General features: G+C 49.0%; 1 protein-coding gene and 1 pseudogene across 1 annotated transcript; both read right to left on the bottom strand.

Annotated features, from left to right (window-relative positions):
- Window positions 1-37,149: 37,149 nt before the first annotated feature.
- Window positions 37,150-37,999, bottom strand: LOC120363211 (small ribosomal subunit protein eS24-like). Its single transcript, XM_074397078.1, has 2 exons — window positions 37,697-37,999; window positions 37,150-37,401 (listed from the first exon to the last, which is right to left on the bottom strand). Exons 1-2 carry the CDS (start codon window positions 37,967-37,969, stop codon window positions 37,258-37,260), a joined length of 417 nt encoding a protein of 138 aa, XP_074253179.1. The 5' UTR covers window positions 37,970-37,999; the 3' UTR covers window positions 37,150-37,257.
- Window positions 38,000-47,831: 9,832 nt separating this feature from the next.
- On the bottom strand, window positions 47,832-49,773 carry LOC101046475 (RNA-binding protein EWS pseudogene; annotated as a pseudogene).
- Between the last annotated feature and the right edge of the window lie 21,093 nt (window positions 49,774-70,866).

Raw genomic sequence — 70,866 nt, 5'->3', positions numbered from 1 at the left:
TGTCACCCAGGCTGGAGGGAAGTGGCATGATCTTGGCCCACTGCAACCTCCACCTTCCAGGCTCAAGCAATCCACCTAAGCCTCCCGAGTAGCTGGGACAACAGGCGCACACCACCTTGCCCAGCGAATTTTTTGGTATTTTTGTTTTCACTATGTTGCCCAGGCTGGTCTTGAACTCCTGAGCTCAAGTGATCTGCCCAAATTGGCCTCCCAAAGTGCTGGTTTGAAAGGGTTACCTGTGTGAACCACCGCGCTTGGCATCATGTGAGATTCTGATTTGGAGGAAAGCAACTGAGGAAGAAAGCATCCTGGGGAAGGGGGCAAAAGGGAGTCTCTGGCCTTGAGAGCGCCAGGAGAAATGTTCTGAAGTCCAGTCTCCACAATTGTTAAAGGGTGGTGGGTTGAGGCAAGTTGCAGAATTTGTGCTGAGGTAGCTGCAGTAGTGGCTTTGCTGGAAAATGCCTCTAGGTGGTTGGAGGATTATTTCTGAATACTCAGCTTCTCTGTGCCTGTCTTTCCTTCTGGATTCTGTGAGCCTCTTAGTATTTTTAAAATTTTATTGATTTAATTTTTCATTTGTTTGTTTTGAGAGAGGGTCTTTATTGCCCAGGCCTGAGTGCAGCAGCATGATCATAGCTTGCTGCAGCTTCAAACTCTTGGGCTCAAGTGATTCTCCTGCCTCAAGTCTCCTGAGTAGCTAGAACTATACACATGAACAACCACATCCAGCTAATTTTTTTTGTTTGTTTTGTAGAGATGGTGTATCTCTGTGTTTCCCAGGCTAATCTAGAATCCCTGGGCTTAAGTGGTCCTCCCACCTTCGCCTCCCAAGTGCAGAGATTACAGGAAGGTGCCATAAATGTTGGTGCCCAACCAATATTTAAAAAGTACATTTCTGGTGAGTGTGGTGGCTCACACCTGTAATCCCAGCACTTTGGGAGGCCAAGGTGGGCGGATCACTTGAGGTCAGGAGTTTGAGACCAGCCTGACCAACATGGTGAAACTCTGTCTCTACTGAAAGTACAAAATAAATATAGCTGGGCATGGTGGCGTGTGCCTCTAGTCCCAACTATTTGGAAGGCTGAAGCAGGAGAATTGCTTGAACCCAGGAGGTGGAGGTTGCCGTGAGCCGAGATCATACCACTGCATTCCAGCCTTGGCGACAGAGCAAGACTGTCTCAAAAAAAAAAAAAAAAAAAAAAAGAAAAGAAAAGAAGGCCGGGTGCGGTGGCTCAAGCCTGTAATCCCAGCACTTTGGGAGGCCAAGGCGGGTGGATCACCTGAGTTCAGGCGTTCAAGACCAACCTGACCAACATGGAGAAACCCGGTCTCTACTAAAAGTACAAAAATTAGCTGGGCATGGTGACGTGTGCCTGTAGTCCCAGCTACTCGGGAGGCTGAGGCAGGAGAATTGCTTGAACCTGGGAGGCAGAGGTTGCAGCGAGCTGAGATTGTGCCACTGCACTCCAGCTTGGGTGACGGAGTGAGACTCTACCTCAGAAAAAAAAAAAGAAAAGAAAAGAAAATGCGTCTTAGTGGAGGCCAGGCGGGGAGGGGGTGAAAACAGAAAATTTGTATCGAGCAAACAAACACATTTCTTTTCTTTTCTTTTTTTTTTAAAGACGGGTTTCACCATGTTGGTCAGGCTGGTCTATGAACTCCTGACCTCAGGTGATCTGCCTGTCTTGGCCTCCAAAGTGCTTGGATTACAGGCGTGAGCCACCACGCCTGGCCCACATTTCTTTTCTTTTCTGTGGATTTCGTTGTCTGCAACTAAGAACTCTGATACAGGCCGGGCGTGGTGGCTCAAGCCTGTAATCCCAGCACTTTGGGAGGCCAAGGTGGGTGGATCACGAGGTCAAGAGATCGAGACCATCCTGGTCAACATGGTGAAACCCCGTCTCTACTAAAAATACAAAAAATTAGCTGGGCATGGTGGCACGTGCCTGTAATCCCAGCTACTCAGGAGGCTGAGGCAGGAGAATTGCCTGAACCTGGGAGGCGGAGGTTGCGGTGAGCCGAGATCGCGCCATTGCACTCCAGCCTGGGTAACAAGAGCGAAACTCCATCTCAAAAAAAAAAAAAAAGAACTCTGATACAGAAGGGAAGGATAAGTGGATGGATGGGTGGTTGGATTCGTTGGTGAAAGGGTGGGCGAGTGAATAAAGGGTGGCTGAGTAGAAGAGTGGATGAATGGTGGGTCAGTGGAAGGGTGGATGAAGGGTGGGTAGACAGGCAGGCATCAAATATTGAGTTGTTTTTGGGAGATAGGAACATAGATTATTTTTCTTCTTCTTCTTCTTTTTTTTATAGAAACGACAGGGTTTCACCATGTTGGTCAGGCTGGTGTCGAACTCCTGATCTCAGAGTGCTGGATTACAGACATGAGCCACATCGCTCAGCCTTTCTTTCTTTCTTTCTTTTTTTCTTTTCTTTCTTTCTTTCTTTTTTTTGAGACGGAGTTTCGCTCTTGTTACCCAGGCGGGAGTGCAATGGCGCAATCTCGGCTCACCGCAACCTCTGCCTCCTGGTTTCGGGCAATTCTCCTGCCTCAGCCTCCCAAGTAGCTGGGACTACAGGCCGTGCCACCATGCCCAGCTAATTTTTTGTATTTTTAGTAGAGACGGGGTTTCACCATGTTAACCAGGATGGTCTCGATCTATTGACCTTGTGATCCACCTGCCTTGGCCTCCCAAAGTGCTGGGATTACTGGCGTGAGCCACCGCGCCCGGCCTTTCTTGCTTGCTTTTTTTTTTTTTATGACAGAGCCTTGCTCTGTTGCTCAGGCTGGAGTGTAGTGGCACCAACTCAGCTGACTGCAGCCTCCGCCTCCCAGGTTCAAGCAATTCTCCTGCTTCAGCCTCCGCCTCCCAGGTTCAAGCAATTCTCCTGCTTCAGCCTCCGCCTCCCAGGTTCAAGCAATTCTCCTGCTTCAGCCTCCTGAGTGGCTGGGATGACAGGCATGCACCACTAGGCCCAGCTAATTTTTGTATTTTTTGTAAAGATGGGGGTTTCACCATGTTGGTCAAGCTGGTCTTGAACCCCTGACCTCAGGTGATCTGCCCACCTCAGCCTCCCAAAGTGCTGGAATTATAGACGGGAGCCACCACGCTCAGTCAGTTTTTCTTTGGTTCACCTTATATCCTTTTTTCCTTTCCTTTTCTTTATTTTCTTTTTCTTTCTCTTTTTAACTTTTATTTTAGGTTCTACGGTACATGTGCAGGTTTGTCATATAGGTAAACTTGTGTTGCAGGGGTTTGTTGTACAGATTTTTCATCACTCATGTACTATACCTAGTACCAGATACCTTTTCTTTCTTCCTTTCTTTCATTCTTTCTTCCTTCCTCCCTTCCCTTTCTTTTACTCACTCCCTCCTTCCCTCCCTCCTTCCTTCCTTCGTTTCTAAAAATTTTTTTACTTTTTTTTTTTTTTACTTAAAGATGGGGTTGGCCGGGCGCGGTGGCTCAAGCCTGTAATCCCAGCACTTTGGGAGGCCGAGGCGGGTGGATCACGAGGTCAAGAGATCGAGACCATCCTGGTCAACATGGTGAAACCCCGTCTCTACTAAAAATACGAAAAATTAGCTGGGCATGGTGGCTCGTGCCTGTAATCCCAGCTACTCAGGAGGCTGAGGCAGGAGAATTGCCTGAACCCAGGAGGCGGAGGTTGCGGTGAGCGGAGATCGCGCCATTGCACTCCAGCCTGGGTAACAAGAGCAAAACTCTGTCTCGGGGAAAAAAAAAAAAAAAAAACTAAACCAAAAGAAACAAACAAAACAAAAAATTAGCTAGGTGTGGTGGTACACACTGTAGTCCCAGCTACTTGGGAGGCTGAGGCAGAAGAATCGCTTGTGCCTGGGAGGTAGAGGTTGCAGTGAGTTGAAACTGCACCACTGCACTCCAGCCTGGGCAACAAATTGAGACTCTGTCTCAAAAAAGCCCAGATCTGATCAGAAACCCAGACCTGGAAGAGCTCACAGGCCAATGGGAGATCAGCATAGCGAAGGTGGAAGCTGAATGGGAACATGAGATTCTAAGCCAGGATGTGCCCTAGAGGGGCCTGGACTCTGGACTCACATCCCAGTCTCACCAAGCCTGCCCTGACCACCAGCACAAAGCCTTTCTTCCCTTTCTTTCTGTCCTCTGAACCCCACGCCCGTGGCTGTGCCCACCACTCAAAGGCATGCACTTGGCTCGTGTTGCCTTGTGACATTGTTCCTATTGTTACCCCACAGTCCTATTTTACCTTGAGCAAGGATGACACACACATCTGTGACTCATTTCATACTGTTCTGCCCTCTCCCATCTCCAGACTCCCAGAGGCACTGACTGTCCCCTGGCTGGCATGTGCTCTGCAGCTATTTTTCACATGGCACAACCCATTACCCAGCATACTGTCAACTCCACAGTGTCTTAAGATTGCAAGTTATGTGATTTTTGCCAACCCCCTTTCTCACAGCTTTACAAGAAGTAGGATTTTATAATATGCCTGTTGAAAATGAGAATCATATTGTTTCTTTTCATATTGATGACTTTCTCCATAATAAAATGATGAGCATTTGCAGCCATAGCCCATTCACTCATTCAATCATTTATTCAGCGTTTAACACGTGCCTATGATGTGCCAGGCATTGTGTTGAGTGCTGGGACAACTGAGTACAGCGCAGCTCCTCCTTATAAGATGTTAGTTTATTAGCAAGAAACAGATAAAGGCTGGGTGCCATGGCTCAGGCCTGTCATTCCAACATTTTGGGAGGCTGAGGCCCGAGGATTGCTTGAGCCCAGGAGTTAGAGAGCAGCCTGGACAATACAGGGAGACCTAATCCCTGCAAAAAATAAGAAAATTAGCCAGGTCTGGTGGCGTGTACCTGTAGTCTCAGCTACTCAGGAGGCTAAGGTGAGAGGATCACTTTAGCCCATGGGGTTGAGACTGCAGTGAGTGTGATCATGCCACTGGACTCTATCCTGGACGTTGAAGCAAACGAACACGTGAAGGAAAGGTGGTACAAGAGCTCTGAAGGCCAGCGTGCAGGGTAGAGAAGGGAGCGGTTGGTTGGGCGCAGAAAACGCTTTTTCATAGGAACAACATCAAGTGCTAATTCTAGGACAGCTTGTTTTCTCAGGACTTAATGTATATTCATTCACTTAATTCTCACCATAGCAACTAGGCAGGTTTTTTTTGTTTTGTTTTGTTTTTGTTTTTGTTTTTGTTTTTAAGACAGGGTTTCACCATGTTGGTTAGGCTGGTCTTGAACTCCCAACCTCAGGTGATCTGCCTGCCTTGGCCTCCAAAGTGCTTCGATTACAGGCATGAGCCACCATGCCCAGCCGTGTTTTTTGTTGTTGTTGTTTTTTTTTTTTTTTGAGACAGAGTCTCACTCTGTTGTCCAGGCTGGAGTGCAGTGACGTGATCTCGGCTCACTACAGCCTCCTCCTCCCGGGTTCAAGCGATTCTCTTCCTTCAGCCTCCCAGGTAGCTGGGATTATAGGTGCCTGACACCACACCTGGCTAATTTTTGTATTTTTAGTAGAGACAGGGTTTCACCATGTTGGCCAGGCTGGTCTTGAACTCCTGAACTTATGAGCCTCGATCTGCCTACCTCAGCCTCCCAAAGTGCTGGGATTACAGGTATGAGGGATGAGCCACCTTGCCTGGCTTTTTTTTTTTTTTTTTTTTTTTTGAGACAGAGTCTCACTCTGTTGCCCAGGCTGGAGTGCAGTGGTGTGGTCTTGGCTCACTGCAACCTCCGCCTCCTGGGTTAAAGCTATTCTCCTCCTCAGCCTTTTGATTAGCTGGGATTATAGGCATCTGCCACTACACCTGGCTAATTTTTGTATTTTTAGTAGAGACGAGGTCTCACCATGTTGACCAGGCTGGTCTCGAACTCTTGACCTCATGATCTACCTATCTCAGCTTCCCAAAATGCTGAGGTTACAGGCGTGAGCTACTGCACCCGGCCAATACTCTATTTTACAGGTAAGGGAACCAAAGCCCTGAGTGGTGTAATGTCTTGCAGGTTTGCACAGCTGGTGAGTTGCAGAGCTGGGATGTGCCCTCTGTATAACATCCACGTGCTTAACTGCTATACCACACTGCCTTGAGTAGATTCTGGAAAGTGAAAAATTAGTGATCACCAGGCAGCTTTCTAGGCTCAGTGGCTGCCTGTTTTGTTCAGCTGGGACATGGTCCACTGGGAAACGGTATGGTGTAGAGGGTGGCCATCCAAAATACTTAAAAGTGATAGGTGAGAACTCACTACCACAAGCTTGGAGTTCAGTTGTTCTCTGTGTTCCTTGATGGATAATTTCACTTCTTTTTTTTTTTTTTTTTGAGACGGAGTTTCGCTCTTGTTACCCAGGCTGGAGTGCAATGGCGTGATCTCGGCTCACCGCAACCTCTGCTTCCTGGGTTCAAGCAATTCTCCTGCCTTAGCCTCCCGAATAGCTGGGATTACAGGCATGTGCCACCATGCCCAGCTAATTTTTTGTATTTTTAGTAGAGACGGAGTTTCACCATGTTGACCAGGACGGTCTCGATCTCTCGACCTCGTGATCCACCCACCTCGGCCTCCCAAAGTGCTGGGATTACAGGCTTGAGTCACCGCACCCGGCAATTTCACTTCTTTTTTTTTTTGAGATGGAGTTTCGCCCTTGTTACCCAGGCTGGAGTGCAATGGCGCGATCTCGGCTCGCTGCAACCTCCGCCTCCTGGGCTCAGGCAATTCTCCTGCCTCAGCCTCCTGAGTAGCTGGGATTACAGGCACGTGTCACCATGCCCAGCTAATTTTTTGCACTTTTAGTAGAGACGGGGTTTCACCATGTTGACCAGGATGGTCTCGATCTCTCGACCTCGTGATCCACCCGCCTCGGCCTCCCAAAGTGCTGGGATTACAGGCTTGAGCCACCGCGCCCGGCCACTTCTTAAGATTTGTTGGAAAAAAAAAAAAAGACTTGTTGAGCTGGGTGAGGTGGCTCACACCTGTAATCTCAGCAGTTTGGGAGGCCAAGGCAGGCGGATTATGAGGTTCAAGAGTTCAAGACCAGCCTGGCCAACATGGTGAAACACTGTCTCTACTAAAGATACAAAAATGGGCTGGGCGCAGTGGCTCACGCCTGTAATCCCAACACTTTAGGAGGCTGAGGGGGTGGATCACGAGGTCAGGAGATCGAGACCATCCTGGTCAACATGGTGAACCCCCATCTCTACTAAAAATACAAAAAATTAGCTGGCATGATTGCATGTGCCTGTAATACCAGCTCCTCGGGAGGCTGAGGCAGGAGAATTGCCTGAACCCAGGAGGCAGAGGTTGCAGTGAGCCAAGATTGTGCCATTGCACTCCAGCCTGGGTAACAAGAGCGAAACTCCATCTCAAAAAAAAAAAAAAAAAAAGATACAAAAATTTCCGGGTACAGTGGCTCATGCCTGTAATCCCAGCACTTTGAGAGGCTGAGGGGGGTAGATCATGAAGTCAGGTGTTCCAGACCAGCCTGAACAACATGGTGAAACCCTGTTTCTACTAAAAATGCAAAATTAGCTGGGCATTATGGTGCATTCCTGTAACCCCAGCTACTCAGGGGGCTGAAGCAAGATAATCACTTGAACCCAGGAGGTGGAGGTTGCAGTGAGAGGAGATCACGCCACTGCAGTCCAGCCTGGTGACAGAGTGAGACTCCGTCTAAATAAATAAATAAGAATACAAAAATTAGCCAGGTTTGGTGGTGGGTACCTGTAATCCCAGCTACTCAGGAGACTGAGGCAGGAGAATTGCTTGTACCCAGGAGGCGGAGTTTGCAGTGAGCGGAGATCCATCCACTGCACTCCAGCCTGGGTGACAGAGCAAGACTCTGTCTCAAAAAGAAAGAAAAAGCTGGGAGTAGTGGTATGCACCTGTAGTCCTAGCTACTCAGGGGGCTGAGGCAGGAGAATTAGTTGAACCCAGAAGGCAGAGGTTGTAGTGAGCTGAGATTGTGCCACTCCAGCCTTGCAACAGAACAAGACTCCGTCTCAAAAAAAAAAAAAAAAGAGTGGCTGACCTATACAATATTGTATGGTTGGCAGGATGGGTTTCTCCCCAGGCAGATAGAACTGGCTTTGGAGTTACAGGGACTTGGGATCTGATCCCCACCCTGCCACCGACCAGCTGACTGACTCTGAGCAAGTCACTCAGCATCTCTTAACCTCGTTTCTTTCCACTAGTAATTGAGGATAATAACCTCATAGTGCTGTCATAGGATTAAATGAGATAATGCATGTCAATCAGCTTGGAATGCAAACCGGCCAGAAGTGACATTTATTTAATTTTTAAGTTCACAATATCTTTTTTTTTTTTTTTTTTTTTTTTTTTTTTGAGACGGAGTTTTGCTCTTCTTACCCAGTCTGGAGTGCAATGGCACGATCTCGGCTCACCGCAACCTCCGCCTCCTGGGTTCAGGCAATTCTCCTGCCTCAGCCTCCTGAGTAGCTGGGATTACAGGCATGCGCCACCACGCCCAGCTAGTCTTTTGTATTTTTAGTAGAGATGGGGTTTCACCATGTTGACCAGGATGGTCTCGATCTCTCGACCTCGTGATCCACCCGCCTCATCCTCCCAAAGTGCTGGGATTACAGGCTTGAGCCACCGCACCCGGCTACAATATCTTATCTACAACTCCAAATGCCTAAAAACTCTGAAAACAAAAGACATTTGGCAAGCAAAACTGAGTTTTTGTTTTGTTTTTGTTTCTTTGAGATGGAGTCTCACTCTGTCACCTAGGCTGGAGTGCAATGGCAGGATCTTGGCTCACTGCAACATCTACCTCCCGGGTTTAAGCGATTCTCCCACCTCAGCCTCCCAAGTAGCTGGGATTACAGACACCGTCATCATGCCCGGCTAATTTTTGTATTTTTGTAGAGACAGAGTTTCACCATGTTGGCCAGGCTGGTCTTGAACTCCTGACCTCAGGTGATCCGCTCACCTCAGCCTCCCGAAGTGCTGGGATTACAGGCATGAGCCACTGTGCCCAGCCAAAACCTGAGTTTGTTTTAGTCCCAACTAGTGTGAATTTTCCGTGTACTTTTTTGCAGGAATATTGAAATATTTGTTTTTGTTTTTGTTTTTTTTTTTTGAGACGGAGTTTCGCTCTTGTTACCCAGGCTGGAGTGCAATGGCACGATCTCGGCTCACCGCAACCTCCGCCTCCTGGGTTCAGGCAATTCTCCTGCCTCAGCCTCCTGAGTAGCTGGGATTACAGGCACGTGCCACCATGCCCAGCTAATTTTTTGTATTTTTAGTAGAGACGGGGTTTCACCATGTTGACCAGGATGGTCTCGATCTCTCGACCTTGTGATCCACCCGCCTCGGCCTCCCAAAGTGCTGGGATTACAAGCTTGAGCCACCGCGCCCAGCCGAAATATTTGTTTAAAGCATTTGATTCCATCCCAGATTCTGCTGGGGCATTGCAAAATATGTACTTAAAGGCGGGGTGGCACTGTGTTGATTTTCTAAAATCCAAAAGACTCTACATTACAAAACATATCTGACCCAAAAGTGTCAGATAAGGGGTTTTGTCCAGCATGATCTCATCTCTAGATCACTCTCTCCATTCTGGTCCCCCTCTTACCCTAACTGTTCAAATGGCCCTTGGGCATCTAGAAACAATCCTTCTCTGCAAAAGAAATACACATATACCCACATACGCTTTGGGCTTCCCATACACTTCCTTCAATCCTCATTTTTTGCTAACTTCATTGAATTTAAATGTCCCCCATATCCCTTCATACCCATACCCTGGTCAAGAAGACAGATTTTAGAGATGGCTCCTTCTCTGAACTACTCTGTGGTATAGGCCCGGCCAGTTGTTACCTGCCCGTGGGCTACAGAATTATTCCAAGAAGCTCTATGTCTATTTGAACTCCAAATACCATCTGCCAACTGTGTAAGAAATGTCTGGTGCATGACGGTGCTGCTCCTTTTCAGCTATGCTGAAGCCCTGATCGTTTTTTGTCCCTCTGAATTTTCCCAGTTGACCAAAGCCCAGAATAACAACTTCTTTCTTTTTTTTTTTTTTCTGAGACGGAGTTTCGCTCTTGTTACCCAGGCTGGAGTGCAATGGCGCGATCTCGGCTCACTGCAACCTCCGCCTCCCGGGTTCAAGCAATTCTCCTGCCTCAGCCTCCTGAGTAGCTGGGATTACAGGCACGCACCACCATGCCCAGCTAATGTTTTGTATTTTTAGTAGAGACGGGGTTTCGCCATGTTGACCAGGATGGTCTCGATCTCTCGACCTTGTGATCCACCTGCCTCGGCCTCCCAAAGTGCTGGGATTACAGTTATTTGGCCGCACCCGGCCAAATAACAGCTTCTTTCATTGGCAGGGCTGCCAACATTTCCAGAGGGAAGATGGGGTCTTCATGCTGGAACAGGTATGGAACCACTGAGCTGAGCTGTCTCGGTAGTGTGATCTCCGCCTCCTGGGTTCAAGCAATTCTCCTGCCTCAGCCTCCTGAGTAGCTGGGATTACAGGCACGCGCCACTATGCCCAGCTAATTTTTTGTATTTTTAGTAGAGACAGGGTTTCACCATGTTGACCAGGATGGTCTCGATTTCTTGACCTGGCGATCTACCCGCCTCGGCCTCCCAAAGTGCTGGAATTACAGGCTTGAGCCACCGCGCTCAGCTGTCAACTTCTTAAAGGTGGGAATGGTGTCTTCTGTTTTTTTTCAATTTCTTCAGGGGCACTCCCCACCGCCAATCTGCAATCAACACAGGACTGGCTATAGAGATGGCTTCATATAAAACACTGCAAAGTAACTTACACAGTGGCTTAGCAAATAAGAGGTACTTAATAAATGGTAGTTAATATGCGTGCGTTAAAAAAAAAGAAAGAAAAATATGCATGCACGTGCCATCCATTGTGCAGAGAAGCAGTGCAGTGAAGCGGTTTAGAGCACGGCCCTAGTATTAATCCATTCTCTGCCACTTGCTCCGTTAGCACGTGTGACCTTGGGCAAGGTTAGCACTAATAGGCCCTAATATTCTCATCTATCACACATGGCTGATGATAACAGTAGTTAATTCATGAAGTTGTGAGAACTCAAAGGGTTTAGTCTATGTGACGGAGCCAGGCACGAACTGAGGACTCTGTATGTATCAATTGTTTTTGTCTTTTTTTGATACAGGGTCTTGCTCTGTTGCCCCAGGGTAAGTGCATTGGCGAAATTATTGCTCACTGCAGCCTCGACCTCCTGGGCTCAAATTATCCTCCCACCTCAGCTTTCTGAAGAGCTGGGACTACAGGTACATGCCATCATGCCCAGCTAAGTTAATTTTTTTTCTTTTTCTTTTTTTTTTTTTTTTGTAGTGACGAGAGTTCTTGTTATGTTGCTGAGGCTGGTCTTGAACTGCTGGCCTCAAGCAATCCTCCCATCTCAGCCTCCTAAAGTGCTGGGATTACAGGTGAGCCACCACACCCAGCCCAGTTACTTAACGATTCTTCAAGAGGTGGTTGTGAGTGGCTGTGTGCAATGGCTCATGCCTATAATCCCAGCACTTTGAGATGCCAAGGCGGGTGGATCACCTGTTGTCAGGAGTTCAAGACCAACATGGTGAAACCCAGCCTCTACTAAAAACGTTAAAATTAGCTGAGTATGGTGGCACATGCCTGTTAATCCCAGCTACTCGGGAGGCTGAGGCACGAGAATCGCTTGAACCTGGGAGGCGGAGGTTGCAGTGAGCCAAAATTGCTCCACTGCACTCCAGCCTGGGTGACAGAGCGAGACTCTGTCTCAAAAAAAAAAAAAAAAAAAAAAAAAAAGGCCGGGCGCGGTGGCTCAACCTTGTAATCCCAGCACTTTGGGAGGCCGAGGCGGGTGGATCACGAGGTCGAGAGATCGAGACCATCCTGGTCAACATGGTGAAACCCCGTCTCTACTATAAATACAAAAAATTAGCTGGGCATGGTGGCACGTGCCTGTAATCCCAGCTACTCAGGAGGCTGAGGCAGGAGAATTGCCTGAACCCAGGAGGCGGAGGTTGCGGTGAGCCGAGATCGTGCCATTGCACTCCAGCCTGGGTAACAAGAGCGAAACTCCATCTCAAAAAAAAAAAAAAAAAAAAAAAAAAAGAGGTGGTCAGAGATTGACAGACAGACAGTCTAGTTTTTGGTCTTTGTTTAGAGTCAGCAGGGTCTTCAGAGATGGTTAGATGCTCACATCAGCCTCTCAGGGTCAGCACAAATAATACAGGGGTGATAGGCTTGGGTGTCATTTCTCCCAGGTGTGGGCAAAGTTCCTGGACTAGACCAGATATTATTAGTCACCATGCCCAGCCAAGTTTTAAAAATTTGTTTGTAGAGATGGCGTCTTGCTATGTTGCTGAGGCTGGTCTTGAACTCCTGGCCTCAAACAATCCTCCCACCTCAGGCTCCCAAAGTGCTGAGATTACAGGTGAGCCACCCCACCCAGCCCAGTTGTTATAACTTGGATACATATCACTATTGTCCAACATGCAGATGTTTCTGTCCACACCACTTCCTGTCCGAACGCCTATTTCCCTATACCCTAACCAACTCATAGTTTTAAGTTTAAATTTTTTTTTTTTTTTTTTTTGAGACGGAGTTTCGCTCTTGTTACCCAGGCTGGAGTGCAATGGCACGATCTCGGCTCACCGCAACCTCCGCCTCCTGGGTTCAGGCAATTCTCCTGCCTCAGCCTCCTGAGTAGCTGGGATTACAGGCACGCACCACCATGCCCAGCTAATTTTTTTGTATTTTTAGTAGAGACGGGGTTTCACCATGTTGACCAGGATGGTCTCGATCTCTTGACCTTGTGATCCACCCGCCTCGGCCTCCCAAAGTGCTGGGATTACAGGCTTGAGCCACCGCGCCCGGCCCTAAATTTTATATTTATTTATTTTGAGACAGAGTCTCACTCTGTCTCCAGGCTGGAGTGTAGTGGCACAATCTCAGCTCATTGCAGTCTCCACCTTCCGTGTTCACGAGATTCTCCTGCCTCAGTCTCCCAAGTAGCTGGGACTACAGGTGCACAACACCACACCCAGCTAATTTATACATTTTTTTAGTAGAGACAGGGTTTCACCATGTTGGCCAGGACGGTCTCGATCTCCTGACCTCGTGATCTGGCCGCCTCAGCCTCCCAAAGTGTTGGAATTACAGGAGTGAGCCACCGCACCTGGCCAAGGTAGGGCAGGGTTTGCAGTGAGAAGGCTCCACATTCCCGTCTCAACCCTCTCAGTCCTGTCCCCAGAACCACAGACTTTGATCTCAGCCTTTCTGGTAAATGGAAAGTGGTATCTCACTAAATAAATCTCATGATTATGTTGATGTGAAAACAAACTACTGTATGTTAGGGAGCAGATTGTTGCATTTGAATGAACTTTAAGATAAAACAGGAGCCTTCAAAGACATTTTATGCTCAAGGGTGGGGCAGGGCGTGAGTTGCTTTCTCCTGGGGAAACCTCTGGCTCAGTCTATGGAATGAATGCGTGGAATGAACGCACTGAAGGTGCCCCCACTCCTCTCCATCACGCTGAGGTTTCCCTGATTCCCCAATCACCTGTCACCACCTTGCTGTCCTACCAAGTCAGTCACTTCCTCGTCTGGGCTTCAGTTTCCTAGCTTATTAAAAGGGGGCTGGGCAAGGCCCCATTCCAGGTGAAGCATTCCAAGACTGATCAACTAATTCACATTAAGGTGTAGATGACTGATAACAGCTTAATGTATTACCTTTCCTGTGGGCGGAAACATTTTAAGAGATGCAATTTCTCATCCTCCAAGAATGAAAGTACGCGGTGCAATTTCAGGTATGGTCACGGGTGGGGACGCTGTGGGGGAGGGGGTCCCTTTCCTGGCACCCCTCCAGTGGTCGCTGTAGGTCCCCACCTGCTCCAGCCAGGGGTGGTGGCAGCCCTGAGGGGACAAACCTGCTGGCTTCTCTCACGCCGTACTTCACATTCATTTCTCTCTGGCAGTGGCCAAGAGCAGGGTTTTGTCATACAGAAAAATGCCTCATCAGGGAAACCCAAGTGTGTGGCCTGGAAAACTACCTCATTCCCTGGGGCGAGGGGTGTGGTGGAGGTGTTCGCAGCTTGATTTCCAGGTTCTCAGGTCAGTTCTTGTCCTGGGCGGGTGAGGAGACCCCTGCTGGAGGGCCACTGGCCTTCCGCCAGAGCAGGTGGTCCAGCCACACCTCGATCCAAGACGTCTGCTTTTTACGAGAAGGAGGCTGTGTCAGACGCTGTCTGGTTTTGTTTGATCAAGGAGGTTTGGTTTGGCTTCTGAATTTTTAGGGAGGGTTGGTGGCTCGCGGCCATCAGCCACCGTTAGCCTGTCAGAAAGAGGAAAGGCATTTCTTTAGCTGTGAGGTCTAGGCTGGCTGCTCCTGTGCAGTGCAGGCCACTGCACCCCACCCCTCATTCCCCACTTTCCCCCTGGGCCCCCCCGGGGTGCCGTTTTGTCTCACTGCTGTCTGGGCCTTTCTTAGGGGGAGGCGGCTGGGGAAGCCAGTCTGTGCTGCCCCTGGAACAGTGGTGGGTGGGGATGGAAACCAGGGGCTGAGGGGCCCAGGTCAGATCAAAGAGGGATGCGCCTTGCTCTCTGGCAGAGCCTCCACTGTGGCAACCCCTCCTTCCTCCTCCATGGACCAGGGCAGCTTCTCCAGACCTGAGGATGCTTAACCCATGAGCCTCATCACAGAGCACTCAGAGCTGTAGACCCTCTCTACGCAAAGAGTAGTCCATGACCAGCCACAGCCGCCTCACCTGGGAGCCGGTTACGCTACAAGCCTTAGGGAGGTGACAATGTCATGGAAGCTCTCTGGGGAGGCCCCTCTGAAGGGGAGACTCACCACAAGCCGGGTTGGAGATGGACGCTGGGAAGGCTAAGGAACGCACGACGGGGCCATGTGCTGAACCAGGGAGGTGCTTGAATTAATTTCCTTCCTTCCTTCCTTCCTTTTTTTTTTTTTTTTTTTTTTTTTGAGATGGAATTTCACTCTTGTTGCTCAGGCTGGAATGCCATGGTGCATTCTCAGCTCACTGCAACCTCTGCCTCCCGGGTTCAGGCGATTCTCCTGCCTCAGCCTCCCAACTACCTGGGATTATATGTACATGCCACTATGCCGGGTTAATTTTGTGTTTTTGGTAGATACGGGGGTTTCACCATGTTGGCCAGGCAGGTCTTGAACTCCTGACCCGAAGTGATCCTCACGCCTCAGCCTCCCGAAGTGCTTGGATTAGAGGAATGAGCCACCACACCTAGCCTTAATTTCTTTCAAAACTGTTTCTTTTAGTTTTATTTTATTTAAAGTAGGCAATCCACTCACACAGTTGAAATTCTAAGGCACGAGAGGGCATGTAAGTTATGGTTTCTTTCACAGATCTGTTTCCTAGCTGCTTCCCCTCTCAAAGGCAACCCATGTGGCCCAGAGACATTAGATTATGCCAGTAAAAACATGCGTTCGTGTGTGTGTGTGTGTGTGTGTGTGTGCGTGTGATGTGTGTGTGTGTGTGTGTGTGTGTGTGGTGTGTATTCATACTCATTAGACCTGTTTTAAAAATTCAAAGGTTGGCCCACGGCACGCAGTGTCTGGACCTTACTTTTCTCACCTAGCATATCTTGTAGATCATTCTATGTCAGTATGTAAAGAACATCCTAGATTATATTTCAGTTGAATATTATTCTACTCTAAGGATAGATCTCAATTTGTATAGCCAGGACCCTACTGATGGACTTTTAGGTTGTTTAATGCATGTAGCTTAATTTTAGAATCCTAGAAAATGAAAGGTCATTTAATCACCCTGCCTAGGATTTTTTTTTTTTCTTTCTTCCTTTCTTTTTTTTTTTTTTTTTTTTTTGGTAGCGATGCGGTCTTGCTTTGTTGCCCAGGCTGGTCTTGAACTCCTGGCTTCAAGCTATCCTCCTTCCTCAGCCTCCCTCCCGAAGTGCTGGATTACAGGCATGAGCCACTATGCCCATCTCTGCCAAGGAATTCTTTCATGGTATTTCACTTCGTGTAGGAGCCCCAGCTGGAATGTCACTGCCTCTGGGAAGCTCCACCTCCCTCTCCCTTGCACATACCTTAGCCAGAGCCCTAATGACATGATATCATATAGGCAAAAGAGTGATAACATTGCTTTTGTATCTTCTCAATCCTGCTCCTATTGCAGAGCGTAGCAGGTACAGAACCAATGTGAATTGACAATCCCTTAGAGGGAGCGCCTCCAAATTCTGCTGCTTCAACACTTCCAGTAACAGGGATCTCACTTCCTCAAAAGCCTATTTTGCCTGTGAAAAGCCTTATCAGACAGTCCCTTGATGAAGCAAAGACTGTTTTCCATTGGCTTTTCCCTCTGGGTTCTAGTGCACCTTCTAAACACAAATGTAATTCCTCTTCCAGATATTTCAAATAACTTCCTTTCTCTAAGCCAGATATCGATCACCCTAATGTCTCCTCCGCCATTTCCTTTGGGCTCTGGTTCCAGATCCTTTATCTTCTACCATTTCCCCCCAGATACTTTTTGATTTGTGATATGATTGGTTTAAAAGGGGTATCTGTCTGGGTGCAGTGACTCATGCCTCTAATCCCAGCACTTTGGGAGGCCGAGGTGGGCAGATTACTTGAAGTCAGGAGTTTGAGGCCAGCCTGGCCAACATGGCTAAACTCTGTCTACTAAAAATACAAAAATTAGCCAGGTGTGGTGCCACACCTGTCATTCCAGCTACTTGGTAGGCTGAGGCACATGAATCGGTTGAACCCATGAGGCGGAGGTTGCAGGAGCCGAGATCACACCATTGCACTCCAGACTGGGTGACGAAGTAAGGCTCTGTCTCAAAAAAAAAAAAAAAAAAAGTAATGTCTGATTGTTACACATCTATTAGAATAGCTAACACTAAAAAGACTGACCATAGCGGCCTGGTGCAATGGCTCACGCCTGTAATCCCAGCACTTTGGGAGGCTGAGGCAGGCAGATCACCTGAGGTCAGGAGTTCAAGACCAGCATGGCCAACTTGGAGAAACCTCATCTCTACTAAAAATACAAAATCAGCCAGGCATGGTAGCACATGCCTGAACCCAGGAGGCAGAGGTTGCAGTGAGCCGAGATCTAGCCATTGTGCTCCAGTCTGGGCAACAAGCGGGAAAGACCATATCAAGTACTGACCAGGATGTGGAGCATTAAAACTCTCCAGCACTGCTGGTGGGAGTGTGAAATGGAACAGGCACTTTGGAAAACAGTTGGCAGTTTCCTAAAAAGTAGTTAAAGACACATCTTTCATGTGACCTAACCATTCCACTCCAAAATGTTTACTCAAGATAAATGAAAGCATATGTCCATTCTAAGGCATATGCTCCTAGCAGCTTTATTTGAAATAGCCCATGTCCATCAACAATGAATACACCGATTGTAGTACATCCATGCTTTAGAATTTGACAGAGCAAAACAAAACCTACTGATTCACTTGAACATGTTTTGATACAATGACAATGAATGACACAGATGAATCTCAAAATAATTATGCTAAGAAGCCAGATGAAAAATAATGAGTCCATACTGTATGATTTCTTTTTATTATTATTATTATTTTTTTATTTTTATTTTTATATAGAGATGGGGTTTCACCATTTTGGCCAGGCTGGTCTAGAACTCTTGACCTCAAGCAATCCACTGGCCTTGGCCTCCCAAAGTGCTGGGATTACAGGCATGAGCCACCAAGCCTGGCCTGTATGATTTCATTTATATAAAATTATAAAAAATGCAAACTAGGCCTCACATCTGTAATCCCAGTACCTTGGGAGGTCGAGGTAGGAGGATTGCTTGAGTCCAGCAGTTCAAGACCAGCAGCCTGGGCAACATAGTGAGACCTTGTCTCTCTTTCTCTTTTTTTTTTTTCTGAGGCAGAGTCTCACTCTGTCACCCAGGATGGAGTGTAGCAGTGTGACCTCAGCCACTGCAACCTCCACCTTCCAGGTTCAAGTGATTTTCATGCCTCAGCCTGCCGAGCAGCTGGGATTATAGGCGTGCACCACCACGCCCAGCTAATTTTTGTATTTTTAGTAGAGATGGGGTTTCACTGCGTTGGCCAGACTGGTCTTGAACTACTGACATCAGGGAATCCGCTCTCCTCAGCCCCCCAAAGTGTTGGGATTACAGGTATGAGCCACAGTGCCCAGCTGAGACCTTGTCTTTACCAAAAAAAAAAAAAAAAAAGAAAAGAAAAAAAATTAGCCAGGTGTCATGGTGTGCAGCTGTAGTCTCAGCTACTCAGGAGGCTGAGATGGGAGGATCACCGGAGCCTGGGAATTGGAGGCTACAGTGAGCTGTGATTACACCACTGTACTCCAGCTTGGGCAACAGAATGAGACACTGTCTCAAAAAAAAAAAAAAAAAAATTCTGATTTTATAGAGGTGTGACCTTTTAATGGTATATAAAGGAAATGAAGTTAGCATTGCTATTGGTCCATCATGGCACTCAATGAAAAGAAGCTCCTTTTTTTTTTAAGACGTGATTTCACCATGTTGGTCAGGCTGGTCTTGAACTCCCGACCTCAGGTGATTTGCCTGCCTTGGCCTCCAAAGTGCTTGGATTACAGACGTGAGCCACCACGCCCGGCCAAGAAGCTACTTTTATAGCTCTGTCACTCTGGCCTGTCACGGTATTTTAAAATCTTCATTCTGCCTATGGCAGACCTCTCATCTTGTAACATCTTTATATTTGATTAGTAGACCTACATGCTTTTATTAGCATTTCCAGCACAAACATTGAAATAGACCAGGTCAAAACCTGCCTCATGGCACATCACCATTGAGCCTCCTCCAGATCCTTGGGTTAGGAAAAATGAGTTCGGTGTCACTTTTTCTTTTCTTTTCTTTCTTTTTTTTTTTTTTTTACAGTCAGGTTTCTCTGTGTTGGTCAGGCTGGTCTTGAACTCCCGACCTCAGGTGATCTGCCCACCTCAGCCTCCCAAAGTGCTGGAATTACAGGCGTGAGCCACTGTGTCTGGCCCCAGTGTCACATTTTAAAGTGCGACAGCTAATGTAGACAATGTCAGAGGAGTGTGGGATGAGCTTGAGAGTGGAGCAGTAGCTGTAGTAAACAGCATGGTGGTTCCTCAAAAAATCAAACAGTTACCATATGATCCAACAACTCTGTTTCTGGTTATATACCCCAAATAATTGAAAGCAGGGACTCAAACAGATATTCGTAGGCTCTTTTTTTTTTTTTTTTTTTTTGAGATGGAGTTTCTTTTTTTTTTTTTTTCTTTCTAAGATGGAGTTTCACTCTTGTTGCCCTGGCTGGAGTGCAATGTTGCAATCTCAGCTCACCGAAACCTCTGCCTCCTGGGTTCAAGCGATTCTCCTGCCTCAGCCTCCCGAGTAGCTGGGATTACAGGCAAGCGCCACCACGCCCAGCTAGTTTTTTTGTATTGTTAGTAGAGTCAGGGTTTTACCACGTTGGCCAGGCTAGTCTTGAACTCCTGACCTCAGGTGATCCACCCTCCTTGGCCCTCCCAAAGTGAGCCATTGCACCCAATGTTTTTGTTTTTGTTTTTGTTTTGAGACGGAATTTCTCTCTTTTTGTCCTGGCTGAAGTGCAATGTCGCAATCTCGGCTCACTGCAACCTCTGCCTCCCAGGTTCAATCGAGTCTCCTGCCTCAGCCTCCCGAGTAGCTGGGATCACAGGCATGCGTCATCACGCCCGGCTAATTTTGTATTAGGTGATCCGCCCGACTCAGCCTCCAAAAATGATGGGATTACAGGCGTGAGCCACCGCACCCGTCCAGTACAGTTTATATTATATATATTTCATTGTGATTTTAAAAGAGGGAGGGGAGCCTGCTTAGCAGTGGGGAGGGCCTGGCCATGGGCTGGGTGGACAGCTGAGCTGGGATGAGTTGGAGAACAGGCTCACCTTGTCAGAACTGGAAGGTGACGGGAGAAGAGGCTAAGCATGCCCTGCTGAACCTTGAAGTCCAGGTTGAGAAATTTGCATTTGAGATCCTGAGTCACTTCTTGGGTCAAGCCTTTGTCTCCTGGTTAATAAACAATTTCCTTGGGGTGGAGTAATCCAGGAGGTCTAAAGGTAGCAGGTTAAATGAATGTGGATTGGTTTAGTCATCAGCCATCGGTAGGGGGTTTATCATCAGAGAGTGAGGACAGATGGCATAGGACATTGACCAGGAGTCTGATAGCTCTGGGCTTGTATTGTAATTTCTCCATTTCCTAGCAGTGTGCCCTAGACTAGTGAGTGCCGCCATTTCCTCATCTGCAAACTGGGGATAATTGCAACCTTGTGTAACAGGGATAAAGGGAAAAAGAGTTACATGCTAAGTATATGTCACTTTTGTCTTCTTTATCCTGCCAAGGAGTAAGGATGGCAGCTGGCCTGTTCAAATGCTGTTTCAAGAGAGGTGAGGCAGAGGAAAACCCAGAGTAGGTCAAATTTCTTTGAATAAGAAAAGATGAAGGCAGGGCAGGGTGGCTCACACCTGTAATCCCAGGACTTCGGGAGGCCCAGGTGGGCGGATCACTTGATGTCAGGAGTTCAAGACCAGCCCAGCCAACACGGTGAAACTCCATCTCTACCGAAAATACAAAAATGACCTGGGCATGGTGGTGCACGCCTGTAGTCCCAGCTACTCAGGAGGCTGAGTCAGGAGGATCGCTTGAACCCAGGAGGCAGAGGTTACAATGAGCTTAGATCGCACCATTGCACACTCCAGCCTGGTGACAGAGAGAGAAGAGAGCAGCAGAACTAGGTTCGGGGTGTGAGAAGAGAGAAGCTGAGCTGCTGTGCTGAGAAGCGGGACTTGCGCAGGGATAGAAGCACCTTGTGTTTTTTTTAAAAGTTTCCTCTAGCCGGGCACGGTGGCTCAAGCCTGTAATCCCAGCACTTTGGGAGGCTGAGGCGGGTGGATCACGAGGTCAAGAGATCGAGACCATCCTGGTCAACACGGTGAAACCCCGTCTCTACTAAAAATACAAAAAATTAGCTGGGCATGGTGGCACGTGCCTGTAATCCCAGTTACTCAGGAGACTGAGGCAGGAGAATTGCCTGAACCCAGGAGGCGGAGGTTGCGGTGAGCCGAGATCGCGCCATTGCACTCCAGCCTGGGTAACAAGAGCGAAACTCTGTCTCAAAAAAAAAAAAAAAAAAAAAAAAAGTTTCCTCTCTGTGCTGCCCCAGGAGCTCTTAGAAGAGACCTACTATGGTGCTTGCCTTTTTTTTTTAGACAGAGTGTCACTCTGTCACCAGGCTGGAGTGCAGTGGCACGACCTCAGCTCATTGCAACCTCTGTGTCCTGGGTTCAAGCGATTCTCCTGTCTCAGCCTCCCTAGTAGCTGGGACTATAGGTGTGCACCACCACGCCCAGTTAATTTTTGCATTTTTAGTAGAGATAGGGGTTTTGCCATGTTAGCCAGAATGGTCTCGATCTCTCTTTTTTTTTTTTTTTTTGAGACGGAGTTTCTCTCTTGTTACCCAGGCTGGAGTGCAATGGCGCAATCTCGGCTCACCGCAACCTCCGCCTCCTGGGTTCAGGCAATTCTTCTGCCTCAGCCTCCTGAGTAGCTGGGATTACAGGCACGCGCCACCATGCCCAGCTAATTTTTAGTATTTTTAGTAGAGACGGGGTTTCACCATGTTGACCAGGATGGTCTCGATCTCTTGACCTCGTGATCCACCCGCCTTGGCCTCCCAAAGTGCTGGGATTACAGGCTTGAGCCACCGCGCCCGGCCAACGGTCTCGATCTCTTAACCTCATGATCTACCCACCTCGGCCTCTGAAAGTGCTGGGATTACAGTATGAGCTACCGTGTCCGGCCAGGTACTTTCTAAGCAGTGTTGGAATCTCAGCATCTTTTTTGAATGCTTGGATGGGCTCCTAGGTGGTCCAGTACATCTGGGTTCCATTTGCAAAATGTCTGACACGTTTTAGGAGCTCAACAAAATGCTCAGTTATTCTACAAGAAGACAGATCTGGGAGCTGGAGAGATAAGGGCTGAGTATCTTCAAAGAGCAGACAGAATACCTTCCTGAGATACAAGGCCACTAGAGTAGGTTAAAGGAGTGTTAGGCACCCCCCTCCCCATTCTCTTCCTTTCTCTAGAGCTGCACTGTTCAATATGGTAGCCAATAGCCACAAATATTAGCCTTTTATTATTTTATTTTATTTTTGAGACCGTGGTCTCACTCTGTCACCCAGGCTGGAGTGCAGTGTCACAATCAAAGCTCGCTGTGACCTCTGCCTCCTGGGTTCAAACAATTCCCATGCCTTAGCTTCCCGAGTAGCTGGGATTACAGGTGTGCACCACCGTACCCGGCTAATTTTTGTATTTCTTAGTAGAGACAGGATTTTGCCATGTTGGCCAGGCTAGTCTCGAACTCCTGACCTTAGGTGATCTACCCGCCTTGGCCTCTCAAAGTGCTGGGATTACAGGGGTAAGCCACCATGCCCAGCCAGTATTTGCATTTTAATGAAAAATGGAAAAAAAAAATGTGGTTCTCATGCACACTTAGCCCGATAGCTACATGTTGATAGTGGCCACCATATTGGACAAAGGAGACATAGAATCTTTCCATCAGCATGGAAGATTCTGTTGGACAGCACTGTGCTAGAAAGATGAGGAAAAAGTCCAAGTAGGTCTGTTTGTTTATATCCTGACTTGTTTCTCAAAGGATCTGAGGCAGCCGAGGACAGCCTGAGGCTATCAGACCAGAGCCCTGTGGCTGGAGCACGGGAAGGCTGGTGTGTGGGCTGAACCCAGTCAGGAGTGGAGCTACAGAGAGAAGCAAGGCCCCAGTGGGCTGAGCTCCAGGACCCAGCTAGGAAATGGGAGGGAGGTGGGGGTGGGGAGGTTGTGGGAGTAAGTGTCAAAGGACAAGGCCATGTGCAATCAGATGTTGAGCAATGAAGCTGCTGCAGGAAGAGTCTCCCCCGTTCCTCTCAGCAGCGTAGGGTTCTCTGACCTGTTTAATCAAGGAGTCTCCTGTGCCCTGCTGTTCTCAGGTACATATTCCAAATTCCAGCTAATCAGATGCAATTACAGGATATTGTTGGGTGCAAGTTCTGACTTGCAGCACCTCGGGTAGTATGCCAGGCCTGGGTCCCTGCACGCCACCTGGCTGCTATGTTTTGAGCAGCCGTCCTGGAGGCGGTGGGGCCAGGAGACATCCTTCCCAGTGGCAGTGCTGCGAGTGCAGGGGCTGAAGGGGGCCAGGCCTGGGTGTTACCCTGCAGCACTTTCAAAGCAAAGATCTGCTCCAGGGGTGGATTCTTCTTGAGGGCAAATCAGAGTTTAAAAAATATTCATTAAATGTGACTTTGTGTTAAACTCATTTCTGGGGATTAAAGAAAAGCCAAACTTATATTAAGATCATTTTAATTTAAGCTTTGTTGGGAAGTTCGAAGATATTGCAGGGTGGGTTGGAGTGCCAAGGGAGCAGCTTCTTATTGCTTAATTTGAGATAATGTATTCCCGTAAGTTTTATTTTTACTTTTATTTTGAGGTATAACAGACTCACAGCAAAGCACACTCATCTTTACTGTACAGCTTGATAAATTTTTACATATGTATGTACCCATGCAATCGCCACCCAAATCAGAATACAGAACATTTCCAGTACCCTAAAAAGTTCCCTCACCTCCCTCCTGTCCATCAGTCCAGCCCCCCAGAGGTAATTTGCTGTTCTGATCTACCACCAACAATCAGCTTTGCCTGTTCTTGAACTTCATATAAATGGAATCGTACAGTGGGTGCCTATTTGTTCCCTGCCTTCTTTCGCTCATAAGCCTGCAAATGATATTTTTCTTTTTCTTTTCTTTTCTTTTTTCTTTTTTTTTTTTTTTTTTTTTTGAGATAGGGTCTCGCTTTGTCACCTAGGCTGGAGTGCAGTGGCGTGATCACAGCTCACTGCAGCTTCAACCTCCTAGGCTCAAGCGATCTCACCTTAGCCTTCCAAGCAACTGGGACTACAGGTGCGCAATCACCATGACCAGCAATATTTTTTTTCTTTATTTTTATTTTTATTTTTTGGTAAAGACAGGGTCTTACTGTATTACCCAGCCCAATCTTGACATCCTGGGCTCAAGCTATCCTTCTGTCTCGGCCCCCCAAAATGCAGGGATCACAGGCGTAAGCCACCACGCCCAGCCAGTCTGTGAACTTTTTCAGGATAAATTTTTATAGCTACAGATTCATAGTCCTTTACCTGAAACCAGGCGTCCCCAAACTACGGCCCCCTGAGGCCATTTATCCGGCCCCCCGCCGCACTTCAGGAAGGGGCACCTCTTTCATTGGTGGTCAGTGAGAGGAGCACAGTATGTGGCGGCCCTCCAACGGTCTGGGGGACAGTGAACTGGCCCCCTGTGTAAAAAGTTTGGGGATGCCTGCCTGAAACCCTTGGGGCCAGATAGGATTCCGAATTCAGACTTTTTCACGGTTTAGAAAAAAGCCGCAGGGCACACACTGTGTATTATGAAATACCCACCGCAGGATCTGGGGCAGCACCTGGTAAACACATAAATATTTTTAAGCAAAGTCCATGAATATTCACACACTAAGTGGTGTAAATAAAGGCTGTAAATAGCCTTGCGTCAGTTGGGGGCCATTTTGCTGCCAGATAAGTTCACGTCAGGTTAAGTTTTGCAGTCAAATGTTTTATCATGTGGTTTTCAGAAGTTCGAGGATTTTGAAATTGAGAATAAGGGATGGTGGGCCTGCAGGTTCTGGACAAGCCTTTGGCTCTGTGGGAGACAAATGCTGAGTACTCTCTCATGCAGAGGGAAGGTTGTGGAAACCGGCTGCCTCCTGGGAGTATGTGCTGCCCTGCCTACCAGGACAGACTCTCCTGACCACAGTTCGAAAAAGATCCAGACGCGAACTCCTGACACCGAAGGCACATCTTTGCTGTGTGGGTATTTTCCTGGGATCTCTACCTTTGCTTAGATTTTTCATAAGAAACCTAATACTTAAGGCCGGGTGCCGTGGCTCATGCCTGTAATCCCAGCACTTTGGGAGGCCGAGGTGGGTAGATCACCTGAGGTCAGGAGTTCGAGACCAGCCTGACCAACATGGAGAAACCCCATATCTACCAAAAAAAAAAAAAAAAAAAAAAAAAAATTAGCAGGGTATGGTGGCACATGCCTGTAATCGCAGCTATTTGGGAGACTGAGGTAGGAGAATTGCTTGTACCTGGGAGGCAGAGGTTGCAGTGAGCCGAGATCGCCCCATTGCACTCCAGCCTAGGAAACAAGAGTGAAACTCCATCCCAAAACAAAAACAAAAACAAAAAAAAGAAACCTAATACTTAAATACAGTCAGGAGCCCCAGCTAGAAGGCATCCTTAAGATCAAAGAATTGGGCTGAGTGCGGTGGCTTACACCTATAATCCCAGCACTTTGGGAGGCTGAAGTGGGTGGATCACAAGGTCAATAGATCGAGACCATCCTGGTCAACATGGTGAAACCCCGTCTCTACTAAAAATACAAACAAAATTAGCTGGGTGTGGTGGCGCGTGCCTGTAATCCCAGCTACTCAGGAGGCTGAGGCAGGAGAATTGCCTGAACCCAGGAGGCGGAGGTTGCGGTGAACCGAGATCGCGCCATTGCACTCTAGCCTGGGTAACAAGAGCGAAACTCCGTCTCAAAAAAAAAAAAAAAAAAAAAAAGATCAAAGAATTTCTTAGCTGAGCCCTCAGTTATAGACCTGAGTTTGTTTCTAAGGGACATGAGTCTCAAAGGAGTAACATTTCAGTGATTGGCAGGGGAGGGGAGTGAAAAGCAGCAGGCATTGGAGATTGGGAGTGTGGAGAAAGATGAGGCAAGAGAAGTTAGTGTGCTTGTGAAAGGAGCCAACAAGAGAACCACACAGGCTCCATGCAGGATTGAGCACGGGAGATTTATCCTAGGGTTGGGGGTTATGTCTTCTGTTTAGGAGCCTGCATGGAGCATCTACTATATGCAAGGCACTGGGGATGCAAAGATGAATAAGACCTCCTCCCTGAGAGTGGTGCCTATTTATTGTGGCTGCATTGCTCCTCTCTAAAGAGCTTTCTTTTCATTTCCTCCCTCCCTTCTCTGCCCCACCTCCCCGCAAAGAAAACACGCACACAGCCAGGAGTGGCCTTGAGATTCAGGCCACAGGCTCCAGACCTTTTGGGCTCTTTCTTCCACCCCCATCAAAGTGCCTGGGTCCAGGGGGAATCACATGAGGCCAGGAGTTTGAGACCAACCTGGGCAACATTGTGAGACCCTGTCTCTACAAAAATTAAAAAATTAAGTGGGTATGGAGCTAACACACCTGTAGTCCCAGCTACTTAGGAGGCTGAGGCAGGAGGATGGCTTGAGCCCAGGAGGTTGAGGCTGCAGTGAGCTATGGTCATGGGTCATGCCACTACATTCCGGTGTGGGTGACAGAGCAAGAACCTGTCTTTTTTTTTTTTTTTTTTTTTTTTTTTTTTAAGACAGATTTCCCGGCCGGGCGTGGTGGCTCACGCCTGTAATCCAAGCACTTTGGAGGCCAAGGCGGGCAGATCACCTGAGGTCGGGAGTTCAAGACCAGCCTGACTAACATGGTGAAACCCCATTGTTAAAAAAAAAAGAAAAGAAATAATTAAAAATAAATAAATAAATAAATAAGACAGATTTTCCCTTCGTCGCCCAGGCTGGAGTGCAGAGGCATAATCTTGGTTTACTACAACCTCCAACTTCTGGGTTCAAGCAATTCTCCTGCCTCAGTCTCTCGAGTAGCTGGGATTACAGGCACGCGCCACCATGCCTATCTAATTTTTGTATTTTTAGTACAGACAGGGTTTCACCATATTGGCCAGGATGGCCTCGAACTCCCAATCTCAGGTGATTCACCCGCCTCAGCCTCCCAAAGTGCTGGGATTACAGACACAAGCCACTGCGCCTAGCTGACCCTGTCTCTTAAAAAAAAATCAAAAAACTGGGTCCTACGTCTCATGTTAACAAAGCCCCGTGTAAAGGAAGGAACGTGTTCTGTGCTGACACTAATGTGCAGTTCATCAGGTGCTAATGTTGATTAGAGGCATGGAGTAGTGTCACTGGAGTCTAGTTCCTCCCCATTATTTATTTATTTATTTATTTATTTATTTATTTATTTATTTTTGAGACGGAGTTTCGCTCTTGTTACCCAGGCTGGAGTGCAATGGCGCGATCTCGGCTCACCGCAACCTCCGCCTCCTGGGTTCAAGCAATTCTCCTGCCTCAGCCTCCTGAGTAGCTGGGATTACAGGCATGTGCCACCATGCCCAGCTAATTTTTTGTATTTTTAGTAGAGACGGGGTTTCACCATGTATGGTCTCGATCTCTCGACCTCGTGATCCACCCGCCTCGGCCTCCCAAAGTGCTGGGATTACAGGCTTGAGCCACCGCGCCCGGCCCTCCCCATTATTTATTTAGTTGTGTGGCCTGGGGAGAGTCTCCTGCCCTAAGCCTTAGTTTCCTCATCTGTAGAATGAACTTAAGTCTACACTTCATGCCTCACGAGGATGTTATGAGGATCAAAGGGAAGAATATGGAGGGAGACATAAGTGGTAAGGCTTGCCCAGGTCTGAGCTGTGCTTGTGATGTGTTTATTGTATTCCCACTCAAAAAGGGAGCCTTCATTCTGCACTTTAAGTGGTAGCACCTCAGGGATTGTACAGCTTCCATCCCCCTGCTCGGCTCCCGGTGGTCCTATAGGGCTGTATGCCCTCATAGGTGACTCAGGAACACTCTCTGCACCCCAAATGTGGTTTCACTCTCTAGTTGCAAAGGTTCTTTGGAAAATAATAGTTGTTCATGGATGTTCATTACAGTGATGTTTATAATAGGCCAAGAAAAGTTATTTTTCCCTACCATCCCCAAGCCCTAGAAATGGATAAAGACTCACAGACCCCACTTCCCATCCTCCTCAATGCTTCCTTTTGTGGAACCGAGGCAGACCCGTTCCCTAGCATGTAAGGACTAAATAAGGAGCTGCAGCGAGAGCCATGTATAGCCTAGAACCTGAGAGACTTTTCTTTTCTTTTCTTTCTTTTCTTTTTTTTTTTTAAGACAGAGTTTTGCTCTTGTTGCCCAGGCTGGAATACAATGGCGTGATCTCGGCTCACCACAACCCCGGCTCACCGCAACTCCCACCTTCCTGGGTTCAAGCAATTCTCCTGCCTCAGCCTCCCAAGCAGCTGGGATTATAGGCATGCACTGCCAAGCCTGGCAAATTTTGTATTTTTAGTAAAAACTGGGTTTCTCCATGTTGGTCAAGCTGGTCTCGAACTCCTGATCTCAGGTGATCTGCCCATCTCATGACTCCCTGCTGGGATTACAGGCATGAGCCACCTCGCCCAGCCGAAACAGAGTTTAGAAAGGTCTTCAGGCCGGGCGCGGTGGCTCAAGCCTATAATCCCAGTACTTTGGGAGACCAAGGCGGGTGGATCACGAGGTCAAGAGATCAAGACCATCCTGGTCAACATGGTGAAACCCCATCTCTACTAAAAGTACAAAAAATTAGCTGGGCATGGTGGTGCGTGCCTCTAATCCCAGCTACTCAGGAGGCTGAGGCAGGAGAATTGCTTGAACCCAGGAGGCGGAGGTTGCGGTGAGCTGAGATCGCGCCACTGCACTCCAGCCTGGTTAACAAGAGCGAAACTCTGTCTCAAAAAAAAAAGAAAGGTCTTCAATATGAGTTACAGTTCCATTTCCTGGAATGTTTCTGTACAACAAAGATGGAAGGATGAGATCGTTCATCATTACAGCGTTATTTCTAAGAGCAGTAAATTGAAAACAGCCATAACAGTGTTCATCCACCGAGGGACGCAGGAACAACCACGGGGTATGCATGCAATTGGCTTCTCTGCAGCCATGAATAATGCATTTCCTACATGATGTTCCACAGACTCAAACCCCAAGAGGATCCCTCAAGGGATTTCGTGGTGAAATGCGTTTAAGAAGTGCCAGTCTCTGCCTGATGATTCAGAACACACATTAGTAAATTAGAGACTCCAAGAAGTCCTTCAGCAAAGAAGCCCATTTAAGTTGGCGTAAGCCTGTGTGTCTCAAAGTTGATGGAAGACTCCCAATTAATAGCAAAATGGTCCTAGTGTTCTGCGGAGCCTATTTGGGAAATACCTGTGTAGGAGACACAAGTGGAAAGAACTGAGTGAAAAATGCAGAGTTTGAGAATCTTTGCAGCATGTTTAAATAAACAAACTTATGTATATTTGTATTTGGAAAATGTCTAGCAGGACACATGCCAGAACTTTAACAGTGGTTGAGGCCATGGGATTATAGGCAATTTTTATTTTCTTCTTTGTTTTCATCTTTTAGGTTACTTGGGTTTTCTAAATTGCCTTCCATCACCGTCTATAATATATATATATATTTTTTTTTGAGATGGAGTTTCGCTCTTGTTACCCAGGCTGGAGTGCAATGGCGCGATCTCGGCTCACCGCAACCTCCGCCTCCTGGGTTCAGGCAATTCTCCTGCCTCAGCCTCCTGAGTAGCTGGGATTACAGGCACGCGCCACCATGCCCAGCTAATTTTTTGTATTTTAAGTAGAGACGGGGTTTCACCATGTTGACCAGGATGGTCTCGATCTCTTGACCTCGTGATCCACCTGCCTCGGCCTCCCAAAGTGCTGGGATTACAGGCTTGAGCCACTGGGCCCGGCCCATAACATTTTTTTTTTTTTTTTTTTTGAGACGGAGTTCCGCTCTTGTTACCCAGGCTGGAGTGCAATGGCGCGATCTCGGCTCACCGCAACCTCCGCCTCCTGGGCTCAGGCAATTCTCCTGCCTCAGCCTCCTAAGTAGCTGGGATTACAGGCACGCGCCACCACGCCCAGCTAGTTTTTTTGTATTTTTAGTAGAGACGGGGTTTCACATGTTGACCAGGATGGTCTCGATCTCTCGACCTCGTGATCCACCCGCCTCGGCCTCCCAAAGTGCTGGGATTACAGGCTTGAGCCACCGCGCCCGGCCCATTTTTTTTTTTTTTAAGAGATGGAGTCGGCCGGGCGCGGTGGCTCAAGCCTGTAATCCCAGCACTTTGGGAGGCCGAGGCGGGTGGATCACGAGGTCGAGAGATCGAGACCATCCTGGTCAACAAGGTGAAACCCCGTCTCTACTAAAAATACAAAAAAAAGTTAGCTGGGCATGGTGGTGCGTGCCTGTAATCCCAGCTACTTAGGAGGCTGAGGCAGGAGAATTGCCTGAGCCCAGGAGGCGGAGGTTGCGGTGAGCCGAGATCGCGCCATTGCACTCCAGCCTGGGTAACAAGAGCGAAACTCCGTCTCAAAAAAAAAAAAAAAAAAAAAAAAAAAAAAAAAAAAAAAAGAAGAAATGGAGTCTTGGCTGGGCATGGTGGCTCACGCCTGTAATCTCAGCACTTTGGGAGGCCAAGATGGGTGGATCATGAGGTCAGAAATTTGAGACTAACCTGGCCAACATTTTGAAACCCCGTCTCTAATAAAAATAGAAAATCAGCCAGGCGTGGTGGTGTGCGCCTGTAATCCCAGCTTCTCTGGAGGCTGAGGCAGGAGAATCGCTTGAACTCAGGAGGCAGAGGCTGCAGTGGGCCAAGATCTCTTCAGTGTACTCCAGCCTGGGTGACAGAGTGGGACTCCATGTTTGAAAAAAAAAAACAAAACAAAAAAAAACAAAAACAAACAAACAAAAAACAAGATTGAGAGCTTTCGGGGGAATGACATGGGAAAAAAGAAAATTGGCTAGGTGTGGTGGCACAAACCTGTAATCCTAGCTACTCAGGAGACTGAGACAGGAGAATCACTTTAACCTGGGATGCAGAGATTGTGGTGAGCGGAGATTACACCATTGCACTCCAGACTGGGTGACAGGGTGAGGCTCCATCTCAAAAAAAAAAAAAAAAAAAAAAAAGAGAGATGGGGTCTCACCTTTTTGACCATGCTGGAGTTCAGTGGCTATTCACAGGCACAGTCATAGCACCATTACAACCTGGAACTCTTGAACTCAAGTAATCTTCCTGCCCTAGCCTCCCAAGTATCGGGGATTACAGGCACGTGCCACCATGCCCGGTTCTATATAACTTTTATAATTAGTAAAAGAAGAAAAAAGAAAAAGCCAGTTGTCAAGAAAAGGATCCAGGAATAGCTAAAGACACTTTCATAGTGCTGCTGCACCTAGAGGAGCTGGGGCCTCCAGCTCCAAGAAGAAGCCAGGTCCTTATTTAGGCAGAGACATCCCGAGAGCTCATATTCCAGTGGGAATCCTTCCCAGAGCATTCCTCCTCCAGCACCGCTGCGGCCAGCTGCAGCCTGGCTGCTCCCTCGAAGGGCCTCCCTCTCCTTTGGTAGCAGCCGGTGCTGGCCCAGGCCAGGCTGCACATCTGGACCTCATTAGGAACCGCCACACCAAAGCCGGCACATCTGGCCACCGAGAGACAGAGTGCGCGGCAGGGCAGCAAAGGGGAAGGGGCATGTCAGGACAGGGCTGCCCATGCAGGCTCCGAGGCAGCCAGGGCTCCTCTGAGACATCTGGAAGTGGGAAGGTGGTGGGCGGCTGGCCGCAGACGGTGCGCTGCTTGCTGGCTGGGCTGGCTCTGGCCCCTCTGGGTGCAGCGGAGTTGTGCCCTGGCTAGCAGAGAGGCCTTTCAGGCTGAAGGGGGCAGGTCTGGCAGAGAGACAGGTACTCCGGACTCCAAGCACAGTGCCTTTGCTCTTGGGGAGGCCTGGGGCTGGGGGCAGTCTCAGGACATGTTGCAAAGAAGGAATGGGGTTGCCTGGCCTTATGGTGCCCGAGCCTTGTGGCTGCGGATCAAGAGGCAGGATTTTTACTTCGGAAGGAGAATTCCCTAGTCTGAAGTTAGAGGGGAGGAAGAGAAATGAGGCACCTTGGAAACAGCTTGCCTGCTGCCTGCTGCCTTTTCCCTACATGGGGGCATGCACAGGTTCCTGGCTCTACCCCACTGGCGCCATTATTTTTCCCTTTGATGCCTGTGAATCTAAGGCTCTATCAGCCCTGCCAATTCTTTCTTCGCTAGAGCAGCAGATGCTCCTAAGATCCTTTCCAAAGTCAGGCAGAGATCAAAGAAACTGACTAGTCGATCGAATGTAAGAACCTACCACCCCCTCCCCTTTATTCTGCAGCCTTAGACCTTAAGTTGGTCCCACATAAATGGTACCCACCAAATTCTCCTGCTTCGGTTCTCCATCTCCAGCCCCTGCCCACCATAGCAAGGGTTCCACGTGCCCACACTAGTGCCCTCTGGAGAGGACACATTAAGAAAATTCTCAGATCTAGTGCGTGCCAGCCACTAAGGTAGAAGCCAAGGAACTATTGCAGAAAGTATAAGGACTTCACAGTAAACAGACGGTTCCAAACCTCAGCTCCTTAACTTCTTTGAGCACCACTTTCCTCTTCAATAAGATGAGCATAATACCTCTCACAGAAAGAACTATTTTAGCCAGGCACGGTGGCTCAAGCCTGTAATCCCAGCACTTTGGGAGGCCGAGGCGGGTGGATCATGAGGTCAAGAGATTGAGACCATTCTGGTCAACATGGTGAAACCCCGTCTCTACTAAAAATACAAAAAATTAGCTGGACATGGTGGCGCGTGCCTGTAATCCCAGCTACTCAGGAGGCTGAGGCAGGAGAATTGCCTGAACCCAGGAGGCGGAGGTTGCGGTGAGCCGAGATCGCGCCATTGCACTCCAGCCTGGGTAACAGGAGCGAAACTCTGTCTCAAAAAAAAAAAAAAAAAAAAAAAAAAAAAAAAACTATTTTAGGTTCTGTAATAAAAATGCAGTAGAGTTCAGCCAGGCACGGTGGCTCACGCCTGTAATCCCAGCACTTTGGGAGGCCAAGGTGGGCAGATCACCTGAGATCGTCGGGAGTTTGAGAGCAGCCTGGCCAACACGGCGAAACCCTGTCTGTACTAAAAATACAAAAATTAGCCGGGGATGGTGGTGGGCACCTGTAACCCCAGTTACTAGAAAGGCTGAAGCAGGAGAATCATTTGAATCCGGGAGGCAGAGGCTGAGATCATGCCAGCCTGGGTGACAGAGTGAGACTCTGTCTCAAAAAAAAAAACAACCAAAAAACAAAACAAAAAAAACCCCCAAAGAAATATAATAGAGTTATATGTTTCTCCAATAGAAATGTAATGTAATTATATGTGTAATTTGGGGTGGATATTTTACTCTTTTAATTCTGGAATAATTTTAGATTTATAGAAAAGCTATAAAGATAGTACAGTGGGTTCCAGTAAACCCTTCACCTGCTTCTCCTAAGGTTGACGTCTTGCATAACCAAGGTGCATTTGCCAAAACTGAGAAATTAACATTGGCACAATAATATTAATTAAACTACAGACATTTTTCAGATTTCACCAGATTTTCCAACACATATGTGATTTAAATTTTTCTATTAGGCACACTTTAAAAAGTAAAGAGAAACAAATAATATTAATTTTAATAATATACTTTAACAAAATATATCCAAAATATTGTAACATCAGCACTAATTAATATAACAAACAAAATGAATGAGATATTTCATTCTCTCTCTCTTTTTTTTTTTTTTTTTGAGATGGAGTTTTGCTCTTTTTGCCCAGACTGGAGTGCAATGGTGCAGACTGTAACCTCTGCCTCCCGAGTTCAAGCAATTCTCCTGCCTCAGCCTCCCAAATAGCTGGGATTACAGGTGCCCCCCACCATGCCCATCTAATTTTTATATTTTTAGTAGAGACGGGGTTTCACCATGTTGGCCAGGCTGGTATTGATCGCCTGACTTCAGGTAATCTGCCTGCCTCAGCTTCCCGAAGTGCTGGGATTACAGGCATGAGCTGTGCCTGGCCCACATTCTCTCTCTTTTTTTTTTTTTTAGACGGAGTTTCACTCTTGTTACCCAGGCTGGAGTGCAATGGCGCGACCTCGGCTCACCGCAACCTCCGCCTCCTGGGTTCAGGCAATTCTCCTGCCTCAGCCTCCTGAGTAGCTGGGATTACAGGCACGCGCCACCATGCCCAGCTAATGTTCTGTATTTTTAGTAGAGACGGGGTTTCATCATGTTGACCAGGATGGTCTCGATCTCTTGACCTCGTGATCCACCCGCCTCGGCCTCCCAAAGTGCTGGGATTACAGGCGCGAGCCACCGCGCCCGGCCGCAACATTCTCTTTTTTAATGGTAAGTCTCCTAAACCTGTGTGGATTTTAAGCTTACAGCACATCCCAATTTGGACCCTACATTTTCCCTGGACATACTTGATTGGCAGTTAGGCATTCAGAAAATGTAGATTGGAAACAGTAGACTCACATACCAAGTAGTTCCAAACATACTTCAAAGTTTTCTGGCCGGGCGCAGTGGCTCACACCTGTAATCCTAGCACTTTGGGAGGCCGAGGCGGGAGGATCGCCTGAGGTCAGGAGTCCGTGACCAGCCTGACCAACGTAGTGAAACCCCATCTAAAAATAAATAAATAAATAAAATAAAATAAAAAAGTTTTCTGATAATGGAATTGTCCGTTTTTAAATTTAAAATAAAATGTAAAATATGCATTTCCTCAGTTGTACTAGTGCTTGATAGTCACATATGGCTAGTGGCTACCATACTGGACAGCCCAGGCTTAGAGGATTGAATTAGTTGAGGTATGGGGAACAGTGACCAGCACATGGCAGGTGTTGAATAGATGGTGTCTGTTGTTACTGAAACCTAGAGTTGCTTCTGATTAAATACAAATTCTAATCCTGATCTTTCATGCTCATCCACTGCCAGGTGTAATGGAAGGACAAAGAGAAAGATCTTGGTCAGGGAAGAGAAAGAATGGAGGAGGGGTCTGGGATGGTGGCTTACACCTGTAATCCCGGCACTTTGGGAAGCCAAGGGAGGTGGATCATCTGAGGTCGGGAGTTTGAGACCAGCATGACCAACATGGAGAGATCCTGTCTCTAGCGGTGCATGCCTCTAATCCCAGCTACTTGGGATGCTGAGGCAGGAGAATCACTTGAACCTGGGAGGGGGAGGTTACGGTGAGCCAGGATTGTGCCATTGCACGCTAGCCTGGGCAACAAGAGCAAAACTTCGTTCGGAAAAAAAAAAAAAAAAAAAAAAAAAATGGAGGAGGGATGAAATGAAAGGACCTCTTTCGTCTGTAGCCCCCTCCTGGGCTAGGTTCCCGCTCAGAAGCACCTTCAATCTCCTGCATTTAGTGCTCTGACTGTCTTTCTTCAGGGCAGTCACTGTTAGCCCTGTGCACAGATAAAAAACCGGGGCTTTGAGAGTTGAAGCAATGGGAAGGCAGGGAGCTTTGAGTTCCCACCCAGCCACTCCTGGTCGAATTCTGAGGGATGGATCCTCATCCTCTCTTGGGGCCTCAGTTTCACTCAAGGGGTTAAGTAAATGTGAGGTTGGTTTGGATTACTGGATCTGTCTCTGAAATTTTAGGATTATTCAAACAGGGGACATTTGGCTGGCCCTCACCTTGCAAAATTCACCCAATGCTGATTTGTAAATAGGTAAATAGATGAGAGCAACAGAGACAGAGCGCTCGCAGGCACTGGTTTTTCGATTGACAGGTCGGGGTGGGGGCTGCCATGTAGTTTGCAATATTTGTGGCCACAGCAGGTTGGGACACCCTCTTCCAGTCTTGAGGTGCCTAGGAAACCTAATTAATTATGGAATAATGGAGCGCAGCTTGTGCTAATATAGAACCAGGGCCGAGGGAGTTAGGTGTCTGGGGGATATTTATAACAAGCTGTGGCAGTCTGGTGAGTCACTGCTCTGCTCTCCAAGAGGACACACCTGCCTCCGAGAAGAGGAGGCCACCACTCTCCAGTCAGGCCCTTCTTCCCGGGCGGGGCTGGAGACACACACACTGTTGGGCAATCCTCTCCACTTTTTTGGCTCCCTTGGGACACTGATCATTATACTCCAACCCTCCTCCATTTCAGCAGAATTTCCCAGCAACCTCCCACTTCCCAGACTGAGGCTGTGCTGTCCACTGATGATGCTACGGACCATTTGTACCCTGGGAACATCTCATTCCAGAGAGATTTCTTCTGGGAAGTTTCCTACGGTCAAGCCAAGCTATGCAGCTAGGCTCTTGGGCAGCTTCCATCCAGGGCCAATTCTTCCTGGACACAGAAATGCAAAGTCTAGAGCGGGGAAGGGGACAAGTATTTGTTGAGCCCCTTTTCTGTGCTGTTAGGCAGGGCACTTGGCATCCCATAGCTCACTGAAGTGTCACAATAGGCTGTTAGGTTCCCTCATCCATGTTTAACAGATAGGGAAACTGAGGCTTAGGGGAAAGCAGCTAGAAGGAATACACATTTTTAGAATGTGCCACAGCCAGGGTTCTAACCCAGGCCTGCCTAACACCATCCCAAGCTATAGGACTAGTGGTACAAAACTCTCTCTCTCTCTCTTTCTCTCTCTCTCTCTCTCTCTCTCTCTCTTTCTCTCGCTCCTCAAAAAATTGAGTTGAGGGCAAGGCCAAACAGCAAAGGACATATAACCTCCAAACTAATGGAAAAATTCAATAGCAGAAAGAAAAACCTAAAAAACAACAACAACAACCAAAAAACCCAACACAAAAAGGAGAAAAAAAGAGAGAAAAAGGAACATAGAACAGATGAACCCAATAGCGAGCACTGAGTAGATTTAATCCCATATATATCTGTAATTACATTAAATATAAATGGACTAAATGCTCCTATTAAGAGAGAAAGATTGTCAGAATGGATAAAGAACAAATCTCAACTCTGCGGTTTACAAGAGTACACCCAAAGCATAAGGGTACAGGATGGTTGAGGGCAGAGCCGAGGCTGAATACGAGGCTGTGGGACAGGCTCTCTTTTCCAGATCTCAGCCCTCTGACTTGTCCCTTTCTTGCCTTGGCCTCAGTCATTCTCAGTGAGTTCTGGCCTAGCAGTGTGATTTAATGGAGGGCACTCAGGCACTGGCATTAGACGAGTCAACCATGCGACCGGGGACTTTCTTGGGCAACCTGAGCCTTCATGTCCTTCTCTGGAAAAGAGAACAAAGATTCATACTGCACAGGGCTGCTGTAAGAATTAGAGACCGGGGTGGGGGGTAGCGGGGGAAGAACTTGTTCATGGCATCTGGCACACAGAATTTGAATTATGGTTTTTTTTTTTGTTTTTTTTTTCGAACAACCAGACACACAAAGTTTTTAGTTTATTAAGCTTCTCGTGAAAAATCCACAACGGCCATAGATAACATCATTGCAGCATCTTTACTCCTTCGGCTGTGATCCAATCGCCAGCTCACTTTTTGCCAGCACCAACATTGGCCTTTGCAGTCCCCCTGACTTTCTTCATTCTGTTCTTGCGTTCCTTTCGTTGCTTTCTTGAGGTCTTTTTCTTCTCATACAGGCCATGTCTTGCAAGTCTATGTTTGGGTTCATTTTTCTTTTTTTTTTTTTTTTGAGACTGAGTTTTGCTCTTGTTACCCAGGCTGGAGTGCAATGGTGCGATCTCGGCTCACCGCAACCTCCGCCTCCTGGGTTCAGGCAATTCTCCTGCCTCAGCCTCCTGAGTAGCTGGGATTACAGGCACGCGCCACCATGCCCAGCTAATTTTTTTTTTTTTGTATTTTTAGTAGAGACGGGGTTTCACCATGTTGACCAGGATGGTCTCGATCTTTTGACCTCGTGATCCACCCGCCTCAGCCTCCCAAAGTGCTGGGATTACAGGCTTGAGCCACCGCGCCCGGCTTGGGTTCATTTTTCTTTGCATAATCCAGGGAATCATAAATCATGCCAAAGCCAGTTGTCTTGCCACCACCAAAACGAGTTCTGAATCCAAATACAAAGATGACATCCGGTGTGGTCTTGTACATTTTGGCTAGTTTTTCCCGAATTTCTGTCTTAGGCACTGTTGCCTTCCCGGGGTGAAGGACATCAATGACCATTTGTTTCCTCTGAAGCAGTCGGTTGGTCATGAACTTTCTAGTGCGGATAGTTACTGTGTCGTTCATGATGGCGGTCTATCCTTACAAAGCCGGGGAGGGAAAGAGCGAATTATGTTTATTTTTTTGTTCATATATATATATATATATATATATATATATATATATATATTTTTTTTTTTTTTTCTTTTAGGGACAGAACAGAGTTCCACTCTGTCGCCCAGGCTGGAGCGCAGTGGCACAATCTCAGCTCATTGTAACCTCCACCTCCCAGGTTTCAGCAGTTCTCCTGCCTTAGCCTCCCAAGTAGCTGGGACTACAGGGGCACACTGTCATGCCTGGCTGATTTCTTTTGTATTTTAGTAGATATGGGGTTTCGCCATGTTGCCCAGGCTGGTCTCAAACTCCTGAGCTCAGGCAATCTGCCCACCTCGGCCTCCCAAAGTGCTAGGATTAGAGGCATGAGCCACTGCGCCTATGTAGTAGATAAGGCCTTATGGCTTGCCCCTGACAGTCTGATAGAATATGAGCGCCTTTTTCATGTGTGTTTTTGGTGGGAGCTGTGTGTATGTGACATGCATCACTCTTCCTCACAGACTAGGAAATTCAAGTAGGGTCAGGGGGATAAAGTAACTCTAGGATGCCCTCTTCCTGTTTGTTTGCAAGCCTGACAGATCTGTTGCTCTTTTTCTGGGATGAGGCCGCGCTCCTGTACAGATCCTCACCCACTGTTCGTGTGGCAGGGTCTCTCCTGTCTCAGAGGCCTCTGATGGCATGCTTTCATTCGTTCTTTTTTTTTTTTTTTTTTTTTGAGATGGAGTTTCTCTCTTGTTGCCCAGGCTGAAGTGCAATGGTGCGATCTCGGCTCACCGCAACCTGCACCTCCCGGGTTCAAGCGATTCTCCTGCCTCAGCCTCCGGAATAGCTGGGGTTACAGGCACCTACCACCATCCCCAGCTAATTTTGTATTTTTAGTAGAGACGAGGTTTCTCCACGTGGGTCAGGCTGCTCTTGAACTCCTGACCTCAGGCGATCTGCCCGCCTCGGCCTCCCAAAGTGCTAGGATTACAGGCGTGAGCCACCGCGCCCAGCCTGATGATGGCATGTTTTCTGCCCCCTCCTTCTGCATGGGGACTCACCCCTGGGGCAAACCACTCAGCCCTTTCTTCATCCCATACCAAGGTTGGTGGGATCTCATCGTCCCCATCGAAGGCTGCCCCTCCTCCTTTGTCATCCAGCTTCGCACTCCCTGATCTGCCATTCTGAAAACCAAAAGCTCTAAAAAAGCAGATTTTGTTTGCATCAGTTTGATATAAACTCATTTGGCTGCAAACCTGACCTGACCTGGTGTGAGGTTATTTAAAAATCCTTACGTTGTCTCTTATTGCTCATACATTTTCCTGCAGAAGTTTGCTGGGTTTAATTAAGGGCACTGCCCAGATCCTGCTGGGGTATTATGTAGTGTCAGCACATGCGTTGGGTGACCTTTCTGAAACCGCAAAGCTCTGGCCCCAGGGTGAGGGTGGGGGCGTGAGCCTGCCACAATGACAGCCTGCGGGCCCTCCCTGTGCAGCGCCTTCCATACTTACTTCCCATCCTGTTCACAGCTCTGTAAGGCAGGCATCAGGCACTCAACTGCACCAGTGAGGACACTAAGTCCCAAGGAATCCCTCTGGGAAGGTGGCTGAGCCAACTCCTGAGTGCCCAACCTCCCCAACTTTCTCTTCTCTTTATATCAAGATCCTTTCCTTCCCTCAGGGACCAGACCTCCGCTCCCGCCCCCTTCTCTATCCTGTCAGTGCTCCTGGGACTTTCATGTATTAGAATGGCCAATTTCATTCATTTAACATTATGTATCGAGGGCTTCTCATACTCCAATGTCCACATAAACATCTTACAATACTGATCTTAATTCACCAGCTCTGGATCTGATATTCTGCCTCCCTAGCAAGCTTCCAGTCCTGTTGGATCCTGCTTTGGGGAATAAAGGGCAAAGGAACAGGTGAGCACACAGAGTTTTTGTTTTGTTTTGTTTTGGTTTGGTTTTGAGCCACAGTCTTGTTCTCTTGTCCAGGCTGGAGTGCAGGGGTGTGGTCATGGCTCACTGCAGGCTTGACCTCCCAGGCTTGAGTGATTCTCCCACCTCAGCTTCCTGAGAAGCTGGGACGACAGGCATATGCCGCCATGGCTGGCTAATTTTTATATTTTTTGTAGATACCGGGTCTCACTACATTGCCCAGGCTTGTCTCAAACTCCTGGACTCCAGCAATCCTCTCACCTCAGCCTCCTAAAGTGCTGGGATTACAGATGTGAGCCACCACATCCTGGTGGTGTACGGAATTGAATAATAAATACAACTCAGTGGTGGCAGAGCCAGGATTTGAACCCAGCAAGCCTGGCTCCAAAATCTGTGCCATTAACTACTATGCAGCACACAAGTTGGAGGGTTGGACCCCGTCCACATAGTGTGATGAAGCAATCACTGCAGGCATGGCTGGTGATGCCAGAGAAGAGGGGAAGGCTGGGCTCCTTTTTGCAACGCCAACACAGTTAATTTTCTTTTTTTCTTTTCTTTTCTTTCTTTCTTTTTTTGAGACGGAGTTTCACTCTTGTTACCCAGGCTGGAGTGCAATGGCGCGATCTCGGCTCACCGCAACCTCCGCCTCCTGGGTTTAGGCAATTCTCCTGCCTCAGCCTCCTGAGTAGCTGGGATTACAGGCATGTGCCACCATGCCCAGCTAATTTTTTGTATTTTTAGTAGAGACGGGGTTTCACCATGTTGACCTGGATGGTCTCGATCTCTTGACCTCGTGATCCACCCGCCTCAGCCTCCCAAAGTGCTGGGATTACAGGCTTGAGCCACCGCGCCTGGCTCTCTTTTCTTTTTTTGAGACGGAGTCTCACTCTGTCACCCAGGCTGGAGTGCAGTGGTGCCATCTCAGCTCACTGCAACCCCCGCCTCCCAGGTTCAAGCGATTCTTGTGCCTCAGCCTCCCAAGTAGCTGGGACTACAGGCACCCACACCCATGCCTGGCTGATTTTTGTATTTTTAGTAGAGACGGGGTTTCACCATTTTGGCTAGCCTGATCTTGAACTCCTGACTTTGTGATCCTCCCAAAGTACTGGAATTACAGGCATGAGCCACTACCCCCAGCAACATAGTTAATTTTCAAGGAACTGGAGCTCTCCCCTTTAAACACCCTAACACGTTTTCTTTTTCTTTCTTTCTTTCTTTTTTTTTTTAAGTTGGAGTTTCACCATGTTGGCCAGGCTGGTTTTGAACTCCTGACCTCAGGTGATCCACCCACCTCAGCCTCCCAAAGTTCTAGGATTACAAGCATGAGCCACCACGCCCAGCTCAAACCGGTTTTCTATAGAATGTCTTTCTCAACTGGACTGTGTATCTTTCTACTGCATAGAATTTAAACTTTTTGTGTTAACTAAAGGTCACTAGTATGATCACTGATGTTGGTAACTATCCTAAGACTTTAGTTCTCAAATTTCAGCTTGTAGTTTCTTTTTCTTTTTATTTTTTTGAGACAGCTCTCACTCTGTCACCCAGGCTCGAGCGCAATGGCACGGTCTCAGCTCACTACAACCTCCACCTTCCAGGTTCAAATGATTCTCCTGCCCCAGCCTCCTGATATCTGTGATTTTCAAACTAGGATGTGATCAGACACCTGGGGAGCTTTTCAAATCTCCAGAGAATTCTAATTCATACTTGGGGGTGGAATTTGGTCCTCTATATTTTTCAAAACTGTATTGGGAGCCATCAGCACTTACTGAGCACCTACTGTATGCTCACAAGTGCTGGACACTACAAACAGAAAACCTATGCAGCCCTCATGCATTATGTTACTACCCAGCCCTCATGCATTACAACATTGAGTTGCAGTAGACAAGTTGAAACACAGGAAGCAACTAAGGCCAGTTCATCTTCAAACAGAGAAGGCTAGCTGCAGTGGCAGCACAGCACAGTGAAGGCATCTTCTGGCAGGGAAGGGGAGACCACTCAGCGTGATGAAAACAGCCTGGACGTGAGGTCAGCAAACCTGGTTCTGAGTTTCTCCTCCCTAATCTACCTGCCAATGGACTCGGATCCTCTCTGAACATCAGTTTCTTCGTCAATAACATGGGGATAAGCTGTTCTCCCTCCCACGTTTGTTGAGATGAGAGAATGCCTTCGAAAGCATCATGTAAACTGTAAAGTGCTGTCCGCACATGTGCAGTGAGGGTCTTGCAGGCTGCAGGGAACACAGACTCCCTCTGGTTACCTCCAGTGGTGAGGCTTTATTGTAAAGCTAAGCAGCAGGATGGGAAGCCAGAGAGGGCCTCGGCAGACAAAAAGCAGCCCTCCTGGAGGAGAAGAACCTCCTTCTGGAGTCCTTGGAGACGCAGGCCAAGACCAGTTACGAGCCCTTTCTGCCTGATGTTTTCTGCTACCTCTTGGCTTCCACCTCCTGGCCCCTGCCCACTAGCTTCTCCTATGCCTACAGCCCACTCTGTGGTCCTCTGGTTTTCAGGCAGTCCATGAGAGACAGTCTGATGGGCTTAGTAAGCCATGGTCCATTGTAGAAGGTCTCCACTGGGCAGTCTTTTTGCTGTGCTACCCCTCTTACATATCCAGCCCATAAATGGCCGCCTTGGTGTCAGGCCAAACCTTTGCCTGTGCAGTCGTGGCCAGGGTGTGGGCTCCTCTGCCCCAGCAGCCCACGGGAGTGCCTGTGGGGGCTGTGGGCACAGCTCATTCTCAGAGACAGCAGTGCAGACAGTCGATCCGTCACAGAATGTGAGCTATTTTTATAGAGGGAAGATGGCACTAACGCGGTTACTCTGCCCAGCAAACAGCAGCTGCCTGTCACATCTCACGTGCCACTCAGTGAAGGCCAGCTGCAGCCCACGCTGTACAACCCTGGAAGGTTTCGGTGTCCTCGGTCCCCTCGTTCTTCATGTGTCCCCGGTGGATGACACTCGCTTCTCAGTGCCCCTCTGCCCCCAGACATTGGCATTCCTGTGGGTGCTCCCCAATCCCATGATTAAAACCTGCTCTCAGCATTTCTATACAGGATGTTCACTGCAGCATGCGACACAGTAGAGAAAGATTAGAACCAGCTTACACGTCCAGAGTGAGGGGAGTGGTTACCTGTGGTTGGTATATTTCCATGACTGTGCTTCTATAGGGGGACTTCGTAAAGTTTGTGAAAAAATGAGATTAAAAGATATAAATTAAAAATATAAACTTCTTTCTTTTTTTTTTTTTTTTTTTGAGACAGAGTTTCACTCTTGTTACCCAGGCTGGAGTGCAATGGCGCGATCTCGGCTCACCACAACCTCCGCCTCCTGGGTTCAGGCGATTCTCCTGCCTCAGCCTCCTGAGTAGCTGGGATTACAGGCACGCACCACCATGCCCAGCTAATTTTTTTGTATTTTTAGTAGAGACGGGGTTTCACCATGTTGACCAGGATGGTCTCGATCTCTTGACCTCGTGATCCACCCGCCTCGGCCTCCCAAAGTGCTGGGATTACAGGCTTGAGCCACCGTGCCCGGCCATAAACTTATTTCTTAACATAAGCTCCATCAAGTTCCAAACACTTCTGTAAGTGATGATACCAGCCATGTAGTCCATCCCTAAGGAACTGGGCGTCCTGGGAATTTAAGTGTGTTAATGCAGTCTTTTAAATATTATTAACTGAAGAAAAATGGTTTCCATTTAAATATTTTAAATTTTATTTATTTTATTTTATTTTATTTTTTTTAGAGATGGGGTTTCACCATGTTATTCAGGCTGGCCTCAAACTCCTGACCTCATGATCCACCCACCTTGACCTCCCAAAATGCTGGGATTACAGGTGTGAGCCACCGCATCCAGCCTATTTTATTTATTTATTTATTTGAGATGGACTCTCACTCTGTTGCCCAGGTTGGAGTGCAATGGAACCTTCTCAGCTCACTGCAACCTCCACCTCCCAGGTTCAAGCAATTCTTGTGCTCCAGCTTCCCAAGTAGCTGGGATTATAGGAACCCGCAACCACACCCAGCTAATTTTTGTATTTTTAGTGGAGATGGGGTTTCATCATGTTGGTCAGGCTGGTCTCAAAGTCCTGACCTCAAGTGATCTGCCTGCTTCAGCCTCCAAAGTGCTGAGATTACAGGCGTGAGCACTTTGGGAGGCTGATGCGGGCAGATCACTTGAGGCCAGGAGTTCGATACCAGCCTGGCCAACATGAAACCCAGTCTCTACCAAAAATACAAAAAAATTAGCCGGCCATGGTGGAGGGTGTCTGTAATCCCAGCTACTTGGGAGGCTGAGGCAGGAGAATTGCTTGAACCCAGGAGGCAGAGGTTGCAGCGAGTCAAGACTGCGTTACTGCACTCCAACCTGGGCAACAGAGCAAAACTGTCTTCAAAAAACAAAACAAAAAAAGGAAACAAAACGAAGTCGTAAGGAAGCACACTGAGATGGCTAACGATTTTCCACTGAAACTCTTGCAAAATTGCCTTTGTCTGATGAGAGGAATGAACAGAGCATTGTTACGGTGGAGAAGGACTCCTTGGTGAAGGTTTCCCAGGTACTGTCTGCGAAAGCTTTGGTGAACTTTTTCAAAACACTCTCATAATTAGCAGATATGATGGTTCTTTGGTCCTCCAGAAAGTCAATAGGCAAAATGCCTGGAGCATCTCAGAAAACAGTTGCCATGATCTTTGCTCTTTTATTCTTATTTTTTGAGACAGGGTCTCACTTTGTCACCCAAGCTGGAGGGCAGGGGCACAAACATGTTTCACTGTAGCTTTGACTTCCCAGGCTCAAATGATCTTCTCACCTCAGCCTCCCGAGTAGCTGGGACTACAGGAACATGCCACCATGCCTGGCTAATTTTTGTATTTTTTGTAGAGATGGGGTTTTACCATGTTGCCCAGGCTGATCTTGAACCCCTGAGCTCAACCACTCTACCCACCTTGGCCTCCCAGAGTGCTGGGATTACAGCGAGAGCCACTGTGCCCGGCTGACCTTTGCACTTGACTTTCCCATGGTCCGCTTTTGCTCTGACTGGGCCACTTTCACCTCTCAGTAGCCATTGCTTTAATTGTGCTTTGTCTTCGGGATCACACTGCTGAAAGCCCTGTGTCATCTCCCGTTACAGTTATTTGAAGAAATGCTCCAGGATCTTGATCCCACTTGTTTTGAAATTTCCATTGAAAGCCCTGCTGTGTCTGTAGCTGATCTGGGCACAATGGCTTCGGCTTCACCACTTAGGGAGTAGAAAGTTTGCTCAACTTTAATTTTTCAGTCAGAACTGTGTTAGGTGAACCAGTTGAGATGTCTGTGTTGTTGACTGTTGTTTCTGCTGTAAATCATCGGTTCTTTTCAATTAAGACATGTACAAGATTAAATCTTTCTTCACAAATCTGTGGAGGGGTTGCTGCCGCAGGTTTCACCAACCTTGTTTTGCCCCTTCTTAGAATGAGTTGGCTGGGCGTGGTGGTTCACACCTGTAATCCCAACACTTTGGGAGGCCAAGGCAGGTGGGTCACCTTCAGTCAGGAATTCGAGACCAGGTTGACCAACATGGAGAAACCCCATTTCTACTAAAAATACAAAATTAGCCAGGCGTGGTGGTGCATGCCTATAATCCCAGCTACTGGGGAGGCTGAGGCAGGAGAACTGCTTGAACCTGAGAGGCGGAGGTTGCGGGAGCCGAGATTGCGCCATTGCACTCCAGCCTGGGTAACAAGAGTGAAACTCCATCTCAAAAAAAAAGATAAAAAAAAATAATTATCCACATGTTGGCCAGGCGCGGTGGCTCATGCCTGTAAACCTAGCACTTTGGGAGGCCGAGGTGAGTGGATCACCTGAGGTCAGGAGTTCAAGACCAGCCTGGCCATCATGGTGAAACCCCATCTTTAAAAAATAAAAAAATAAATAAAAAAGAAAAAAAAAAGGAAGAATTATCCACATGTATAACAAACTGCTGATTTTTGGGGGGCACTTTCCCCATGTACTTCTTGTAAAGCAGCAGTGATTTCACTATTCTTCTGCCCAAGCTTTACCATGTGACAGGTGTTCTTGCTTTGATTTTAGCAGAATTCGTGTTGCTCTGATAAGAGCTCTTTTCAAACTGAGGTCTTATATTTCTCAGTGCCTAAAACTAGTTTCTTTGTTTTTGTTTTTGAGACGGGTGCTGCTCCGTCACCCAGGCTGTAGTGCAGTAGCATGATCATGGCTCGTTGCAGCCTGGACCTCCTGGCCTCAAGTGATCCTCCTACCTTAGCCTTCCAAGTAGCTGGGACCACAGGTGAACACCGCCATGCTTGGCTAATTTTTAAATTTTATGTAGAAAAGCGGTCTCCTTATATTGCCCAAACTGGTCTCGAACTCCTGGGCTTAAGTGACCCACCCTCCTTGGCCTCCCAGTGGGTTGGGATTACAGGTGTGAGCCACTGTGCCCAATTGCCTAAATGAGATCTTATTTGACCATGTTATAACTTTAGTATGACTTTATTTTGGTGCAAAAGAAAAATTGAAATTCATGCAGGTTTTTTTGTAATACACATTTCCAATGAACTTTTTGAAGACCTCCTGTATATAATAAAATTATATGTGCAAAAAATATTTAATGACACGATACAATAATTAAGGATAAGTGTCATTTTGGCATCATTAATATGTATATATGAATATATCTGTGTCCATACGTTTATATACTATACATAATTTACGCAGAAAAAGACTGGAGAATCGTATGTAGGGTCCAGTCCTACAGGGTTCTGTGAGCCCCTCCCGGCCGGTGCGGAGACCAGAAATTGTAGAAATAAAAGACGTAAGACACAGAGATAGAGGAAAAAGAGTTTGGGCCCGGGGGTCCACTGCCACCCAGAGGGCGGAGTCTGGCAGTGGCCTCGAATGCCAGGACTCTCTCACTTTTATTGAGTTGTAAATCTGGGGGCAGGGTAGGTAGGGCGTGGTCTTGGTGGTCAGAGACTAGGGGCAGGGTAGATAGGGCGTGGCAATGATAGGGTTAAGTACATCACGTGTCATTCAGGTAGGGGCTCAGGAATTTCTGGCACCCGAGGTAAGGTAAGGAGCATAATGCATCAGCACCTTTTCCATACTTATCAAGAAAGAACAAAAACATTAAGATTTACATTACTATTACTGATGATCTTTTCTGAGACAAAAGGAACCAGGTGTAGAAGCAGAGTATGAGAGCGGACAGGGAGCGTGACCACTGGAGCACAGCATCACATAGGGACAGTTAAGCCCCCGGATGCCTGCGGGTCTACCTGACAGCCGCCAGGCCTTACCACAAGAGCTTGGAGAAGCGGAGTTTTCTCCCAACTCCTCTGGGGAAGGAGATGTCTCGGCCATTTTGGACACCTCCTTCCCTAGCTGGTTAAACAGCGGGCGCTTTCCCAGTGCTGGCGCTGCCGCATGGCCAACGTGCCCTCCAGCAGCCCTTTTGCGGGCGTGACAGAGGGCTTAGAGCATCTGGCCTTAGTGTCATTCATTTCACAATGTCACCCCAGGTTCACACTTCCGACCTGAGAGGCATTAGTAAAGGAATTAAGCTCACCTAGGAATCACTAAGATCACATATGAAGAACTAACAACTACTATGGTTAAATTTCTAGTTACTTTCTTCTTCATTATTTATATGGAAATAGGCTGAGGCTTTTTGCTCCTGCCTCGGCACTTATGGGGTCTCTCCCCTACATTTGTATATCAATATGATAGCAGTAATTATCTCCGGGTGATTTTTTTTTTTCCCATTTAACTTGTTTTAATGTTTCTTCACAAATGGTGAAAAATACTAAAGTACAGACAGGGAATAATCATAATGTTGTGGCCAACATTACAAATATGGAATTATAAATTTAAAACATTTTCTGGCTTAAAAAATAAATCCGGTAGTCAGTGCAGCTCTCTGGGTCTCTGCATCTAACAGGGCTGATCTCTGCGCTCCTGACGGTGCTCGCCTGTATCCGTTTTTCCAAGTTCTCCACGTCCTCCTCTTCTTCCTCCCATCTGTTCCATCAAAGGTCCAGGGGGCCCCCCAGGGCCACCTCGTCTTCCTCCACCAAAGCCACCTCGGTCCATGCCCCGGCCACCACGGAAGCCATCTCTGTCTCCACCACGGCCACCTCTGAACATTCCACCGGGACCACCATGATCCATGAGGCCACCTCTTCCTCCCCGCATGCCACCAGGGCCACCTCTGCCACGATCACCACCCGGGGGTGGGAAGGGCGGCGGGAGGAAGCCTTCGGGCTTTGGGGCCTTACACTGGTTGCACTCTGTTCTCCAGGCGAAGTTCTGGTTTCCACAACCCGGATTGGGACACTGCCAGTTTCCTCCTCCGGAGGGGTTCCCTCGGGAACCCCGGGGTCCTCTGGGAGGGAAGCCTCCTCCATCTCCTCCACGGCCTCCCATGTGACCCATGGGTCCCCCAGGACCTCCTGGGCCTCCTGGACCTCCAAGGAGTGCTGGTGGCATCCCTCTGCCGTCACAGAGTGGCATACCACCCCGCATACTGTTCATTGGAGGCTTCTTCCGAGCGAGAGACACTTTAAGTTTGCTTCCTTGAAAGTCTTTACTGTCAAACCACTCCACGGCAGCCTTGGTCGTAGGTGGGTCTCCATAGGGCACTGTGGCATTGCCTTTGGGCTTTCCTGATTCCTTGTCCAGGTAGATGTGGATCACAGGTTGCCCAGTTCTCTCGTTCATCTTAACAACCCCACACTGCTTAAAGAAGTCTGCCAGATCATCTAGAGTCACATTATCATTTAATCCTTGTCCATAAATTGCACCGTTGTCAGAATCTTCATCTGGATCTATAGGTGGGCCTAGATCAAGATCTGCTCCTTCATCCATGGGTCCACCAGGCTTACTGAAGCCACCTCGCTCTCCAGCGCTGCTCATTCCACCGCGCCCTCCTCCCTGCCCACCTCTGCTCATGCCTCCACGATCAAATCCCCATCTTCCCCTGCCCCGGTGATCAGGGCCACTCATGCTCCGGTTCTCTGCTGGTCCGGAAAATCCTCCGGACTCCTGCCCATAAACACCCATGCTACTGGAGTGGTCCTGTCGGAATGAACTCTGCTGCCGGTAGCTGCTGCTCTGTTGGCTATATTGACTTGGAGCCTGATCCAGTTTGGGGTGGGTAACTAGTGGGAGGCTGCTGCCCATAGCTGCTTTGTTGACCATAGCTACTCTGCTGTCCATAGCTGCTCGGTTGCCCATAGGTGTTCTGCTGAGAGTAACTGCTTTGATCATAACTAGTCGGCTGTGTAGAGGAATAATAGCTGGTAGGAGGGTAGGATGGAGGTGCGGTGACTGGCTGCATGGGGTAGCTCCCAGGTACCTGGGGATAACTGTAGTTACTCTGTCCACATCCTAGGCTGGGCTGGTTGTAACCTCCTGTGCTAGATTGAGGTTGACTAGTCTCAGTGGGCTTGTTACCGTCCTGTGGTCTTGTAGGTGCTGCAGCCCACAGGCTGGATAAGCAGGCTGAGTGCCAGATGCAGACTGAGCTGTGTAGGAGGCCTGGGTGGTGGTGACTGTGGCAATGGTGGTATCATAAACACCAGTGCCATACCCCTGGACAGGTGGGCTGTATGCCTGGGGGGCAGTTGGAGTAGTATAACCAGTGGGAGGCTGCCTGTAAGTTGCAGGGGTCTGAGCCTGGGGATAGGTGACATCAGCAGGCTGGCCGTAGGTTCCATAGCTTGGCCGCCCATATGCCTGGGTGGTCTGTGCGTGTCCTTGAGTGGGCTGGGCAGTGTAAGCACCCTGCTGCGCTGCAGCTTGGCTGTAGGTACCATAATCCCTGGACGCCATTGTCTCTCCTTCCTCCTCATTCTCTCAACGTCCGTCTCCCTCTCACATTCCCCAATTTTTTTTTAATTAAAAATTTTTTTTGGCTAAGTGTGATGGCACACACCTATCATGCCAGCACTTTGGGAGGTTGTGGTGGGAGGATTGTTTGAGGCTAGGAATTTGAGACCAGCCTGGGCAACACAGTGAGACCTTGTTCCTACTAAAAGTTAATAAATATGTTATTTATTTATTTATTTATAAATTTTATTATTTTCTTCATTTTTTTTTTTTGAGACAGAGTGTCACTCTTGCTACCCAGGCTAGAGTGCAATGGCGTGATCTCAGCTCCCTGCAACCTCCGCCTCCTGGGTTCAGGCAATTCTCCTGCCTCAGCCTCCTGAGTAGCTGGGACTACAGGCACGCGCCACCATGCCCAGCTAATTTTTTGTATTTTTATTAGAGACGGGGTTTCACCATGTTGACCAGGATGGTCTCGATCTCTTGACCTCGTGATCCACCCACCTTGGCCTCCCAAAGTGCTGAGATTACAGGCGTGAGCCACCGCGCCCAGCCTTTAACCCCCTTTTTCTTTTGAGATGGAGTCTCACTCCCATTGCAAAGGCTGGAATGCACTGGCATGATCTCTGCTCACTGCAACCTCCACCTCCTGGGTTCAAGAGATTCTCCTGCCTTAGCCTCCCGAGTAGCTGGGATTACAGGCATGCACCACCACACCTGGCTAATTTTTATATTTTTAGTAGAGATGGGGTTTTGCCATGTTGGCCAGGCTGGTCTCTTTTATTTATTTATTTATTTATTTATTTATTTATATTTTTTAAAGATGGGGTTTCACCATGTTGATCAGGCTGGTCTTGAACTCCCGACCTCAGGTGATCCACCCGCCTTGGCCTCCAAAGTGCTTGGATTATAGGCGTGAGCCACTATGCCCAGTTGGCCAGGCTGGTCTCGAACTCCCAACCTCAGGTGCTCTGTCCACCTCAGCCTCCCAAAGTGCTGGGATTACAGGCATGAGCCACCGTGCCCGACTTCTCATAATCTTTTTTTAAAATTTTTTTATTATTATTATTATTATTTTTTGAGACAGAGTCTAACTCTGTCACCCAGGCTGGAGTGCTAATTTTTATATGTTTTTTAGTAGAGACGGAGTTTCACCATGTTAGCCAGGCTGGTCTCAAAAAGGTGTCCTGAGTAAACAGAGCCAGGAAACTCTCCAGAGTGCCTTGTCACCGACATATTTCATACTTAAAAAGAATGAGAGTGAAATGGACATTCATGTTTTCAATCAAAACAGTGACTTGAGGTTTTGTTTTCCCTCTTGGGGAAAAAACTGCGCCACTCCTTCCAAAGGGAGGAGAAGAGAGAAGCCATCTTAGTAACTGCCACCATTGTGGACTCTGATGGGGAGGGAAGAGAAGAGAGGAAGGAGACAAGGAGACAGGAGCATTTGCTTTTCAACTTTTGTACTTTATACAGTTAAAAAGAGACAGCACCACGGGTGATTTTCATTTCGTGCATATGTAGGGTTTTTTGATAGTCCTCAGTTTGCCTTTTTTTTTTTTGAGACAGAGTCTCACTCTGGTCACCCAGGCTGGAGTGCTGTGGCACGATCTTGGCTCACTGCAACCTCCACCTCCTGGGTTCAAGCGATTCTCCTGCCTCAGCCTCCCAAGCAGCTGGGATTATAGGCAAGCGCCACTGTGCCTGGCTTACCATGTTGGCCAGGCTTGTCTTGAACTCCTGACCTTGTGATCCACCCACCTTGGCCTCCCAAAGTGCTGGGATTACAGGCGTGAGCCACAGACCGCGCCCAGCCAGCCCTCAGTTTGTCTGTTATGAACACAAGATACTTTTGTAATCAGGGTAAAAATGTCATAATGAAAAGGCTCAACAGATGTGGTTGGGCCACCCCGCTGCCCTGTCTGCAGGCCACTGACTATCTTCACTCTAGGCCAGAATCCTCGGGTCCACTTGGGCAAGGTGGGAACCAGGGCAGAGAGCAAGGAGTCTTGGTCTCCTGCCCTGCCCACTCCAGCCCCTTTGGCCAAATGCATCTCTAACCCCCTGGACAGCAGACCTGGTCGGCTCCTATAAGTGGCATGGCACTATGTCTCCCAGCCTGACCCTGTCTGTGCCTCCCTGCCTGGTGCCAGCTGCCAGGCCTTTCTGCTTAGCTGGACTCTGGTCTGACCCTCCTGACAAGCCGTTTCCAGGTGCTGGAAATGCCCCCACGTGACAGTCACTGGCACATGGTGTTTGGCTGAGTATCCAGTGCAGCAACTGCAATCTCAAGAAAGGCGCCTGCAGCCTTCAGGACCGTCTGGAGTTTATTTGGCTGCAATGAGCGAGGCTCGCCCCCTCAACGTCAGGTGAACACAGCACAGGATCAACAGAGAACCACGAGCAAGACAGGGTGCCCAGCCCCAGTTTACCAGACCACCTGCAAAGGCAACGCAGACTTCCATCCTGAGATGCCTGTTAAGTCGTGCCTATAGGAATTGTAATCCTTGCTGCATGACCTCAAACACATCCCTCTCCACGCCGCACTTCCTCATCTGTAAAACGGAGATGATAATGATCTATTTTATCCAGTTACTCCATCGGGAGCACATAGGCTAATGTATGTGAAAATGCTTTATGAGCTGAAAGTGTTTAAATGATATTTTCTTTGAAAGTTCATCCTGGTGCTTTGAGAAGTTGTAAGTTGTTTTATTTATTTATTTTAAATTATTGTGATTATTATTTTTTGAGACAGAGTTTCACTCCTGTTGCCCAGGCTCACCCCAACCTCCACCTCCCAGGTTCAAGCAATTCTCCTGAGTAGCTGGGATTACAGGCACCTGCCACCACACCCCGCTAATTTTTTGTATTTTCAGTACAGATGGGGTTTCACCATGTTGGCCAAGCTGGTCTTGAGCTCCTGACCTCAGGTGATCCGCCTGCCTTGGCCTCCCAAAGTGCTGGGATTACAGGCATGAACCACTTCAACCGGACTATTTTACTTTAAATCAACCACTTCTTAAGTGTTTGTTACCCACGAACTACATGTGCCCAGCGTTGTGCTTAATTCTTCTAGCAAGTAAGTCAAGAAATAGAAGACAAATATGGCTTGTTGCCAAGGAACTGATGCTCATTCGTGGAAATGAATGAGCTTTCGTTGAAAGCCCATTTCCTTTCTGTCAATGAGAGGGAGCTTGAGTCAGGAGGCACTCAGCTGGAAGCACTTAGCTGGGAGGGGGTGCCGAGAGCCCCCAGGTTTGAAGGTAGACAAACCTGAGTCTAATTTGGGACTCCTGTAAATCAGTTTCTATCCCTGGTCCTGGTTTCCTCTGCTGTGAAAAGGAAATAGTGATGCCCGCCTCTAATCCCAGCACTTGGGGAAGCTGAGGCAGGAGGACTGTTTGAACCCAGAAGTTCGAGATCAGCCTGGGCAACATGGTGAAACCCTGTCTCTACAAAAAAATACAAAAATTTACTGGGTGTGGTCACGTGCACCTGTGGTCCCAGCTACTTGGGAGGCTGAGGTGGGAGGGTCGTTTTGCACCTGGGAGGTTGAAGCTGCAGTGAGCAATGATTGTGATACTGCACTCCAGTCTGGGTGATAGAGTGAGACCTAAAGAAAGAGAAGAAAAGAGAAAAAGAGAGAAAGAAAGGCTGATGCCTATAATGTTATAACGTTAAGTAGTGGTGATAATTAAAGAAAGTGAAAATAATGTAGATTAAATGCCTAGCTCAGTAAATATCATAGATACCTCCAAAATGAGGAAATAGCAAGTCTCCCTGCCACCACTTTTTTTTTTAGTGTCACTCTTATTGCCCAAGCTGGAATGCCATCGCGTGATCTCGGCTCACCGCAACCTCTGCCTCCGGGGGTTCAAGTGATTCTCCTGCCTCAGCCTCCTAAGTAGATGGGATTACAGGCATGTGCCACCACACCTGGCTAATTTTTTTTTTTTTTGTATTTTCAGTAGAGTCGGGGTTTCTCCATGTTGGTCAGGCTGGTCTCGAACTTCCGACCACAAGTGATCTGCCTGCCTCGGTCTTCCAAAGTGCCAGGATTACAGACATGAACCACTGGGTCCAGCCTCAGAACTTTTCATCTTGCAAAACTGAAAGTATACTCATTAAAAAACACCTGGTCAGGCACAGTGGCTCATGCCTATAATCCTAACACTTTGGGAGGCCGAGATGGGCAGATCACCTGGCTTGGGAGTTGGGAGGTTGGGAGTCAAGATCAGCCTGGCCAACATGGTGAAACCCTGTCTCTACTAAAAATACAGAAAAATTAGCCAGGCATGGTGCTGCATGCCTGTAATCCAGGAGGCTGAGGCATGAGAATTGCTTTTACCTGGGAGGCGGAGGTTGCAGTGAGCTGAGATTGCATCACTGCACTCCAGCCTGGGCAACAGAGTGAGACTCTGTCTCTAAAAAACAATCTCCTCATTTCCTCCTCTCCTCAGCCACTGGCAACCACCATTCTACTTTCTGTTTCTATGAGTCTGACGACTCTAGATGCATATAAATGGAATCATATGGTTTTTGCTATGTGTGTATGACTGCCTAGAAATAAGTGAAGTACTTAGCATAATGTCCTCAAGTTTTATTCATGTTGTAGTATATGACAGGATTTCCTTCCTTTTTAAGGCTGAATAATATTCCATTGTATATATAGACACCACACTTTCTTTATCCATTCATTATTCAATAGGCCATCTAGGTGTGAGGTACCTTGGATATTGTGAATAATGCTGTAATAAGCAGGGGAGTGAAAAAAATCTCTTCAACATCTTGATTTTAGGCTGGGCGTGGTGGCTCACTCCTGTAATCCCAGTACTTTGGGAGGCCAAGGAGTGGGGATCACCTGAGCTCAGGAGGTCGAGACCCTGCCTGGCCAATATGATGATACCCCGTCTCTATTAAAAGACAAAAATTAGCCGGGTGCCCGTAACCCCAGCTATTTGGGAGGCTGAGGTAGGAGAGCCCAGGAGGCAGAGGTTGCAGTGAGCCGAAATCATACCATTGCACTCCAACCTGGGCAACTCTGTCTCAAACAAACAAACAAAAAATCTTCATTTTAATTCTTTTGGATAAATATCCAAAAGTGGAATTACTGGATCATACAATAGTTCCAGTTTTAATTTAATTAAAAATTAATTAGTGGTTCTAGTTTTAATTTCTTAGAACTGCCATACTGTTTTCCACAGTGGTTGCACCATCCTGTCATCCCACCAACAGTGCACAGCCTTCCAGTGTTCCCAGCAAGACTTGTTATTTGCTATTTCTTTCCTAGTAGCCATTTTAATGGGTGATAGGTGAGCAAAGTCCCTTTTTGGAAAACTACTATAATTTCTTCTCACCACTCCAGGAATGTGTCCATTGAGTGTGATTATGGGATGGACCCAGTATTTTGTCAAAGGAATGTGCTTTCTCTATGACCCTTGGTGAGCTGAACAAAGCCTCCGGTCCGCTGAGCGAGAGCTTTCCACTCTCAGCCTGTGGCGGGAGAGGTGCTCATATGAGCTGCAAAGACGGGCCAAGGCCACGACCGTATTTGCCTTGGCCCAGCAAATGCCACCAAGGAAAGGAGTGGCCTTCCAGGGCAGGCCAGAAGCCTGCACACAGCCCCTGTCATCCTTCTCAGGGGCCATTCACCACTGTTATCTTTCTCCTGACATCTCTTCCAAGGTTAAACTTGGTGAAAAAGTTGTGGTTGAGAAGTTCAAAGCCAGGGCTGTTTTGGCTCTGTTAAGCAAGCTTTGGGAGAGGCACCATGAGGCCCAATGGAGGCCAAAGGAAAGCTGCGGCAGCTGGAGAGGGTCCCTGCATTTTTGCTTCTGGGTGGAAAGTTAGATTCAAAGTTCAGACCGAGTGTGGTGGCTCATGCCTGTAATCCCAGAACTTGGGGAGGCCAAGGCCGGCGGATCATTTGAGGCCAGGCGTTCCAGATCAGCCAGCCCAACTTGGTGAAGCCCGTCTCCACTAAAAATCAAATTTAAAAAATTAGCCGGGTGTGGTGGTGGGTGCCTGTAATCCCAGCTACTCGGGAGACTGAGGCAGGGTCTCTTGAACCCGGGAAGTGGAGATTGCAGTGAGCTGAGATCACACCACTGCACTCCAGCCTGAGTGACAGAGTGAGACTCTACCTCAAAGGAAAAAAAAAACTTCTAGTGCTGGGCTGGGCACTGTGGCTCAGGCCTGTAATCCCAGCACTTTGGGAGGCTGACGTGGGTGGATCACTAGACGTCAGGAGTTCGAGACGAGACTGACCAACATGGTGAAACTCCATTTCTACTAAAAATACAAAAAGTTAGCTGGGTGTGGTGGCGGGCATCTGTAATCACAGCTACAGGTGGAGGCTGGAGCAGGAGAATCAATTGAACCTGGGAGGTGGAGGTTGCAGTGAGCTGAAATCGCACCGTTGCACTCCGGCCTGAGCAACAAGAGTGAAACTCCATCTCAAAAAAAAAAAAAAAAAAAGTTCAAGTGCTACCCAAGAGAAAGAGGTGAGTAAGAGAAAATTCCAGATATGGGGTCTGCCAGAAAGACAGCATCAGTCAACCATTGGGGGTGCAGTGGAGCAGGGCCAGAGATGGTTCCCGAAAATGGATAGTGTGTGGTTAAAGCATAGGTTGTAAAATCAGATGAGACTTGGGTTCAAACCAGACCTAACCCCACCACTTTCTAATTGCGTAGTCTTGGGCAAATTATCGAACCCTTCTGAGCTGTTTCTTTATGATTAAAATGGGAATAAAAATGCAACCTCAATGAGTTGTGAGAGCAGTATTATCACAACAGCTAGTGTTTTTAATTTTTTTTTTTTTTTTTTTTTTTTTGAGATGGAGTCTTGCTCTGTCACCCAGGCTGGAGTGCAGGGGCACGATCTCAGCTCACTGAAACCTACATCTCCTGAGTTCAAGCGATTTTCCTCCCCCAGCCTCCCAAGTAGCTGGGATTATAGGTGTGTGCCACCACACCTGGCTAAATTTGGATTTTTAGTAGAGACAGAGTTTCACCATATTGGTCAGTCTGGTCTTGAACTCCTGACCTCTGGGGATCCACCTGCCTTGGCCTCCCAAAGTGCTGGGATTACAGGTGTGAGCCCCCTCACCTGGCCAACAGCTAGCGTTTATATTAAGCACCCCCAACTCGTCTCTGTGCCAGCATCTTCCAGGCATGCAGATGGTACAGTGGTCAAGGGTGAAGGCTCTGGGGTTAGATGGACCTTGATTGAAAGCCCAGATCTGCTACTTCCTTTTCTTTTTTTTTTTTACTTTTTATTGAGATGAGGTCTCAACCTGTCACGCCGGCTGGAGTGCAGTTGTGTGATCACAGCTCACTGCCGCCTCAACTACCCTGGGCTCAGGTGATCCTCCCACCTCAGCCTCCCGAGTACCTGGGACTACAGGTGTGTGCTACCACAAGTCGATAATTTTTGTATTTTTTGTAGAGACAGGGTTTCTCTATGTTTCCCAGGGTGGTCTTGAACTCCTGGGCTCAAGCAATCTGCCCTCCTCAACCTCCCAAAGGGTTGGGATTACAGGCGTGAGCCCCGGGAACTCAGCCCAGCTACTTCCTAACTGGAGGACCACAGACAAAGCTGTTATCCTCCCTGGGCCTCTGCCTGCTCATCTTAAAAATGAGGAAGATAAGTGGGAATGGTAGCACTTGTCACCCCAGGTTGACCTAAGCGTCAGTCCAGTGTCCCACAGAGCTGGGCACCATGTGTGGCTGCTTGCTGTATTCGGGCGCAGGCAATTGAGGGTGAAACAGGCTGGGTGTTGTGGCTCACATCTGTAATCCCAGCACTTTGGGAGGCTGAGACACTAGGACTGACTTAACCTAGGAGTTTGAGACCAGTCTGGGCAACATAGTAGGATCCCGTGTCTACAAAAAAATTTTAAAATTAGCCAGGTATAGTGATGTGCACCTGTGGTCCTAGCTACGCAAGAGGCTGAAGCAGGAGGATTGCTTGAGCTGGGAGGTTGAGGCTGCAGTGAGCTGTGAGCTGGGATTGTGCCACTGCCACTGACTCCAGTCTGGGTGACAGAATAAGACCCTTGTCTCCAAAAAAAAAAAAAAAAAAAAAAAAAAGGCCAGGCACAGTGGCTCACGCCTGTAATCCCAGCACTTTGGGAGGCCGAGGTGGGCGGATCACAAGGTCAAGAGATCGAGACCATCCTGGTCAACATGGTGAAACCCCGTCTCTACTAAAAATACAAAAATTAGCTGGGCGTGGTGGTGCGTGCCTGTAATCCCAGCTACTCAGGAGGCTGAGGCAGGAGAATTGCCTGAACCCAGGAGGCGGAGGTTGCGGTGAGCCGAGATCGCGCCATTGCACTCCAACCCGGGTAACAAGAATGAAACTCGGTCTCAAAAAAAAAAAAAAAAGAGATGAAACAGGCACAACCCTGCCTCCAGGGAGTCACACTTTAATGGACAGATAGACAAGGAGACAGCTCATTTCAACACTGTGGAGTGGGGAACGTTGGAGAGCAATGATCTCCGCGGAGGCAGAGGCCTGACACGGCATTTGCAAAGCACCCTAACTTAAAATAAACATGGTTCAGATGGAAGCACAGTGGAGCTGACAGACCTAGCGTTGCTTCCAGCCCCCTCTTGACGCCCCCTTTTTTTTTCTGGGCTCCTGTGGCAATTGGGCTGGGGAGGAACCCTGCATTTTTCCTTGTTGGTTCCATATTCCCAGTGCGAGTGGAGCATCTCTGAGACAGAGACGGGTGTCCTGAGGCTTTGGAACTGTCCTGGTGCCTACACCAGCCCAGAGCAGGGGCAGAATAGAACCCGCGAGTGGACAGAGCTGCCAGAGGCTTCGTATTCTGGAATGAAGGCGCCTTAGACTGAGGCAGCAGGGTCGGGCCGTGGAGCTGGAAAATGCTGTCCTGATGTCTGAGTGCCAGGAGACAGGGCAATTGTCATGTCCAAAGAGCCTCCCGAGAGACCCATGTCTGACTGCCGGGTCCTTCATTTTCCCTGGAAGAGTGTTTGAGACACACATGTCCTGCTTCCCATCTGGCTGGGAGCCTGCAGAGCTGGGAGCATGTTGGCTGGGGGGCAACCGAACTCTTTCCCCCAGCTGCCTGGAGTCTGCATGCTATGTGCGTGTGCCCGTGCACAAGGCCTGCATGTGGTCAGACTCTTGGGATTTCAGGCCCCCAAGCCCAGGAGCAAGCCTGCCCCAGTCACCAGACCTTGGAGTGTGAGCCTGACAGGGTGGGAGCAACCAAGATGGCCCCTTGTCAATGCAGGAAACAGCAGGAGAAATAAGAGCTGCGCTGAGGGTCCTGGCTGAGCTGGAAGGAACGCAGGACCGGCCCGGGAAGTGTTGCTTCCCCCGGTAGCTGGGCTGAGGGGCGCCTGCCTGGGCCAAGCCTTCTCTTCCGCAGCGAGCCAGCCGCCCTGTCTCTCCTCCTCCTCCTCCTCCCGGCCTGCCACCCTCTCCACACACAGCAGGGTCTGTGGGGGCGGAGGCTTTTTCTAGACATGTATTTAAGTGAGGAGAGAAAACAAGGCGAGTCGACCGGGATTTGCCAAGTCAGTAGGCAGGAACACAACCCAGGAGGCCAGAAATAAGACGCTGGTGAGGGTCACCCTGCTCTCCGGAGCTGGGGACGTTTTAGAGCCCGTGCGGAATGCGTTATAATCACACTTTTGTTTGAGGATGGCCCTTGATGCCCGGGTGTTGGTCTCCTGGTTGGAAGGTAGCAGAGCCCTGATTGTGGGCAGTGAGTAATGGTGACTCAGGGAAATTCACAAGGACACAGGGAACACCCCCCGAAGTCAGCTGGGGACATGCCCTGGTTCCCCCTGCCGGTCAGGGAGCCAGGAGTTCTGGTCCCCTTTGTAAAGGAGGAATTTCTAAAGTTTTCTCTGGAACTTTGGCAGAATTCTACAGGATCTTTCAGGGGAAGTATTAGGCTTTGGGAGTTTTTTGGGGAAATTACTAAAAATTTGAAGTATTTGTATCTATTTACAAATTAGCTTCTTTTCTCTTTTTAAAAAATTTTTACTCTATTTATTTACTTTGAGACTAGGTTATGAGACTGGCTATTTTTTTTGGTTTTTTTAGAGACATGGTTTCACCATGTTGCCCAGGCTGGTCTCGAACTCCTGGCTTCAAGTGATCAACCCACCTTGGCTTCCCAAAGTGCTGGGATTACAGGCGTGAGCCACCACGCCCGACTTTCATTTCTCTTTTAGCTCCTAATTACATTTGTTTCTTTTCTGATTGGGCATTTGTTACCTTGTATGACAAACAATTCTCCAGAAAACAAATTATGGCAGTAATAATACCAGCTAACATTTATTCACGCCTTATGACATGCCAGGTACTGGTCTCGCCATGTATTTTTGTGTTTCATCAAATCTACAGTTCCATCCATCATTAGACGCGGCGTTATTTGTGAATCACGAAACAGTGCTGCCAATTAATCCTTGACATGCCATTGATTTTTCAGACCCACCCTGATTTCCAAAATGTTAAAATGGAGATCAATTTTAATCATCTCAGAATCCATGAAATGCAGTAATTAAATCTCATTTACCATCTTTGCCTTACAGATGGGTAAACTGAGAGACAGAGAGAGGTTGAGTAAATCTGCCCAAATGTCACCCTTTGAGGATGTAGTGGAGATGAGAGCTAAGCCCAGAGGTCAGGCTCCCAAGCCTGTGCTCATAACCACTGTGCTATATTGTGTCTAAGGAAGTCATATCTGTTCACCAGCAAGACATGAAGAATGACACAAAAGAACAGAGAGAAAGCTGGACCCACCCTTCACTCCCTTCTCACTGTCCCCAGGGCCAGTGGTCATCAGGTCCTGTCAATGTCTTCTTTTTTTTTTTTTTTTTTTTTGAGACGGAGTTTCGCTCTTGTTACCCAGGCTGGAGTGCAATGGCGCGATCTCGGCTCACCGCAACCTCCGCCTCCTGGGTTCAGGCAATTCTCCTGCCTCAGCCTCCTGAGTAGCTGGGATTACAGGCACACGCCACCATGCCCAGCTAATTTTTTTGTATTTTTAGTAGAGACGGGGTTTCACTATGTTGACCAGAATGGTCTCGATCTCTTGACCTCGTGATCCACCCGCCTCGGCCTCCCAAAGTGCTGGGATTACAGGCTTGAGCCACCGCGCCCGGCCCTGTCAATGTCTTCTAAAAGCTTCTCCCAGATCGTGCTCCTCCTGCTCCTAGCAGCTGACATGCTGGTTCTAGCCTTCCTTCCACCTGCTTGGACTATTGCAGTAGCCTCTAAGCTGTTGCCCACCTCCAGCCCTGCCCCCCACCCAACGTAGACATTGCAGTCAGCGACATCTTCCTAAAATGTGAGTCTGATCTTGTCACTCTGCTTGGAAACATCCGACGGATCCAAATCCGAGTGCGCGTTTTTGCTCACCCCTGTGGCAGCCTCCTTTCTAGGCAAACCCCAGCATGGTCCAAGCCCTCGTGGAGGCCACGGTCTCACAGACAAGCAAGACCCCAAAGTGGGCAGTTACGATACAGTGTGGAAGATGCATCAGTGGAGGGTGTGCTGGGCCCATGGGAGAACTCCCTGCTCTGGAACCACAGGGACCACTTCGTGGAGGATGTGATGTCTAAGGCAAGACTGCCAGGATTCGTGGGAATTCACCAGGCAAAGGACAGTGAGGATATCCAGGCCGAAGGAACAGCATGTGCAAAGGCCCAGAGTACAGACAGAGGTCGGAGCCCAGAGTGTCAGCTGGGGCACGGTCCTGGCTGAGCCTGGAAGGACAGGTTGAGGTGGGTTGAGTGAGGCTGGCTCTTACGAGCCTCACCCTTCTCTTTCAGCCTCAGCTCCTTTCTGGTCCTTTTCCCACCAGATCCCCTGCAGCGGGTACCTGCTCCCTGGACAGCCTTCCTCCACTCATCTGCTCCACGGGCACCTGGCCTCTGTCCAGCAAACTCATCAACCCAGACCCTGCTGGGACGTAGCCTCCCAGGGAAAACGCTCCTGACCCTTGAGTTATCTCCGTGAGCCCCAAGCCAGGCAGAAGACTGGGGGGCTGGCCTCAGGTTCAACTGGCGGATTTGGGAGCATTTGGACAGAAATCAACTGAGAAAAAGCCAAATTTCTTACAAAGACCTATAGGTCTGCGCTGCCTCCACCTCTCTGATCATATATTCTGCTACCTGCCCTGTTGCCAGCTTGCTTCAGCGATGCGTCTCCTGGCTGTTCCTAAAACCACCCAGACCCCCACTCCCACCCCAGGACCTTTGCACTCCCTGTTTCCTGGTAAAGCTTATTTCTCCCTTATCTGCCCACCTCCCTTCTTCACCTCCACCTTCATCAGATTTTGCTCAAATACCACCTTCTCAGAAAGGCCCGCCCTGAACACCCTATTTAAAGCCATGGCCCCTAGCTGGGCATCATGGCTCATGCCTGTAATCCCAGCTACTTGGGAGGCTGGGGCAGCAGCATGGCTTGAATCTGAGAGGCAGAGATTGTGGTGAGCCGAGATTGTGCCATTGCCACTCCAGCCTTGGCAACAAGAGTGAAACTCCTTCTCAAAAAAAACAAAAAATAAAGTCATGGTCCCCATCTCACACTCCTCCTGGCTTTATTTTTCTCCACAGCACTCACCATCTTTTACAGCCTGTGTGATTCACTTATTTATTTGTTTACTGTCTGACTTTTCCCACAAGAATGTGAGTTCCAAGAGGGCAGGGATTTGGGTCTGCCTGGTTCACTCTGTAGCCCCAGCACCTCACCCAGTGCCTGGCATACAGTAGGTGCTCAGTAAATATTTGTCAGTCAAATGAATGAATTCTGAGCTCTGACGGTGTGCCTGGCATGCTCTGTCCTGGACACCACGGAGGATGGGGAACAAAGGGAACAAGGTCTCTGCCCCTCCGAGGGTGCTGGCTGAGCTGGTTCCAGCGGGTAGTGGGACAGGTCCCTGGCAGCCAGGTGAGTCCGGGTGAATCACCACTAATGAGATGGGGAGGGCCACGCCAAGCGGCTTCCCACACAGGCGGCCGACAGGTCACTGCCTGTCGCCAGGAAACTCCTCAATAAGGATTGAGCAGGACCCTGGGCTGGGGTGGAGGAAGTGCCTGCCTCTCCTGGAGACCCCACCCATTCCTGAGGACTGAGTCGGCTCACCTGGGCTCCCTCACCCCCCAGGCCTTGGCAAGATGCTGGTTTCTCAACCTGGCCCGAGATTTCCTTCCTAAAAGAAGTTTCGCTCGCTCAGCCCCACGCCCCTCCCGGCCAGGACCTGTTTGTCAGCCAGCCCTGTCTGGGTCCCTGAGACAGCAGAGGGAGAACAGCTGAATCTGAAAAACCCTGGGACCCACGTCCCCCAGCAGCCCACAGGAGGGTCAGTAGACCAGGGCTTACTCCATGTATGGACAGATCAATGGGGCTTATTAAACCCCGCGGGACAGCATGGGGTGATCTCCGTGACCACGTTCCCTCTACCCCACTAGAGTGCCCTGAGCCCAAGCAGGGTGACCATCCCAGGGCAGGGCATGGCTACCTCATCTGCACAATGGGGCAGAGCCTCCTGCCCTGTGGGTGGCTGAGGGCTGGGATGAGATCACGGGTACACAGAGCCAGGAATGCTGGTGGGCAGCAAAGCCTCCACCCTGCAGCTCAGGAGATGCGGCCGAGGTGGCCCATGCCTGGGGAGGAAGCTGTCCAGCCCTTGGCGCACAGCGAACTTGGCCAGCCCAGCACCACCTCCCTCCACTCCTCTCAGGCAGGGCCCCTGAGGCCCCACCAGGCCCTCCAGCCCCAGAACCCAAATGCCCCTTGCTGCATTGCCTCACCCCAGCCAGCTGAGCAGGTCTAAAGTCGCCACCTGAGTTATTCATAGCACACTTATACATCGATGGCGTTCAACAAGTGTACCTGGTCAGTCATCAGATGTCCCAGGAGCACTTCTAGCTGCCTGGCACAGGGAAGGACCAATGGACGCAAAGAGGAGAGGCAGGGCCCATCTCAAGGGGTGCACAATTTGGGGAGGAGAGTCATAAAAATATATCTTTTTAAAAATTTTTTTGAGACAGAGTCTTGCTCTGTTGCCAGGCTGGAGTGCAGTGGTTCAATCTCAGCTCACTGCAGCCTCCGCCTCCTGGGTTCAAGGGATTCCCCTGCCTCACCCTCCCGACTACCTGGGACTATAGGTGCGCACCACCATGCCTGACTAATTTTTCTTTTTTGTATTTCAGTAGAGATGGGGTTTCACTATGTTGGCCAGGCTGCTTTTGAACTACTGACCTTGTGATCTGCCCGCCTCGCCCTCCCAAAGTGCTGGAATTACAGGCTTGAGCACTGGGCCCAGCCAAAAATATCCTTTCATAAAAACACCAGCAGGGCCCTGACACACACACATGCACGCACGCACGCACGCACATACATGCACAATCTATGAGGGGCTCAAGGGCTCCTTGGGGGCTCAGAGAAAGGAGTGTTTGGCCTGGCAAGGCGGGGTGTCAGGTGCAGCCTCGTGGGAGAGCTGCAACTTGAGGAGGGCTGTCCCTGTGCCTTTCTGACCTGCCTTTGTCATGCCATCCTGACAACAGCCCTGTGAGACCAGCAGCACAGAGATCACCATGCCCTTTTTATGGGTGAAAAACCAAGGTTCAAAGAGGTGAAGCGACTTGCCCAAGGCCTCAACGATGGTGAGTGGCAGGAGTTTCTCTGGAATTCCAGTTCCCTGAGCCCCACACAGTGGTCTCTCCTGCCCTGCCGTGAGCTCCTTCCTCTCTTCGTGTATCCATTTGTACAGAGAATCCTACCTGGCTATTTACTATGTGCCAAGCAGTATCTGCAAGCTGGGGACCTTAGAGATAGTAAGGTATCCTCCAGGCAGGGGAAGCCATGTGCACAAACCCAGATAGTGCAATCTGCCATCCAAGTCAACATTCAGCAGATGGGCCCGGTGCAGTGGCTCATGCCTGTAATCCCAGCACTTTGGGAGGCCGAGGTGGGCAGATCACCTGAGGTCGAGAGTTCGAGACCAGCCTGGCCAACATGGTGAAACCCCCGTCTCTACTAAAAATACCAAAAATTAGCCAGGCGTGGTGGCAGACGCCTGTAATCCCAGCTATTTGGGAGGCTGACACAGGAGAATTGCTCGAACCTGGGAGGTGGAGGTTGCAGTGAGCCAAGATCGTGCCATTGCACACCAGCCTGTGGGACAAGAGCAAGAGTTCATCTCAAAAAACAAAACAAAAAACAAAAAACCAGCAAAAAGACATTTAGCAGATGTACATGGAACACTGGCCGGGAGCCAGGCGGCACAGCAGGTGCCGGGATACAGCAGTGAACGAGACAGAGTGTGGCCCTGTGGAGGCTTTCTTCCACTGGGGAGGACAGACAATAATCACAGAGTGAGGGAGCACGACGCAGGGCGAGGGGATAGAGAGTGGCCAGGACACTCCTTCAGATGGGATGATCAGGGAGGGCCTTCCCAAAGCAGGTCCTATTTGCTTGTGGCTGTTCTGAGATGACAGTTGAGCAGAGGAGCCCTGTGGATACCTGATGAAATATTCCAGGCAGGAGGAATGGCTAGTGCAAAGGCCCTGAGGCAGGAACGCACTTGGAGGTGTTCTGAGGTACACCAGGTTGCTGAGTGGGTGCAGGGGAGTGGCAGGAAGTTAGGTGAGGGAGGCGATGGGGGTGCAGAAGCACAGGTCCTAAAGGCCTTGTGGGTCATAGGAAGGGCTTTGCTTTTACCCCGAGTGAAAGAGCCACTGGAGAGTTGTGAGCTTGGGACTGACCTGATGTCACCTAGGTTTTGAAAGCATCTCTCTGGCTACTAGGGAGTGGACTCTAAGGGGGCAAGTGATGGAGATGCAGAGGGACAAAGAGGGCGCCACTGAGATGACCAGGTGAGAGGTAGGCCAGGGCAGTGGCGGTGGAGTGGGGAGCTGTGGTCACATTCAGAATGTGGAGTTTTAAAATTAATTCTTGGCTGGGCGTGGTGGCTCATGCCTGTAATCCAAGCACTATGGAGGCCAAGGCGGGCGGATCACCTGAGGTCGGGAGTTCAAGATCAGCCTGACCAACATAGTGAAACCCTATCTTTAAAAATAAATAAATAGCGCCGGGCGCGGTGGCTCAAGCCTGTAATCCCAGCACTTTGGGAGGCCGAGGCGGGTGGATCACGAGGTCGAGAGATCGAGACTATCCTGGTCAACATGGTGAAACCCCGTCTCTACTAAAAGTGCAAAAAATTAGCTGGGCATGGTGGCACGTGCCTGTAATCCCAGCTACTCAGGAGGCTGAGGCAGGAGAATTGCCTGAACCCAGGAGGCGGAGGTTGCGGTGAGCCGAGATCGCGCCATTGCACTCCAGCCTGGGTAACAAGGGCGAAACTCCGCCTCAAATAAATAAATAAATAAATAAATAAAATTAATTTTTTTTTATAGGTGAGGTCTCGCTCTGTTGCCTAGGCTGGAGTGCCGTGGCATGATCATAGCTCACTGCAGCCTTGAACTCCTGGGTTCAAGCGATCCTCCCTCCTCACCCTCCTGAGTAACTGGGACTACAGGTATACACCACCATGCCCAGCTGGGGATGTTTTGAAGGCAGCCTCAACGAGATTTGCAGATATCCTGGACGTGAGGTATGAAAGTGAGGGCTGCCAGGCGCAGTGGCTCACGCCTGTAATCCTAGTACTTTGGGAGGCTGATGCGGGAGGAACGCCTGAGGTCAGGAGTTTGAGACCAGCCTGGCCAACATAGTGAAACCCCATCTCTAATAAAAAGTACAAAAACTTGGCCAGGCATGGTGGTGGGCACCTGTAATCCCAGCTACTCAGGAGGCCGAGGCACGAGAATCGCTTCAACCCAGGATGCGGAGGTTGCAGTGAGCTGAAATCACACCACTGTATGCTCCAGCCTGGGCAACACAGCAAGACTCTGTCTCAAAAAAAAAAAAAAAAAGAAGAAGAAGAAGAAGAAAGAGCCGGGCGCGGTGGCTCACGCCTGTAATCCCAGCACTTTGGGAGGCTGAGGCGGGTGGATCACGAGGTCGAGAGATCGAGACCATCCTGGTCAACATGGTGAAACCCCGTCTCTACTAAAAATACAAAATATTAGCTGGGCATGGTGGCTCGTGCCTGTAATCCCAGCTACTCAGGAGGCTGAGGCAGGAGAATTGCCTGAACCCAGGAGGCGGAGGTTGCGGTGAGCCAAGATCGCGCCATTGCACTCCAGCCTGGGTAACAAGAGTGAAACTCCGTCTCAAAAAAAAAAAAAAAAAAAAAAAGAAGAAAGAAAGAAGAGAAAAGAAATCGAGGGCTGAAGAACAATCCTAGCTCCAAGAGCAGGAGGGCAGCTCTACCCAGGTCATGCCCGGCCTGAGGTGCCACATCCTCTACCTGGAGTGTGGCATGGGGCATGGCACCCCACAGATTGACCAATGTGGAGCTTGGACAGTGTGGAGCCCTTCTTCCCTGCTGGGGTCCTTGGGACTCCTCATTTAATCTCAGACGTCATGAATTGGACTAAGCAGGTTTTCATGTGAGTTGGGCTGAGCAGGCTCTCATCTCCCTCCCACCCTGGATGGGACCATCAGCCAGCACATTTTTGGAAAGCAGTTTGTCCATATGTATCAAGAGTTTTAAACTTTCATGCCCTTTGACTCAGTGAGTCCCTTTCGAGGAAGTTCTGCTGGAGAAGCCATCTGAAACGCAGGTGGTACTGATGCATCAAGCCCTTCACAGGGCGTTATTTAGAACTGAAAATAAATACATAGCTTGCGTGTCCAACCACAGAGGAGTGTTGAAATCAAGCAGATATAGCCTGACACCTTGTACTGGATTGCTGTGCTGTCCTTAAATTCACATTTCTAAGAGTTTTAACATCAAAGGACAACGCTGATATTACGATGTCTAGTGGATATCACAGTGTGCATGAGGCAGACACACAGACAGGAAAAAGAAATAGACTCATGCTGATTAGTTCTGAGTTTGGATTACTATTTTCATTTTCTTCCTGAACACTTTCTGCATTGTGCTAGTTTTTTTCTTTTTTTTCTTTTTTTTTTTTTTTAGACGAAGTCTTGCTCTGTTGCCCAGGCTGGCATGCAGTGACGAGATCCTGGCTCACTGCAACCGCCACCTCTCAAGTTCAAGTGACTCTCCTGCCTCAACCTTCCGAGTAGCTGGGATTACAAGTACGCGCCACCACACCCAGCTAATTTTTGTATTATTTTCAGTAGAGACGGGGTTTCACCATGTTGACCAGGATGGTCTCGATCTCTTGACCTTGTCATCTGCCCGCCTCAGCCTCCCAAAGTGCTGGGATTACAGGCATGAGCCACCGCGCCAGGTCTGTACTAATGTTCTAAGGTGGACATGCATTACTTTCTGACTTAAAACTAATATTTGAAAAAGGGGCCAGGCGTGGTGGCTCACACCCGTAATCTCAGCACTTTGGGAGGCCAAGGTGGAAGGGTTGACTGAGTCTAAGAGTTCGAGACCAGCCTGGGCAACATAGTGAGATCCCTGTCTCTACAAAAAAATTTAAAAATGAGCCTGATGTGGTGGTGCACACCTGTGGTCCCAGCTACTGGGGAGGCTGAGACAGGAGAATTGCTTGAGCCGGGGAGATTGAGACTGCAGTAAGCTATGATCAGGCCACTGCACTCCAGCTTGGGTGACAAAGTGAGACCCAGTCTCAAAAAAAAAAAAAAAAAAAAAAAAGGGCCAGGCACCATGGCTCACACCTGTAAACCTGTAATCCACGCACTTTGGGAGGTCGAGGTGGGTGGGTCACCGTTCGAAACCAGCCTGGCCAACATGGTGAAACCCTGTATCTACTAAATATACAAACATTCGCTGGGCAAGGTGGCAAGTGCCTATAATTCCAGCTTCTCAGGAAGCTGAGGCAGGAGAATCACTTGAACCCGGGAGGCAGAGGTTGCAGTGAGCCGAGATCATGCCATTGCACTCCAGCCTGGACAACAGAGCAGGACTCCATGTCAAAAGAAAAAAAAAAAAAAGAAAGAAAGAAAGGCAAAGAAAATGTGACTTCCCAGAAGCTGGATCACAACGTTTGCCAAGCCAGGAGCTGAGAGCCAACTGACCCAGCCCTTCCAGGGAAGGTCTGCAGCCACCTGGAGTGAGGCAGACCCAATGTCCAGCCAGCCGGCTCCAGGGTCCGCCTCCCTGGCAGGTGCAGCCAGGATGGGGATTGTGTTGACAGTGGTGGTGGGCAGAGTCAGGTCCAGAGGCCCCTCTTTTCCCCTCCGGCCCCCGCCATGGGGTGTGTCCTCCCCTTGGGCCCCCTGCAGCCCGTGGAGTTTGCCCCTCTGTGTCTCTGCCTGGATTCCCTCTCCGCTGGAGGCTGCTGCTTGCCACCTTGTGTATAACCCTGTCAATCTCTGCTGCCTGACGCCAAGCCTCCGGTATCCAGTGGTCCTCACAGTGTGGTCCCCTGGCCCAAAGCATCAGCACCACCCGGGAACTCTAGAAATGCAGAGTCACTGGCATCTCCCCAGATGGTCTGAATCTGTCGCACTGGAGGCTGGGCTTCTGTGTTGTCAAAAGCCCTCCAGGGCTAAGGTGTGAGAACTGCTGCCTACAGTAGGGTCCCACTGTGGCCCATTTTTACACTGATTATTTCATTTTATAGATTGCCATGATTCCTACTTAACAGAAAAGGAAACAAGCTCAGAGAGGTTAAGGGATTTGCCCGAGGTCACACAGCCAGCGGAGGCAGGGCTGGGAGTGCGAGCCTATGCCTTCACCTCCATGCTCTGCAGCTACCTGGACGCCAGTCCCTCCTGCGGGGTCCGGGTCCAGCTCGGCGCTGGGCACACAGAGGGCCCCACTCACATGGGTTGGACTAGAGTTTTGGCTTCTGGGTCGGAAGACCAGGCAGACTCGCCCCGAGACCCAGGCAGCCCTGACCCCTGTGTGTGGGAGGCAGGAGGTGGGCCCCTTGTGCCTGCTGAGGCCCCTTCAGTCTGGACAACCGCCGGCGGTTTGGACCAACGAACCCGCAGAGGCGGGGCGCAGCGCCACCTGCTGGCTAACTTCACGGGTGCTGCTGGGGACAAACGCAGGGACCCACAGACACACGTCTCAGGGACACCATGGCAGGCGCGCACGTGTCTCCTCCTGCCGAATGCCAGTGCACCTGCCCACACGTGGATGTCTGAGCATGCAGGCACGTGGGGCTCTCAGCCACAAGGCCTGGTAGATATCCCTAAATTCACCCATTTACTTATTACCTCATCAAATGATCATCCAGAAATGCCAAGCCCACTGTTGCTGCCACCCAGGAGCCTACAGGCTGGGTGATGGTTGGAACAACAACAAGGAGATGTGGACAAGGGTCCCTGGGAGATATACTCAGTGAGGTCATGGAGGCAGCCCCTACCATCTGGACTGGGGCTCAGTCTCACGGGGTGACCAGGAGAGGGCTGGGTGAAGGGGGCAGAGGCTCATAGAGGCTCATCACAGTGCAGCCTGGGGAAAGAGCTGGAACAGTGCGCGGGGTCTCTGGCACACGTCTTGTGCAAGGCTGTGCAGACTGGACCCTGCCCCCACAGTGGTGGTGGGCTCTGGTGCCATGCCATCCTGACACGTTTGTACTAAAGCTTAGTACAAATAAGCCTGTACAAATAAGCTTTGGAACCCTTTAGGACCTCTGAGCCCCATTGGGGCTGGCCTGGGATGTGAATTGTCCCTGTGCACTGTCTCCCTTGTCACAGCAGCTGCCCTTGGATGTATCAGGGATGGGGAGGGGCATCCCCCGTCCCAGAGGGAAGCCTGTTTCTGGCCTCCAAATGGACGCAGCAGATAGCAGTCACTGTTAAGCATTCCTGCGTGCCCAGCAGAAGACCTTTCTTCTTAACCTACTAGGCCATCTGAAGCAGCACGAACGGTGTGACCTATTCCAAAACACAGTTCCGCATGCCTGTGCGGTCCCCCCAGGACCCCCCGGGAGAGTCGGTGCCGCTCTGGGGGGGTGGGAGCTGGACGGATGAGCTTTGCTGGGTGGTGGGCATAGCAGGGAGTCCAGAACGCAGACACAGGACGATCCTGGTTAGAGTGCTGGGGGGCGTGGGGTGGGACTCATCGGCAGTTGAGGGCTGGGTGGCTCCCAAACGGGAGCTGGCAGGTGGTGCTGGAAGAGGAAATGT

The sequence above is a fragment of the Saimiri boliviensis genome, chromosome 4 (assembly GCF_048565385.1).
Source record: "Saimiri boliviensis isolate mSaiBol1 chromosome 4, mSaiBol1.pri, whole genome shotgun sequence".
Classification (NCBI taxonomy): domain Eukaryota; kingdom Metazoa; phylum Chordata; class Mammalia; order Primates; family Cebidae; genus Saimiri; species Saimiri boliviensis.
The sequence above is the reverse complement of the archived record's forward strand: the minus strand, read 5'-3'. Positions and strand labels throughout refer to the sequence as shown.

What these genes read in the sequence shown, in the direction of transcription:
- LOC120363211 (XM_074397078.1), bottom strand. Translation starts at nt 37,969, where the DNA reads ATGAACGACACAGTAACTATCCGCACTAGAAAGTTCATGACCAACCGA. An exon ending in ATGAACCCAAGCCGGGCGCG is followed by an intron (nt 37,402 to 37,696) that starts GTGGCTCAAGCC and finishes AAAAAAAAAAAG; the next exon opens with AAAAATGAACCCAAACATAG.